Here is a 72089-nt window from a genome sequence, read left to right on the forward strand (position 1 = left end):
CTATTATATTTTCCTTTGTCATTTTAATCAAATATTCTGTTTAGCATATTTTTCTGAGTCCATGTTTTTCTTGCTTTTGATTTTTCTTTCTATTAGAACAAAAGACAAACCAAGAACTACAACATTTTCCATGTGGGGACCTGGCAGGAAGGGTGGGTTTGGGATTTGAGAGAAGCCAATTCAAATTCTAATCACCAAATTTCCTGACTCTGGAGTCCTCAATGATCAGGACAAAACCCTGTGGAAAGATTTTTGGTCTTGCCCACTTTTTTGGATGGGCCTGGAATATACATATTCTTTTGACCAAAGACCAAACAGGGCTTGACTTTCCAATAGCCAGGGAGAAATGAGTCACTATTGCAAGTCACAGGGCTTTTCCCTTTCAAATTAATAACTTCAAATAAAACCAGCATTCAATAAATCTCTATTACTAATAGATGATATGAAAAAAACAATGCCCTCTCTCTTGAAATGTGCATTTGTGTAAAAAAAAAAAAAAAAGCAGAAAGAAACATAGTTGTTCAGTTACTATGTTGTGTCTGACTCTTTGCCAACTGACTGTAGCCCGCCAGGCTCCTCTGTCCATGGGATTTCCCAGGCAAGAATACTGGAGTGGGTTGTCATTTCCTCCTCCAGGGGATCTTTCTGACCCAGGGATCAAACCCAGATCTCTTGCACTGCAGGCGGATTCTTTACCACTGAGTCACCTGGGAAGCCCCCAAAGAAACACATATGTAGACATGTTAGGAGGTGCTTCATTTTCCTTCAAAGAAATTCTTTGCATAGAGAAAAAGGAAAGGCAGAGTGAGACACTGTGACAAGGTGGTTTTAGACACCGATGCTAGTGAAATCTCTGATAAGGGGTGATCTGTAACCAGTGAGATAGGGAGTTTAAGCAATATGGAAAGGAGTGATCTCGGAGAAGAAAAGTTAAAAGGAAATCAATCAACAAAGTCTTTGTACAAATTATTTCCCCTGAAGTTTTTTTTTTTTTTTTTTTTTTTTTTTAGTGTCTCTTTTTGTTTGTTTGTTTGATTATGCCAGCCCTGAGCTGTGGGATCTTTAGTCATGCTGTGCAGGATCTTTTAGGTGCAGAATGTCAAATCTACTTCTCTGGCCAGAGATCTAACCTGAGCCTACTGCATTGGGAGTCCACAGTCTTAGCTGCTAGAGCACAAGGAAGTCCCTCCTCTGAAGTTTTAAACAATTTTTTTGCTAATTTGCCAGCTCTACAAAAGACCCCCAAGTTCATTCCATCATCTGAGCCTTAATGACAGAGGAAATGACAGGGGAAAGATTTTTTTTCCTTTAATAATGAAAAAAAAAACCATTTATTTTTATTATTTTTTAGGTAGTGTAAATCATAAAAGAGAAGTTGAAAAGGGAAATTTGAGTGTAGTCTAATGTTTGTATTTTAAAGACATTTTTACTTGGGTGATTTTTTTGAAATGTATCATTTGTCCTTGAATGTAGACAAGGAAATGTGCTTCATTTACATGAGTAAATGCCAGCCTTTTTCTTTCTTTTGTTTTATCTGATAGTTCATATGTATTAGCATACTAGAGTTACCACAACAAAGTATACAGAATGAGTTCCTTAAACAACACAAGTCTAGTTTGTCACAGTTCTGGAAGCTGGAAGTTCAAGATCAAGGTGTATCCAGGGTTGGTTTCCTCTGAGAACTTCTCTCTTCGGCTTGCAGATGCTAGTCTTGATGCAGTGTCTCCTATGTGACTTTGTGCTGTGGGCTCAGTTGCTCAGTCTGTGAGTGCCTGGGTCATAATCTCCCCTTCTGTGGACACCAGTCATAGTGGATTAAGGCCCAGCCCAGCGACCTAATTTGATTACTTCTTTAAAGACATATCCTAAAATACTAGCAGTTATAACTCCAACATATACATTTTTGGAGGATACACAATTCAGCCCAGTTCAGTTCAGTTCAGTCGCTCAGTCGTGTCCGACTCTTTGCAACCCATGAATCGCAGCACGCCAGGCCTCCCTGTCCATCACCATCTCCCGGAGTTGACTGACCTCCGCGGGGTAGCTCCTCTCGGCCGCCGCCCCTGACCTCGGATGCAGGGTAGCTCCTCCAGACAACAACAAAACTGTAGAACTCTGGTTGACAAACAACTGCTTAGTCATAGGCACCTCTAGCCCCGAAGGACGAAACAACAGCTTCTCAAGCCCCAGGGAAGCGGGATTCGAGCTTCCGGGCGAGTGCCACACGAAGGCAAAGCTAGACCTTGATCCAACAGTCTCCCTGATGGGTGCTCAGACCAGCCTGGCCCGGAAAATGCCAGGACCCAGCGAGCCGCTTCCAGAAGCTCTGGTAACCAGCACGCAAGGCCTCAAGGACTCCTGAATTAAAATAAGCTGGGATGCCCAGCGGGGAACTCGCAGGTTCACAGTACAGCCAAGGATAAAACGCCATTCGCCGCTTCCGAGGACTCGGAAACCAAGAAAACGCCTCCCCCTTCAATTCAGCCCAAACACCATCATATTTTTCTCATGTATTTTCATCTCAAAATTTAGGTTTTTCTAGTTCTAGAAAATGCTTTCAACTTATATAAGAATATCCATGTCAATATTCATTTTTTTGTGTTATTTTTTATGGTGAATCATTTAAAATCATTTTATTCTTACTAATTTTATGCAGTATAGTTGTCTTACAAAGTTGTGTTAGTCTCTTCTCTATAGGAAATGAATCAGCTATATGTTTACATATATCCTTTCTTTTTTGTATTTTCTTTCTATCTAGGTCACCACAGAGCACTGAGTGGTTTTCTATGGAATACAGTAGATTCTCATTAGTTATCTATTTTATGGATAGTACTAATAGCTTCCCAGGTGGTGCTAGTGGTAAAGAACCTGCCTGCCCATGCAGGAGATACAAGAGATGTGGGTTCAATCCCTGGGTCAGGAAGATCCCCTGGAGTAGGGAATGGCCACCCACTCCAGTATTCTTGCCTGGAGAATACCATGGACAGGTCAGTCTGGCAGGCTACAGGCATTGTGGTGGCAAAGAGCTGGAGATGACTGAGCAACTGAGCACACAGCACCTCAATAAAATATATACAGACATTTGTGTGTGCAAGAATTCTCCACTCATCAAAATCTCGACTATTAACAAGGAATATTTTTATAATGGTTTTCTGTGATCCATGTCATTTAGCCCATGATGGTGGCCTTTTGTGGATGAGTAAGTACATTCATATGTACATATATATGCATACATATACATGTATATGTGCCTGTAAACTCTAATGGACAATAAAAGGGCTAGAGAAAAATCATTGTTATTTCTTTAAAAAATGCTAAGCATTGCTGTGTTCCCAGTACTGGTGTGCTCTCTGAGGTCATTTTCTCTACCAGTAGTCCAGGTGATCTATATGAAACAGAATTTTGTATCAGTGAAAATAATTAATTTTCTTCCAAAAACGCATGAAGAAAATAAACATGATTCTTCTTTAACTGTCATCTATTTATACTTTAATTTCCCCTACCTAGTAAAAGTATTCTCTACTTAAAGCTCTGAAAGAAATCATAAGGGAAATCATTATGGCAGGTGCCAGAAGTGAGAATAGGATTGTTCCAGAGGTCAATGTCAGTCACTTATCTTCCTGACATTTTCTTTTAGTCACAGATCTCTCTGCAAAACTGTCGCCCACACTCTTTCTTTGAACATTTCACCAACTTCTGTAATTGAGCTTTGCTTACATTGTATTTTTTAAAGGTCAAATTCTATACTTTAAAATTATGTCACAACTGAAAAACTTTCTTTTAGAAAGTTTTTAAATAGTTTTAACTTCCCAAAGACTGTTTTGTCAAAATATTTATAGAATTGCTTTAGAAATCATTATATAAATACCTTTAAATGAAAGTAGGAAAAATAATTATGTAGAAAAATTGAAGAAAGCCAGAAAAAAGACAGTTGAGAGCAGGACAAGTCATGGACACTAAATCTGTAGGATGAAGATAAAATATGGGTTATTTTATCTCTTGGCTTGCCCCAGGCACTATCTGACAAGATAGGGAAAAAGTTATGGCAATCAGCAAGAGAAAGTCTTCCCAGTTCTCCTTTATTTCCACTTCATATTTCTTAGACATTAAACCACGGTGATACCTGCACCCTAGAGTGACTGAATTTCAGAAACTAGGAATGCCTTTGAAGTCTCTTCTTATCAAGGGATAAATGCAGGGTCAGCAAGTTCATGCTGCAAATTTTCAAAGGAAAGAAATCCCAAGGTTTTATGCTATTAAATTCTATCACTCATTAACCTTTAACTTTTGATGTGAAACTGTATATAATTTGATTCAGTTGCAACAGAGTATAAGATTGGAATTTTTTATTCCTTTATTGTTGAAAAGAAATTCTGTGTTTGAGGGAGATGGGAGAGAAGCTGAGGCAGCAAGGCAGGGTTGGGTTTGAGTCGGAGGGGGTGTGTGCACCAAATGCAGTTTTGTTCTTCTGTTCCCTAAACTTATTTCCATTCCACACCTCAGTTCAATGACCAGAGGTTGTAGGACTGTGTAACAACCTATTATAATAATTTACAACACTAGCCCTCGGGTTTTCTCCATACTGAATAGGTTTCCCATAGTCATTATTATTTCAAAAACTGATGGTGCTGTAAAGAGTATCTATGGCAGTAATTCAGTTCAGTCACTCAGTGGTGTCTGACTCTTTGCGACCCCATGAAACACAGCATGCCAGGCCTCCCTGTCCATCACCAACTCCCGGAGTTCACTCAAACTCACGTCCATCGAGTCCGTGATGCCATCCAGCCATCTCATCCTCTGTCGTCCCTTTCTCCTCCTGCCTCAATCTTTCCTAGCATCAGAGTCTTTTCCAATGAGTCAGCTCTTCACATAAGGTGGCCAAAGTACTGGAGTTTCAGCTTTAGCATAATTCCTTCGAAAGAAATCCCAGGACTGATCTCCTTCAGAATGGACTGGTTGGATCTCCTTGCAGTCCAAGGTACTCTCAAGAGTCTTCTCCAACACCACAATTCAAAAGCATCAATTCTTCGGTGCTCAGCCTTCTTCACAGTCCAACTCTCACATCCATACATGACCACAGGAAAACCATAGCCTTGACTAGACAGACCTTAGTTGGCAAAGTAATGTCTCTGCTTTTGAATATACTATCTAGGTTGGTCATAACTTTTCTTCCAAGGAGTAAGTGTCTTTTAATTTCATGACTGCAGTAACCATCTGCAGTGATTTTGGAGCCCCCAAAAATAAAGTCTGACACTGTTTCTACTGTTTCCCCATCTATTTCCCATGAAGTGATGGGACCAGATGTCATGATCTTCATTTTCTGAATGTTGAGCTTTAAGCCAACTTTTTCACTCTTCTCTTTCACTTTCATCAAGAGGCTTTTTAGTTCCTCTTCACTTTCTGCCATAAGGGTGGTGTCATCTGCATATGTGAGGTTATTGATATTTCTCCCAGCAATCTCGATTCCAGCTTGTGTTTCTTCCAGTTCAGCGTTTCTCATGATGTGCTCTCCATATAAGTTAAATAAGCAGGGTGACAATATGCAGCCTTGACGTACTCCTTTTCCTATTTGGAACCAGTCTGTTGTTCCATGTCCAGTTCTAACTGTTGCTTCCTGATCTACATACAGATTTCTCAAGAGGCAAGTGAGGTGGTCTGGTATTCCCATCTCTTTCAGAATTTTCCACAGTTTATTATGATCCACACAGTCAAAGGTTTTGGCGTAGTCAATAAAGCAAAAATAGATGTTTTTCTGGAACTCTCTTGCTTTTTCCATGATCCAGCGGATGTTGGCAATTTGATCTCTGGTTCCTCTGCCTTTTCTAAAACCATCTTGAGCATCAGGGAGTTCACAGCTCACGTATTGCTGAAGCCTGGCTTGGAGAATTTTGAGCATTACTTTACTAGCTTGTGAGATGAGTGCAATTTTGCAGTAATTTGAGCATTCTTTAGCATTGCCTTTCTTTGAGATTGGAATGAAAACTGACCTTTTCCAGTCCTGTGGCCACTGCTGAGTTTCCCAAGTTTGCTGGCATATTGAGTGCAGCACTTTCACAGCATCATCTTTCAGGATTTGAAACAGCTCAACTGGAATTCCATCACTTCTGCTAGCTTTGTTTGTAGTGATGCTTCTTAAGGCCCACTTGACTTCACATTCCAGGATGTATGGCTCTAGGTGAGTGATCACACCATCGTGATAGAACACTCTCTAAAAGAAATATTCACAAGCAACTATAGAATAAATATTATGATGTCAGAACAAGCTGAGTAACTGAGGACTTGTGACTACACACCCTGTTGACTTTTTAATGCCCTGTCATATACAGTCTGTACACCATATCTGCAGGTTCCACATCCATGGATTCAATAAACCACAGATCGAAAGTGCTCAGAACAAAAATCCATGTTTCAAAAGGCAAAACTTGAATTTCCTATGTGCTCACAGCAATATACCAGGCATTTACATTGTGTTTACAGCTATTTACACAGCAATTACATTTTATTAGGTAATATAAGTAATCTAGAGATGATTTAAAGTACAGGACTGTGTATACATTATGTGTAAATATTATGCCATGTTACATAAGGGATTTAAGGAGATATGGATTTTGGAATCCACATGGGTTTCTGGAACCAATGCCCCATGGATAAAAGGGTGAACTATATCCAGTTGTTCTTTGAGGCTTCATAGCATTTTTTTCCAAAACTAGTCTTTCCCTTTGGTGAGATAAGAATCAGGCTGTGAAAAAAAAAAAAAAGAATCAGACTGTGTGATTAATTGCCTTGTTGGGTAGTTGTAGACCTTAAGTCAGAAAAACGGATGTGATGACCTGAGGAAATTCCTTCAGGTCTTATTCCCCTAAGAAATCAAATATATTGCAAGCACCTGATCCTATAGCAAAAAATTAGCATTGTAAATGCACGTATTTTCTGTATACATTGTTTTCATGAGGAAACACTGGATTATTAGCTAATCTAATTTTCTCTTGGCATATATATTTTTTAAATTTACTAACATGCATGTTTTAGATGCACATTCTGTAGAAAATTACTAATAACATTTTTTGTTCAAAATTAGAATAGTCATATACTCTTTTTTTTTTTTTTTCTACAACTGCTTATCATCTGCCAATTTCCCTAGAGAACAATAAAAAGCTACACACTTACCTGGTGCTAGTCATACTGTTTATACACAGCAGATGCTGACATAGTTGCAAACTGGCACATAAGAATTAAAATGCATCACCACATGAAAAATGTTGCTGGGTCTGTGATACTAAAATAAAATCTAATATTTTAACACACCATATGCTACATTCACGTAAAATAAATGTATGCTTAAAGAAAGAAGATAATTTATTTCTTGATTTTTTTCTGTATGAAAGGAAATAAATTATGTTTTTAAATATTAGAATATAATTGATTTAAAATGTTGTGTTAGTTTCTGCTGTATAGCAAACGGTATCATGGTTATGCAAATACATATATCCACTTCATCTTAGATTCTTTTCCCAAATAGATCATGACAGAGTATTGAGAAGGGTTACCCTCTGCTATACAGTTGGTTCTTATTAATTGTCTATTTTATATAGGAAAGTGAAAGTGAATTTGCTCAGTGGTGTCTGACTTTTTGTGACCCCATGGACTGTAGCCTACTAGGCTCCTCCATCCATGGGATTTTCCAGGCAAGAATACTGGAGTGGGTTACCATTTCCTTTTGCAGGAGATCTTCCTAACCCAGGGATTGGACCTGGGTCTCCCTCATTGTAGGCAGGTGCTTTACCATCTGAGCCACCAGAGAAGTCTATATATTTTTATATATAGCAGTGTGTAAATGTCAATCCCAGTCTCCCAATTTATCACCTTCATGCAAACCATAAATTTATTTTCTACATCTGTGACTCTATTTCTTCAGGTATTATTTTTGGTAATTTCCTGAGTTTATCACCTTGTTGGCTCTATGGTAGCATTCTCCTGCAAAGACAAAGCTAAGGAATAATTTTGTCTTGAAACATTAAAATAATAGGAAAGTAGAAAATATTAACCTTTCTCTCTTTTACTGAACAATCTCTAATGTTAAAGGGATTTCTCACTTGTATTGTCCAAAGTGTGTGATGTTTCTTATAATATTTTAATTTATATATGTATAATAAAAATATATGAAATAAAAATATGTTATCCAAAGAAAGAAAAGCAATAGGCAGACCGGACATGGACATAGAAAAATGGAGTGGTTCCAAATTGGGAAAGAAGTATGTGAATTCTGCATAATGTCATCCTGCTTATTTAACGTTTATGCAGAGTACATCATGAGAAATGCTGGGCTGGATGAAGCACAAGCTGGAATCAAGATTACTGGGAGAAATATCAATAACCTCAGATATGCAGATGATACCACCCTTATGGCAGAAAGAGAAGAGGAACTAAAGAGCCCCTTGATGAAGGTGAAAGAGCATAGTGAAAGAGCTGGCTTAAATCTCAACATTCAAAAAACTAAGATCATGGCATCCAGCCCCATCACTTCATGGCAAATAGGTGGGGAAACAATGCAAACAATGACAGACTTTATTTTGAGGGGCACCAAAATCACTGCAAAGAGTCGGACACGACTGAGCGACTGAAATGAACTGAACTGAACTGAAAATCACTGCAGACAGTGACTACAGCCATGAAATGAAAAGAATTTTGCTCCTTGAAAGAAAAACTATGAGAAACCTAGACATTTAAAAGAAAAACACCAATACAATATACTGACACATATATATGGAATTTAGAAAGAGGCCAATGACGACCCTGTATGCAAGACCGGAAAAAAGACACAGATGTGTATAACGGACTTTTGGACTCAGAGGGAGAGGGAGAGGGTGGGGTGATTTGGGAGAATGGCATTCTAACATGTATACTATCATGTAAGAATTGAATCGCCAGTCTATGTCTGACGCAGGATACAGCATGCTTGGGGCTGGTGCATGGGGATGACCCAGAGAGATGTTATGGGGAGGGAGGTGGGAGGGGGGTTCATGTTTGGGAACGCCTGTAAGAATTAAAGATTTTAAAATTTAAAAAAAAAAAAAGAATAAATCAAAATAAACCATGAAAAAAAAAAAAAAGTAGAGACATTACTTTGCCAACAAATGTCCGTCCAGTCAAAGCTATGGTTTTTCCAATAGTCATGTATGGATGTGAGAGCTAGACCACAAAGAAGGCTGAACCCAAAGAACTGATGCTTTGAATCTGGTTCTTTGAGAGTCAGCTCTTGAGACTGACTCTTGACTCTTGAGACTCTTGAGAGTGATCTATAATTTTGGAGAAGACTCTTGTGGAGTCCCTTGCACTGTAAGGAGATCAAACCAGTCAATCCTAAAGGAAATCCATCCTGTATATTCTTTAGGAGGATTGATGCTGAAGCTGAAGCTCTAATACACTGGCCATTTGATGTGAAGAACTGACTCATTAGAAAAGACCCTGATGCTGGGAAAGATTGAATGCAGGAGGAGAAGGGGACAACAGAGGGTGAGATGGTTGGGTGGCATCACTGACTCAGTGGTTATGAGTTTTAGTAAGCTCCGAGAGATGGTAAATGACAGGGAGGCCTGGTGTGCTGCAGTCCATGGGGTCGAAAAGAGTCAGACACAACTGAACAACAATCCAACAAAAGAAATACATATTAAAAGGAATTCTAGAATTAATGATGGCAACAAATTAAAAATTCTCTCTACAGAATGAATGCTGAGTTGAACCCTAATACCAGGAATACAGTTGCAATGGTGGTTAGAGACCAGTGGGAGGAAATCTGTTTAAGCTTTTTACTTGCTATCCTGCTTCTGTTATCCTTCCTGGTAAGATAAGACCATAACAATAGCCCAAACTACCGGCTGACATTTGTGGAAACCCATGCAGATTGACAGGAGCTCTCATAGTTCACTCTTCCATGGCAAATTCCTCCAAACATGAAGTCTTCAGCATTATCACTTAGAAAGAGTCTCTTCAAAGTCCTCCTTGTCTGTGACATTAAATCGAAACTCTGTCAAAGGAGTTCCCTTCCCTCTTGGATCTTGATTCCTCTAGTACAGTTTGCACTCATTTTTTAAAAATGTCAGTTAATGGATTTTTTAAATAAGTGATCTGTTGTTTTCCAGTTATTCTCAGCAGGAATATTATCGTGCTGAGTTAATTTTATAATACTAGAAGCAGAATCCTGCAAGCAAATACTAAGATACAGGATATATAATTTTAAAAATCTAGGTTCTATCAACAAAAGTAAAGTATCAAAATATAGAAGAAAGTAAATAGTAACAAAAATACTAATTTTTTTTTTGTCTGACTCTTTGTAACCCCATGGACTGCATGACACCAGGCTTCCCAGTCCTCTACCATTTCTCAGAGCTTACTCAACCTCATGTCCATTGAGTCAATGATGCCATCCAATCACCTTGTCCTCTGTTGTCCTCTTCTCCTAAACAGTTAAAAAAAAAAAAAGAAAAAGAAAGGAAGGAAAAAAATAATTGAAGAAATAGTCAAAGTTTTGTTTTGTTTTTGTTTTTTTTTCCTAAAATAGATGGACATTCTCTGCCTATTTATTTCCTATTGATATCTACCTGTGAACCTACCAGGACACCCTTGCCTCCAAATGATATAGACCAAGAATAGTTTGTTTCCTATTTCTGCTGTAACAAATTACCTTAGATTGGTGTCTTACGTAATACAGATATATTCTCTACAGTTCTGGAAAGAAGAAGACAAAATAAATTTCACTGGGCTAAAGTCACAGTGTCTTCAAAACTTTTTTTTCCAGAGGTTCCAGGTAAGAATTACTTCCTGGCCTCTTCCCCTTCTGGTGACTTCATTCCTTCTGGCCGCATCACTCCAATCAGGACTTCTATGGGCCCACCTGCCCTCTCCTTATAAGGATTCTTGGGATGACCCAGATAATCCATAACATTTGCTATATCTGTTTCCTTGGTATAACCTCATGTGTAAAGCGCTTTTTTGCCACAGAAGGTAGCATATTTACTAAGCTTCAGGATTTGGATGTTGAGACCTCTTTTTGTGAGTACTAATTACTCAGCTTACCCCAGACAGCAAACACATAGATCTCTATCTTTAATAAAACACTGCAAGGCAGGCTTATAAAATCAACCATCATTCACACCAAAGTGAGCACAGAATCACCCTTAGTGGAGTGATGGGAGATAAAGTGGGATCTGATACTGAATTTGCTTTGTTGCTTAGTCGCTCAGTTGTGTCTGACTTTTTGCAACCTCATGGACTGTAGACTGCCAGGCTTCTGTGTCCATGGGATTTCCCAGGCAAGGATACTGGAGTGGGTTGCCATTTCCTTCTGCATGGGATCTTCCCAACCCAGGGATCAAGCGTGGGTCTATTGCATCTCTTGCATTGTTGGGTTGGTTCCTTACCTCTGAGCCACCTGAGCTTCCCTGATACTAACTTTAGGGACCAAAAATTGTCAGCAAACATGCCCATTGAGGAAGATAGATCCCATCCTTAGTGAAAACATGAGTAAGCATCTGAACATCGTCATGGAAATGGGGAGCAATTTTCTGAGGTTCTAACTTGGTTATAACTGCAACAATTTAGTAAAACCTCAAAAGGACTAAAGTGTACACCAGGATGGTTCAGTTCCTTGAGGATGAAAAAGAAATTTAACAAATACATGCTCCCTCAAAACAACGGTTACTCCCAAGAAAAGATGTGTGCTTGTGTGTTAGCTGCTCAGTCATATCTGACTCTTTGCAACCCCATGGACTGCAGCCAGCCAGGCTCATCTGTCCATGGGATTTCCCAGACAAGAATACTGGAGTGGGTTGCCATTTTCTTCTTCAGGAGATCTTCCCACTCAGGGATCAAACCTGTGTCTCCTGCATCGCAGACAGATTCTTTACTGTCTGAGTCACCAGGGAAGCCCAAACAAAAGACAATCGATACAAATTTATTTGTGCTGTCAATAACATTAGGTTAAGAAAACTAAAAGATACTGATGGCAGAGATGGGTGGAGAAAAGTAACACAGAAAAGAAGTAAGAACACAATAGAACATCTGTGTATGGTGGAACGATTCAGCCATGGCTCAGAGAAAATAACCACAGTCCATTTCACCTGGACAAAACTAAACCTACTCCTATTATCCAAACAAGGGAAAGTGAAAGTTGTTCAGTCATGTCTGACTCTTTGCCACTGCACACAGTCCACAGAATTCTCCAGGCCAGAATACTGGAGTGAGTATCCTTTCCCTTCTCCAGGGGAACTTCCCAACCCAGGGATCGAATTCAGATCTCCCACAAGGCAGGCAGATTCTTTACCAGCTGAGCCACAAGGGAAGCCCAGAAAAACTCATCCTTTTAAGAGGGAATACAATTGAGGATTCACTAAAATAGCAAGCACAGCTATTACAAGAAATAGAAAGATGAGAATAAAGTGAGTAATTTATAAAGACAGGCTTCCCTGGTGGCTCAGTCAGTAAAGAATCTGCCCGTAACACAGGAGACCCATATTTAACCTCTGGGTCAGGAACATCACCTGGAGAAGGGAATGGCTACCCACTCCAGATTCTTGCTTGGGGAATTCCATAGACAGAGATGCGTGGTGCACTAAAGTCCATGGGGTCCCAAAGAGTCAGACATGACTCAGCAACTAACACTTTCCCACTTTCCCAAGGAATAAAGAACAATAAAATTACCAAGAAGTATTTGAAAAATTTAGCCTAATACTTTAATTGAAACCTTAAAATAGGTACCTTATTGATCTAGCATAGAGGAACAGTTCAGGGAGAGGGATAAATTAGGAGTTTGGGATTAACAAATACATACTATTATATATAAAATAGATTTTAAAAAAACCTACTGTAGAGCACAGGGAACTATATTCAATATTTTAGAATAACCTATAAGGGAAAATACTACAAAAAATATTGTATATATAATATATAATAAATAAAATGTTTACAATTGAGTTATGGTACATCAGCTAACCTTCACTATAACAAATAAATTAATAAACAACAGTGGGTACAAAAATTTCAATAATGTGACTAGAAATAAGTAGGATTTGAAACAGGACAGAATAAAATTTTGAAAATTTTGAAAAAAATAGAATGGAATCTCATCTTCACAAGGATAACAGGAATGAATAAACACCAATAAGGAAAAATAGGATGGGAAAAACAGAAAAGGAAAATAGTATGTAGGGAAATGTTGAATGTACTAGATTATAGATTGAAAAAAGTTTTTATACTTTTTAAATAGAGTCTTTGTAAAACTAATGCTTTAGATTTTAAGGATCACAGAGGCCTCTTAAATGCTCTTCTTTGCCTTCACAACTTTTAAAAAATATAAAAAATGAAATATTCTCAATTCTCAGGCCAGATTCAGGTCTAAATTTGGCTTTCAGATAAGTTTGCTGACCCCTTTACTAGATAGGCAAATAATGCCTTAAATATATAGTGTATAGATAGCTGGGCTCCTACAGACACACACACACACACACACACACACACACATATACACACACACATATAAAAGAAAAGAAGCAGACACTTTACTAAAAACTTTAATACCTGCTATCTAGCTCTACTTCTGCTATCCACTCCTCCAAAAAATATATATATATACTTGAACAAATATACTGAAAGATTGAAGATTGTGTGCCTGGGACTTACACTGATTATATTGAATTTAAAGATGAGAAGAAAATACACTTTATGTATCAGTCAAAAATTCCAGCTCATATATAAGCAAAAATATCAGGATGCCATTAGTCTTCTCAACAGCAGAATTTTTACCCTACTGAACACTGTTAAGACCATCAGAAAACATGAGCCAAATTTAAACCAACTCTATTAATTTCAAGTTTGAAGTCTCAGGAAAACAATTATGGACATGAAGCTACTCAGGGAATACTTTTCATGAGACCACCACCATCATTATCATTATCTTCATCATAATCCTCATTACCACTACCATCATCATCATCAGGGCTATATTTCCATGCATAACTGTGAGGGTTTTTAAGAAGATCGAATGAGATAATCCCTGGCAACATTTTAAAAGTTGGAAGTGCTTTAAAGGTGTAAAATATTGTGGTCATATAACTTAGTGTCCTTTTCCTGAGGCTCTCTTTCCCTTGTTTTGTTCAATGTTATCTCTTGCTCAGTCAGTTCAGAGCAGTTTCCAGAGTATGTGAATGCAAGCCAACCTGTGTCTTGTCCAGCATGTCTGCGCTATCACCAGTATTACTTTGATCCTTTTTTTCTAAAGTTGAAGCATAGGTGATTTTAAATGATGTGATAATTTCAGATATACAGCACAATGATTCAGGTATAGCTATATATTTGTATTATTTTTCATTATAGTTTATTACAAGACACTGAATATAATCCCCTATTTGATACAATGGATCCTCATTGTTTATTTTATTTTATGTATATTTCTCTTAATCCCAAACTCCTAATTTACCCTCCCCCCACTTTTTCCCTTTGGTAATCATGCATTTGTTTTCTACGTCCATGAGTCTATTTCTGTTTTGTAAATAAATTCATTTGTGTCATATTTTAGATTCCAAATATAATGGTATCTGTCATTCTCTTTCTGACCTACTTCACTTAGTAAGATAATCTCTAGGTCCATCCATGTTGCTGCAGATGACATTAATTCATTTTTATGACTGAGTAATACGTTGATGCTGGTTGTAAAGTGCTAACACTTGCATTGTTGAAACCCTTATACTGTCATTTAGGCTTGAATATGGATCACTGCAAATGATAAAATGGCAAGGTAAGCCAATCCTCATAATCATATACAAGTTCTTATATGTTGTCACAAATACTGTGGCAACAGAATGAAATACATTTTAATTCTGTCTGTTCCTGCACAATTCTAGCCTTGTCTCTGAGAAGCAGTTTTGCCACATGAACATAATTCATCTTAGCTTGTTCTTTCCCATTCTCCCTTTCTTGTAACACGAAGGAGGAGTAGGGAATGAAGGGCACTAATGAGACAGCCGCAATAAATTATGCCCTTCAGAATTTGTAGTTGCCTTTGGCCTCATCCAGCTTTTGTTGCTGACCCTTGGACTTTTTCTGCTTGCAGACATTTCTTCTGTCTTCATTATTAGTACATTCATCAGTGCTGTTCTCCAGTCACGGTTCCTTAGGAATATTCACAATCATCACCTTCCTGGTTGATGTGCTCTAGAGGTACATACAAACCACATTAGTCATAACTGTTGTGATAGAGCAGCATAACTTGGGTAGGTTTTGAGAATCTAGATCTGAGTTGTCCAATAAATCAGCCAATAGGTACAAATGGCTATTTAAAATTTGTTTAAAATGAAATAACATTAAAATTCAGTTCGTCCGTCATACATGGGGCTCCCCAGGTGGCACAAGTTGTAAAGAATCCACCTACCAAGCAGGAGACACAGGCTCAATCCCCGGGTAAGGAAGAACCCCTGGAGAGGGAAATGGCAACCCACTCCAGTATTCTTGCCTGGAAAATTTCATGGACTGAGGAGCCTGGCGGGCTATACAGTCCATGGGGTCACAAAAAGAGTCAGATACAACTTAGCAACTGAGCATAAATGCCATCATGCTAATCACATTTCAAGTATTCAAAAGCCACTAGCGATGAGTGTCTACATTTTGGGTTTTAGAAAGCACACATATGGAACATTTCCATCACAGTAGAAATGTCTGTTGGACAGTGCTACCCTAGATTCACAATAGTCTTTGCAATAGCATCATATGATTAAAAAATTCAGACAATATATTTGATATATTTCACATATTTTATTGCAGACTAGGAAGGTATATTTTAAAATATGTTGCAATTATTTTAAGCATGTTGTTTCCCCGGATTAAATAAATTAGAAAATGTTTTGTCCTTCCTGTTTGGAGTAAAGGAAAACAAACAAACAAACTGGTATTTCATGGAACGCACTTTGAAGAAATATGATAGAGGACTAAAAAATTAATTTATTTTACCAAAACCTAGTACAATCTCGTGGATGATGCACTTACTGCATATAAAGCATTTTAGCTTATAAACATAAATTTAATAACTTTCAAAATCCACATTTACCAACAGATGCTCTTTAGCACATACAAAGACTAGTGGAAGCTCTATGCTTAGCTAATTAAAAAATGCAAGGCCTCTTTTTGTTTGTTTTTCATGGGGGGAATTAAGTAAAACTTCACAAATTCTAATTTGTATGTAACAGTAAAGGCTTGTTGCTTATAAAAGTTACTAAAGTTAGCTGACATGCATTAATAGTATCTCATAGAAGTTCTGTTCTAGAACTCTAAAAAGTGGTCCATAACAAAGGAATTATTCAATATTTTAAAAGTCACATATCTGTTAATGTATATCTCATTAGCAAATGTGTTGAATTACCACAACTTGAATAAATAGAAATTTGTTCTTAATGCAATATCATTATTACATGGAGTTGTTTTGTTCCTCTTACATATTAATATTTAGTTAACTCACTGATAAGGTTGCTCTTAGTGATTACAATGGCTGTTTATTTGGTTGTGAAAAATTAGATGGTTTTGACATGACTGATTAAAAGCTGATCTGCCTCAGTTCTTCAATATAATCAGATTCTTGGACCATCTTAACTTGGTCACCATTAAAAAAAGGGTTTTCAAACACCCATATAAAGTTATGTCACTAGAATGATAGAACCAGGATGCAGGCACAATTATTCTGAAATAAAATCTATTGTTTTATAAAATATCTCTTAATAATAGATTTAAGCATGAAATTAATGTTATGGTATGTGAATTTTCTGTAGAAAAAACGAAGATACAACATTGGCGAAAACAAGGGTAAATACAGAACCAAAGGGAGCAAGGAGGAGTTTTTATCCTGAAACAGAGACAAAAGCATCAGCTCCTCCTTGACAGGGTTAGCATCTCAAGAGACACAGTAGGACTGTGTATGCATTCTGAATATATAAAAGACAACCTTTTTGTGGGTTAAAAAAGCCTGTCAAAAATCAGAAGACAGTGAATCACAATTAAACTTTGCTCTTTCCAGCTGATATGAGTTGTTGGGAATAGCTAACAACCGGAAAATATAAGACATAAGAAGGAACGCATGTAAGAATTAAAGATTTTAAAATTTAAAAAATTAAAAAAATTAAAAAATTAAAAAAAAAAAGAAATATACAGAATATGTTAAACTTTTTCACAGGATTCAAGTTGTCTGTGGTAAGAACTTTGCCTTTGCCATAGACCTTCATCTATATAAATGAAGATGGTTTACAATTAAGCTAAATTACATGTATGAAATGGAATGCAAGCCAGTATAAGACTATGTAAAAGACACACATCTATGAAAGAAAAGTCCTGAGTGAAAGGACTTTGTAAAAGACTTCACTGTTGAGCCAGTAGTTAAGATTCTGCCTGCCAATGCAGGAGATGTGGGTCCGATCCCTGGTCTGGGAAGATCCCATATGCCCTTGAGCAAATTAAGTCCACATCCCTAAAGCCTCAGCAAGAGAAGCCACCGCAATAAGCCTGCACACGGCAGAGAAAGAGTAACCCCTCTTCCCGCTTGCCACAACTAGAGAAAAGCTGCAGGCAGCAATGAAGACCCAGCACAAACAACAACAACAAACATTATACAAGGCATTTCTCAGCTTACAGCAAGAGGACAATATACTGCCTGGGAAACTCTCAAACAGTTCATGAAGAGATATTGTTGCCTCCTTTCATTTATCTTGTGTGTGTGTGTATTAGTCACTCAGTCATGTCCGACTCTTTGTGACCCCGTGTACTGTAGCCTGCCAGGCTCCTCTGCCCATGGAATTCTCCAGGCAAGAATATTGGAGTGGGTTTCCATGCCCTTCTCCAGGGGATCTTCCTGACCCAGGGATCGAACCTGGGTCTCCTGCATTGCAAGCATATTCTTTAATATTTGAGCTATCTGGGAAGCCCCTTATCTTATTTATTACTTACTTTTGTTTCATTTAAAATATTACTTCTCTTTAAATCAAAGGGATACTTATCAATTGCAAAGATTAGGAACAATTAGAAATGAGTAAAGAAAAAAGTGTCTGTCCATGAGTTGCCAAATTCAGAGTTTTTTGTTGTCAAGTCGCCAAGTTATATCCGACTATTTGCAACCCCATGGACTGCAGCACGCCAGGCTCCCTTGTCCTCCACCCTCTTCCAGAGTTTGCTCAAACTCATATTCATCAAGTCAGTGATGCTATCCAACCATGCATGAGCTATGACTCTCCTCTCCTCCTGTCTTCATCTTTCCCAGCATCAGTGTCTTTTCCAACGAGTCAGTTCTTCGTGTCAGGTGGCCCAGAGTATTAGAACTTCAACTTCAGCATTTCAGTCCTTCCAATGAATATTCAGAGCTGATTTCCATCAGGATTGACTAGTTTGATCTCCTTGCAGTTCAAGCTTTTTAGGGGGTTGTTTAGTCTCTCAGTTGTGTCTGACACTTTTTGCGACCCCATGGACTGCAGCACACCAGGCTTCCCTCTCCTTCACTATCTCCCAGAGTTTGCTCATACTCATGTCCATCCTACCATCTCAAAATTTGGCTTATTAAATTGCCAAAGTTGGAAAGAATATTTCAAGTTTTCATTAATTCTCTAATTTAACTAATCATGAATTTATTAATTTATTCATTCATTACATGTGTCTATATATGTATCTATGTTTGAAAGTATGTATATATGTTTATGTATATTTATTTGCTTGTAATTTCTTACTGAATATTTTTGGCTGTCTAGGTATTCAAAGCAGCAAGTTGAATTATTTTAATTGAATATTGAATTAAATCCTGTCGGACAGTTATCTTTATTTACTTGTTAAAAGTAAATAAATATGTAGGGGAGGGTGGGAGAGAGAAACTGGAAGTTTGAGATTAACATATTCACATTTGTATATATAAAATAGAGCTACTCTATAGTACAGGAAGCTATAATTATTCAATATTTTATAATAATCTATAAAAGAAAAATCTGAAAAAGAATATATATATGCATATTCAGTTATACATATAACTGGAGCATTTTGCTATACATCTGAAACTAACATAACACTGCAAATTATGTTTCAATTTAAAATAAAAAAAGTTAAGTAATATCAGCTGTCTATCTTACATTAAAATTTTTCTTGAATCCTGTCCAATTTTATCTCAAGACTAAGTCCTACCTTACATTATTAAAGATACTAAATATTAACTACTTTTATGTTGTTTTTGATAATTTGCATCTCTTTTTCTTTTTCTTTTTTTTTTTTTGTTGATGCATCTCTTTTTCAATCACATACCTTTTGGATATGGCCTTCCAAAGAATATTCAGGATTGATTTATTTTAGGATTGACTGGTTTGATCTGCTTGCAGTCCATGGGACTCTCAAGAGTCTTCTCCAACACCACAGTTCAAAAGCATCAATTCTTCTTCAGTGCTCAACTTCCTTTACAGTCCATCTCTCACATCCATACATGACTCTTGGAAAAACCATAGCATTGAGAAGACAAAATTTTGTTAGCAAAGTAACATCTCTGCTTTTTAGTATGCAGTCTAGGTTTGTCATAGCTTTTCTTCCAAGGAGCAAAAATCTTTTAATTTCATGGTTTCAGTCACCATCTGCAGTGATTTTTGGAGCCTGAAGAAATACAGCTTCTTACTGTTTCCACTGTTTCCCCATCTACTTGCCATGAAGTGATGGGCCCAGATGCCATGATCTTAGTTTTCTGAATGTGGAGTTTTAAGTCATTTTTTTCACTTTCATCAAGAGGCTCTTTAGTTCTTTCCTTTCTGCCATAAGGGTGAGAGATGGCAACCCACTCCAGTGTTCTTGCCTGGAGAATCCCAGGGACGGGGAGCCTGGTGGGCTGCCATCTATGGGGTCTCACAGAGTCGGACACGACTGAAGCGACTTAGCAGCAGTAGCAGCATAAGGGTGGTGTCATTTGCATATCTGAGGTTATCAATATTTCTCCTGGAAACCTAGATTCCAGCTTGTGCTTCATCCAGCCTGGCATTTTGCATGATGTACTGTGCATATAAGTTAAATAAGCAGGGTGACAATATACAGCCTTGACAGATTCCTTTCTCTATTTCAAACCAGTTTATTGTTCCATATACAGTTTTAAATGTTGTTTCTTGACCTGCATACAGATTTCTCATGAGGCAGGTAAGGTGTTCTGGTATTCCCATCTCTTGAATAATTTTCCACAGTTTATTGTGATCCACACAATCAAAGGCTTTGGCATAGTCAATACAGCAGAAGTAGATGTGGAATTCTCTTTCTCGATGATCCAATGGATGTTGGCAATTTGATCTCTGATTTCTCTGACTTTTCTGAATCCAGCTTGAACATCTATCTGGAAGTTCAGGGTTCATGTACTGTTGAAGCCTGGCTTGGAGAATTTTGAGCATTACTTTGCTACTGTGTGAGATGAGTGCCATTGTGTGGTAGTTTGAACATTATTTGGCATCGCCTTTCTTTGGGATTGAAATGAAAGCTGACCTTTTCCAGACCTGTGGCCACAGCTGAGTTTTCCAAATTTACTGTCATATTTAGAGCAGGGCTTTCACAGCATCATCTTTTAGGATTTGAAATAGCTCAACTAGAATTCCATCACCTCCACTAGCTTTGTTCATGGTGATGAAGCTTAAATAATAATTCATATTTTGAAGCTTAAATTATAATTTTTTGTTTTTTGACATGCCTGTTTATTACTGATTTTTAAAAAATCGCTTGGATAAATTTTGTCTTTTTGTTCCATAAAAAACAGAGTGCCTTGAGCAATTGTAACTGATTATGCTTTTTGCTTTCTTTACTCTCAATAATGTTACAGTTCTGCACAAATTGATTGCAGCAGGTGGCATTAGAGTTGACTCCCATGGACTCTTCTTCCTGGGTGTTGTGATAGTACTGTCCCTCATGAGGTTTACCTGGCAAAAAATAGTCTTTCCTGACTCCATCCGATAGCCAGGAAGGAATAGGGGCCTGCAGGCCAATAAACCAGAGGAAGTGAATCCTATCAACAACTGCCTGAGCAATTTTGAAAGCCAATTCATCTTTAATTGAGCCCTAAGATGACTCCAGTCCCAGCCGACACATTTTGCACCTTTGTCAACTCCCTTAGCCAGAAGTCCCAACTAAGCTGGCCTTGGATTCCTAACCCACAAAAATTGTAATAAATGCTTATTGCTTTGTGCTCTGTCACTTAGCTGTGTCCAACTCTTTGTGACCACGTGGATTGTAGCCTGCCAAGAATTTTCTGTCCATGGAATATTCTAGGCCAGAATACTGGATGGAGTTGTCATTGATTAAAATATGAAGATTTACCTAATTCAAGTGAAAGCTTTACATAAGAGGAAATATTGCTGTTGTTCAGTCACTAAGTCATGTCTGACTCTGCGACCCCATGAACTGCCAACATGCCAGGCTTCCCCGTCTTTCACTATTTCCCTGAGTTTGTTCAAACTCATGTCCATTGAGTCAGTGATGTCCTCCAACCATCTCATCCTCACCTCCTTCTCCTCGTTTTTCCCCAGCATCAGGGCCATTTCCAGTGAGTTGGCTCTTGGTACCAGGTGGCCAAAATATAGGAGCTTCAACTTCAGCATCAGTTCTTCTGGTGCTTTGTTCCAGAATATTCCTTCTGGAATATTCCTTCTGGAATATTCAGGGTTGAATTTCTTTAGGATGACTTGTTTGATCTTCTTGCTCTCCACAGTACTCTTGAGAGTCTTCTCTAGAATCACAGTTTGAAAGCATCATTTCTTTGGTTCTCAGCCTCCTTTATGGTCCAACTCTCACATCCATACATAACTACTGGAAAAACCACAGCCTTGATTATATAGACCTTTGTCAGAAAAGTGTTGTTTCTGCTTTTTAATACTTTGTCTAGGCATTTCATAGATTTTCTTCCAAAAAGAAATTTGGGGGCTGCAGTCACCATACGCATTGATTTTGGGGCCCAAGAAAATGAAATCTGACACTGTTTCCACTTTTCCCCATATATTTGCCATGAAGTGATAGAACCAGATGCCATGATCTTAGTTTTTTTAAGCTAAATTTTAAGCCATATTTTTCACTCTCCCTTTTCGCCTTTATCAAGAGGATCTTTGGCTCTTCTTCATTTTCTGCCATTACAGTGGTATCATCTGCATAACTGAGGTTGTTCATATTTCTCCTGGCAATCTTTATTCCAGCTTGTGCTTCATCCAGCCCAACATTTCATATGATGTACTCTGCATACTAGTTAAATAAGTAGAGTGACAGTATACAGCCTTTAGGTAATCCTTTCCAAATTTTGAGCCAGCCCTTTGTTTCATGTCCAGTTCTAACTGTTGCTTCTTGACCTGCATACAAGTTTCTCAGCCAGCAGGTAACGTGGTCTCATATTCTTATCTATTTTTGTATGGCAAAACCAATACAGTATTGTAAAGTAAAATAAAGTAAAAATAAAAATTAAAAAAAAAAAGAATATTCCACAGTTTGTTAAGATACACACAATCAAAGGCTTTAGGGAGACATTTAGTATCAATTTTTGAAGGTGATTGAAATATGAAGATATGCCTAATTCAAGTGGTTTTTATCTAAGAGACAAGATAAAGTAATTGAATGTAAAGAATGCTGAAGTCTTGAATAGGAGTTGTGAGAGATTAAACTCTTATTCTATGGCCTCCATAAGACATAAGGAAAGATAATTAACATCAAAAAGAACTAATTAAGGGGTTTCTGGTGTTCAAGTGGCTAAGACCCCACTCTCCTTATTTGGGGAACCTGAGTTCAAATCTTGGTTATGGAACTAGATTCCACATGCCACAACTGAGATCCAGTACATCAAACTAAATAAACATTTTTTAAAAAGAAATAATTGAGAATGAATAAGGACAGAATGGAAGATAATATTTTCCTGAGGGTACATAAATATGGGAATTAATGAGAACTGAAACCTTATATAGAAATCACAATGTATAATTAGCCCAGAGGTAGAACTATTCATTCAGTCCTATCACTTCATGGCAAATAGATGGGGAAACAATGGAAACATTGACAGACTTTATTTTCTTGGGCTCCAAAATCACTGCAGATGGGAACTGAAGCCATGAAATTAAAAGACGCTTGCTCCTTGGAAGAAAAGCTATGACCAACCTAGGCAGCATATTAAAAAGCAGAGAATGCTGACCAAGGTCTATATAGTCAAAGCTAAGGTTTTTCCAGTAGTTATGTATGGATGTGAGAGTTGGACCATAAAGAAGGCTGAGCACCAAAGAATTAATACTTTTTAACTGTGCTGTTGGAGAAGACTTTGCTGAAGCTACAATAATTTGGCCACCTGATGTGAAGAGCTGACTCATTAGAAAAGACCCTGATGCTGGGAAAGATTGAAGGGTATAATAGAAGATGAGACTGTTGCATGGCATCTCTGAACTACGGAGATGAGTTTGAGCAAACTCCAGGAGATAGTGAAAGAGAGGGAAGCCTAGACAGAGACATTCCTTTGCCAACTTAGGTCCGCCTAGTCAAGGCTATGGTTTTTCCTGTGGTCATGTATGGATGTGAGAGTTGGACTGTGAAGAAGGCTGAGCGCCGAAGAATTGATGCTTCTGAACTGTGGTGTTGGAGAAGACTCTTGAGAGTCCCTTGGACTGCGAGGAGATCCAACCAGTCCATTCTGAAGGAGATCAGTCCTGGGATTTCTTTGGAAGGAATGATGCTGAAGCTGAAACTCCAGTACTTTGGCCACCTCATGAGAAGAGTTGACTCATTGGAAAAGACTCTGATGCTGGGAGGGATTGGGGGCAGGAGGAGAAGGGGACAACAGAGGATGAGATGGCTGGATGGCATCACTGACTCGATGGACATGAGTCTGAGTGAACTCTGGGGAGATGGTGATGAACAGGGAGGCCTGGCGTGCTGCAATTCATGGGGTCACAAAGACTTGGACATGACTGAGTGACTGAACTGAACTGAATTGAAACAAACCTTTCACTGTTCTTGGGCTGACCTGATGGCTATAGATTGTGGGAAGGCCAAATGACAGTGTCATACAGCACTCATACACTGTTCACCACAGACCTTCTTCACCTGCAGGAGGTAGAGGGAAGACCTTTGAGAGATGCTCCAGGTGAAAAGCATCTTTCTGGTTGCAGGACAACAGCATGGGCTGATTGAAGCAAGGAAGGGGAAGCCAGTGAGAGACATGCCCAGAAGCTTCTGGGGTCTTCCCAACGTGCAGCACGGCAGTCTCCAGAGGGCAGATGGAAGGATATCATGGTGAAAACATCCCTCCTGGTGATAAGGGTTAAGACCTTCACTGGATCCATCAACAACCACCCTCTGTGGCACGGGTCCCCAACCTTGGGGCGACAGACCAGTACCTTCTCTCATATCAGAGGCAACATTAGATTAAAGTGCACAATAAATGTCATGTGCTTGAATCATCTCAAAGCATTCCTCCCCCAAACTCTATCTATTAAACGTATCTTCCAAGAAATTCATCCCTGGTGCCAAAAAGTTGGAGACTGCTGCCTATGGTTTATCTTCCAAAGAGTAGATTGGGATATCAAGATTTTATCTTTAGTCAAAACAGTAATCTTATTTTCAGACACTGATTTTTCCCCTACACTATATCCTTGATTTCTACATGCATAGAATTATTGCTGTGAAATAAAAGAATACTGCATGTGTGAAATGTTATTTTCTTTAGTAGCTTGATAACTGTGGCTTCCATGGTATAATAATGACCGTTGTAAGCATTCATGTATACTACTTACTATAAAAGAATGCATTTCTAGTTTTGTATGCAATTTAATGCACAGTCTGAGGCTGTTAATTGCATAATTTGGGTCTTCTATATTTTTGTTTTGTCTAGCTCATGTCAACTTTTGAAAGTGTCTAAGTGCAATTGTTGCTGAATTGGTTTGCTTTTTGGTACTGTTCACTGAAATAAAAGTTGCACAAGCAAAGAGAATTTTACCTTTTATTGATCAATGTCTTCAAAGCACCTGGAAGAGAGCTTGAAGCAAGGTAAGCCTTCAAGAAATGTTGGCTGATTAATGTGATTTTCCATTAAGTATTTTGACTTTTGCACTTCAAAAAAGTTTATTTTCATGATTATCACAGACTTTGAGTTTTTCTTTTAATCAACACAACACTTTTCAATATATATTATTAATTCAATGCTTAGAATAATATTTTGAGTGGTCTTGAAATTGTGATTCCTTCTGGGTGTTTATTCAAAGTAATGATTAAGGGATGGGACATGAGAATAGCCTGTCTTGAGTGCATCGTTTATAGAGATTTAACAATAGTGCTTTAGTTAAAATTCAGCCTTTCCATTATCATGATAAACCCGCTTATAAATGATGTCAATGATGAGGCATACCTGTTGCCAGGGCACATGGTTCACGTGCCCCAGGCCTTGAAGCTTATCTGTTTATTTCCAAAATGTCTTTATTTATTTTGCTTTCTTTCAAGGGAGAAGGATTGGATTTTTTGATGAATTAAGTACCTTTTGATTTATAAACATCTACATAGTTCATAATAATACTTGGCTGAATTGGCAAAAATTTGTGGAAAAAAAAAAAACTATGTAAGTAAAACAGAAAACAAGTTACAGACTATTAACTGCAACCCAGAAACGGTACTGTGTCATTGCAGACAATAATCTCCAGCCAGGAGAAAGCACTGACTTGATTTTCCACTGAGAACTAATGTTTATCATGATTGACACTGACATGAGTCGAGTCTTAACTGTGTATGTTTTTGAGTTGGTTTCTTCCCTGGAATGTTTGTGAAACTCATTCTTGATGCACATGGCTGTAATTCATTAATTTGTTGGAGTTGCCTGGTCACTCAGTAGTGTCTGACTTTTTGTGACCACATGGACTATAGCCTGCGAGGTTCCTCAGTCCATGGGATTCTCCAGGCAAGAATATTGGAGTGGGTTGCCACTCCAGTATTGGAGTATATGATGAAAATACATTTATATATTTACATTTAACTATCTACTGCAGAGAGAGGTGCTTGTTTTTTTTTTTTCATTTTGCATTTTTATGAATATTACTGCTATGAATATTTTCATACATTTTCGGTATAAATACATGCACAATATTCTTTGGGAGCATATGCTTGCTAAGCCCTAATTCAGTTTTGGTAAATACTTTCAGATACCTTTCCAAACTGATTGTCTCAATTTATACTTCTACTAGCTATGTCTGATAAAGTGTGTTTTACATGATTGTTGTTGTTATTAATAGCAATCTTTTGATATTTTCTGTGCTAGTGGCCATTTATTAGAAGTAGAATTGCATTAGAATAATTTTGTGAATTATTAGTTTTAATTCATATTTTCCTACTGGTTCATAATGTGCACGACGCTTCAAGAAATATTAATTACACTTGGAGATGGTCATGTCTCTTCTGTTATTCTTGAGAGTGAGTTCTGGGTGAATCTTGTTAGGGCTTTAATTGGCTAGAGGTTTATTGTCATGGCTACCTTTAAAAACAATAGCTTCAAATTCCTGTAGATTTAACAAATGTTGAGGGTAAGGACTGATGCACAGCAGAGTTTTATTCATTTCCTCAGCTACCATAACCCATGGGTGGTTCTGTGCTCCTGAGCCTTCATAGGGTCTCTCTGCAGGACTTGACTGGTCCACTTTCCCTGATTAGATAACCATTCATGTTACTCTGTGCTTACTAACCTGCTGATGAGGGTAGGGAATTCCTAAAGCTATCTTCATGTCTAGACCTATGATGCTGAGTCATAAGAAAGGGGCTTTCTCAGATATTCTGTCCTCCTCAGTGTTAAGAAACCTTTTCTGCAACAGGTCTTCAGGTGTTCCTTGGGAGCAAAATGATTTGTTGCCATTTCATCAGTGTTCTAAAACTTTTCTTCATTCGCCATGGATATAGAAAGTGGGTTTATGAGTTAAAAAACATCACTTCTGTCTCTTCACAGAAGCTTTGTTCAACTTTATTCTCCTGAAACTGGGCTGAGGAAGGACCTTATATTTTTAATACAATACAATAGCATTACAAATAGCATTATAATACAATATTGTATTAAAATAGCAATACAATAGCATTACAAATAGCATTTGTAATAACAATACAAACCATTATTCAGTTAGTAGTTTGTTTAGCTCAGAAATATCTATGAGTATAAGCCTCTATAAATTTTGAGGAGGAAAAAATATGAAAATGAAATGGTGGAAGCATTTGCTTTCAATCATTGCCTCCTTATCAAAAGTAGTAATAGGAGGTATCCTCTCACTGTGACATGACAGCATAGCTTCATTTTCTCCTACTTTTCCTTATAAGCTTAATAAAATTTATTATACTTTCGGCTTGACAAACATCATTGCTGTAAAGGTTAAATATAGTAGAATAAATCTCATTAGATTTCAGTGTGGATAATCCATCAGTTTAAAACCTATCCTCCTCAGATTATAAAGATACAGGCCTTTATGTTTAATACCCTGATGTGTGAAGCGATGAAGCAAAACAATTCCTTGGGATTTCAGAAGATGTATATTTAACTGTCAGCATCTATTAGCCTTTTATTCTGCCTTGTATATGTTTTTGTTTGTTTGCTTTATTCTTTTTTCACTTTTTTTAATGTGTCTGTGACACTTCGCTATAGCCTAGAGCTGTGGTTCATCACCTTTTTATTGTCCCGTGTATTCTGTTGTGATTATACCACAATTTATTCATTTATTCAAATGTTGATGAACATTTGGGTAGTATCCAATTTTGGCAGTTGTAAATGTTGATGCTATGAATATTCTTATGCATGCTTTCTGGATTATATGTGCACTCGTTTCTCTAGGGTCTACAGCTGGAAGTAGAATTGCTAAATTGTAGAATATGCATATGGTAAACTTTAGAGAAATTGTCAATGTGTTCTTAAGTATTTTTGTCTGATTTTCATGACCTTCAACAGTGTATGAAAATTCTCATAGATCCCCATCCTTACCAACACTGATAGTGTCAGAATTTCATGTTAGCCAACCAATCATAGTGCAGAAGAGTCATATTGTAGCTTTTATTTGATTTTGTCTAGTTACTAGAGATTGCATCTTTTTGCATTTATTAGCCATTTGAAATTCATCTTTTGTAAAGTTTGTGTATATCCACTTGTTTTTTTAATCTTATGGAGTATGCAAAATTCTTTATATGTCTGTGTAGCCATCATTCTTCAGCTTAATTTTTTTATAGCTTTTAAGAGTTTCTAATTTCAATGTATATACCATATGCTAATATCTCCCTTGGGTTATTTCTTCCATGTTTTGTCTTGGAAATCATCCTCTTTTTCAAGGTCATAAGGATAATCTCATATTAGTTTTCAAAGGTTTTACATGGTTGATTTTCACATTCAGGACTTCAGTCTACCTGGCATTGATTCTCTATTAGGGTGTGATATAAAGGTCCAAATTCACATCTTTTTCTTTATATATATAACCAGGTTTTCTAGCACCAATGATTAAAAATCCTGTCCTGCCCCCACTGTCTGCTAGGCTGCAATGTCCATATCAGTCTTCTGTGTATGTGTAGGTCTAATCTCAGGTTTGCCCCTCTGTTTCATTTGCCACATTGTCAATACCTGCAGTAATACCATACATTTTTTGTTCTTCAGTAGCATTTTGACTATGGTTGGATCATTACATTTCCATATAAATGTAAAGTCAGGAAGTAAACAATATGCATTACTTCTGTTTTAAAATAAAATATATATCCAGCCATGCTATTTATAATGCTAGTCCTAACAATGATTAAATAATTATTATCAATTTACTTCTGGATACTCTTATGTATGCAAACATATAACCAGTGATTATTTTTGTTTCTTCTTTTCTATTTCTGATGTTTTCTCACTGAGATTTTTTGATTTATCTATTACAACACTTGATTTCCTTAGCCAAAAGAAAACAACCTAATAGATGCTTACTGGATCAATTTTCCATTTTAGGGTTCATAAAGGATATTTGACTGAATGTTTGGCTGTCACCCATGAACTACATAATACAGGATAAGAGATAATATAGCTGCCATCCTGGCATTGTTCATGCTGTTGTACAGATGCTGTTGTGCAGATGCTGTTGCTGAGAAAGCAAATCCAAGAGGAAGACTGATGTTTCTCTGTTGGATCAGGATTCTAGCTGGAGTCTGCAGAAATCTCCAGTCAGAGAAGCACACCACAGAACTCTCATTTATGGAACACAAGCTAATTCTTATGCTTGTCCCTTTTGCCTTTGCCATGTTACCAACACCTGCAATAACATCATACTTTTTTCTATTCTTCTTAAGCACATCCTTCTTATGAGAAATACTATCAGACTCATATACTAGTGATAAGAACCCCTTTAACATGTAAAAGTGTATGAATGAGGAAACCTAACTCTGTGTCCTAAAAGTGAAAGTGAAAGTCGCTCAGTCATGTCTGACTCTTTGTGACCCCATGGACTGTCCATGGAATTCTCCAGGCTAAATACAGGAGTAGGTAGCTTTTCCCTTCTCCAGGGTATCTTCCCAACTCAGGGATTGAACCCAGGTCTCCTGCATTGCAGGCAGATTCTTTACCAGCTGAGCCACAAAAGAAGTCCAAGAATACTGTAGTGGGTAGCCTATCCCTTCTCTGCGGATCTTCCTGACCCAGGAATCAAACCAGATCTCCTGCATTGCAGGCAGATTCTTTATCAACTGAGCTATGAGGGAAGCCCTCTGTGTCCTAAAGCCAGTAATATTTTGTACACATCTGTGGAACCATAGAGAGATCATAATGGGCAATCAACTCAGGAAATCACATATAAGCCCAAGTTACAGTTGGTTTTGGCTCATTGCCTGGATGCTGTTATAAATGAAAAGCTATTCCATTTCACCTGCACACTGAAGCATGGACTTGAAGGCTAGTGGAGATCAAGCTCTCAACTGGACAAACTTTGTCCAGTATATCCTGAAGTATACTTTTTTTTTTTCTTCTTTTTCTAAAGAAGGGAATGCCAGAGGTAAAAATTATGCAATGATTTATGGACAATGACTGACCATATGGTGAGAAGGTAAGGGCAATTAAAAATAACAGTTGGTGGGTTCCTCATAAAAGGATCTTGAGATTATTATGTAAAGAACTTTTAGAGTCAGGATCAAGTGAGATAACACATTTGTTTCTTGTGTGAATACTCACAAAAGAGTAATTTACTGCAGAAGAAATGTTCGATAATCAAGAGGGACAAATTTACCAGTCCTGGTAAACATCAGCTTATTTCAATGATGACTATAAAATCAGATCAGTAATCTGCAAGGCAGCTGAGGTCATCATTCGTGGATCAAACAGCATGTATTTCCCCCCACTACATCTAAATAGATCACTGTCATTAATGGGAAACAGTCTCACAGGTTCATACATCACTGTTATTACCCGATGTTACACCATTTCTCTGGAGGATGGGGAACTCACCCAGTGAAAGTTTCATTATGTCTGATTCCCCTCTTATAAATAAACAACTCTTTCTTTTCAGTTGAATAAATGCTATGTTAGATATGGAAATCTTCTTTGATCCCAATGCTTATATAAGCACTAACATTTGTGGGTTTACTGAATGTCTAATTCACTATTATGTATTTTGTACAATAAACAATTTGAATAGAATTTTTGAATAAACTATTCACTTTATAATAGCAACCGAGTAAAATTGATATCCATGAAGTGACTCATGTCTAGGGAATTTGACTTATCATAGTTTTCTCAGAAAAACTTTTCATGTAAAAGTTGAAATGGCCTTTTGAAGATTTAGTAAAGGCATCACTATAAGATGTAAGTATGCTGTCCCACAAAATGTGACTTAGCCAATAAGCAAATCTGTTGGGCATGAATAACCCTTCCCTTGGCAATATTTGATACCATTTTGCCCCAGCTGTAACATATTGTTCTGGTTTTCAAGGATTTGTAAGTGGTCTTTCCTTATAATCAGCTAACAAATGTTTTGTTTTCCATCAGCAGAAATTTGTGCTCTTATGGTTTAAAGGTAAAATTCACCGAGAAAACAAAATCACCATTTATATATAGTCACTGTGCCACTTTGGATTTCATCACCCTTGAATCAACAAAATAAGATATTTATCATCCTGGGTGATATGATTAATCCTGATTGTCAAAGAGAGGGAGATAAAAAAGAGACTATTTTGAAAACATGGGCTCCTCCATTCATTATTCAACTCCTTCATAACCTGTGATAATAGTAAAAGTATAAACACTAATGGCTCAAAGTACCAAGTAATAAAATGTTAAGTGCTGAGATGTTGTTGAAAGGAAAACACAACATGAAATATTTGGGAGATAAAAACATTATAATTAGTGACCATAGCCCTATAAACTGATAAGCAGGCTTTAGTAACTAAATATATTCTCTTTCTTCAAATACACATTTATTAGATCTCTCCTTACATTTCCTTATGACATTCCCTAACGTGGATCTGCAGTTACTTTTCCTTAATGACTATGGATATTTTCTTCTTTCCTTTAATGTGGATATATGCTTTGCTCTTCTTTTTCCTAAACACTTATAAATAGTACATTTTGATAGTTAGCTTCTTTGATAATAGAAATTGGATTTCTATTATCAAAGAAAAGCAGGGCAGAATAGTGACTAAGTAAGCAGAGAGTGGATGTCACTTTGAGATAGATACCCTGACCGATGGTGTACTGGTTACCCTCTTTAGCTTTGTCTTCTGGTACAAATGGACATTTATTATGCACAGAAAGCTATGAACGGAATTTGAGTAGCCAGAGTGATGGAGCTTGATGGATATGTTGACTGACACTCATAACCTTTCTTTTGCCTAAGGTTTGAAAGCTAAATATTGCATTTTTCAGACATCTCTAAAGCTAGAGTTCTGAATGTAAATTAGGTATCACATTTATGAATTGGAAGTGAGGCAGATCCATACCTCAGGAGTATTATTGACAGATAAGGTAGCTTTGACAGTAGTGAATGTTAGCAGAAGCTGGACTCCTTGTTTTAATGTCTAATTACCAGTCTTATGTTCCAAGGAAACAGAGACTGTGGCTCTTAAGAGGCAGAAAATTCTGGGAGATCACATCTTGTCTTCTTGATCCTGGCTGTACTGGTATGAAATTAAAGCCAAAGTTTAGTGATAGCCACATGTATTTAGCATCTCTATTTCTTCTAAGAATTGTGTAGGCATCTAATAGGTCTTTCTGTCCTGCTGGGCTGGAAGAAGCACAAGCTGCAATCAAGATTGCTGGGAGAAGTATCAATAATCTCAGATATGCAGATGACACCACCCTTATTGCAAAAGTGAAGAGGAACTAAAAAGCCTCTTGATGAAAGTGAAAGAGGAGAGTGAAAAAGTTTGTTTAAAGCTCAACATTCAGAAAACAAAGATCATGGCATCTGGTCCCATCACTTCATGAGAAATAGATGGGGAAACAGTGGAAGCAATGTCGGATTTTATTTTTGGGGGGCTCTAAAATCACTGCAGATGGTGACTGTAGCCATGAAATTAAAAGACACTTATTCCTTGGAAGGAAAGTTATGAGCAACCTAGATAACATATTCAAAAGCAGAGACATTACTTTGCCAACAAAGGCCTATCTAGTCAAGGCTATGGTTTTTCCAGCGGTCATGTATGGATGTGAAAGTTGGACTGTGAAGAAAGCTGAGCACTGAAGAATTGATGCTTTTGAATTGTGGTGTTGGAGAAGACTCTTGAGAGACCCTTGGTCTGCAAGGGGATCCAACCAGTCCATTCTAAAGGAGATCAGTCCTGTGTGTTCTTTGGAAGGACTGATGCTAAAGCTGAAACTCCAATACTTTGGCCACCTCATGCGAAGAGTTGACTCATTCGAAAAGACTCTGATGCTGGGAGGGATTGGGGGCAGGAGGAGAAGGGGATGACAGAGGATGAGATGGCTGGATGGCATCCCTGACTCGATGGACATGAGTTTGGGTGAACTCCGGGAGTTGGTGATGGACAGGGAGGCCTGGCGTGCTGTAATTCATGTGGTCGCAAAGAGTCGGACACGACTGTGCGACTGAACTGAACTGAACAGAAGACTCTTAGCTGTGTTAGTTTTATTACTCTTGTTCTGTTGTCATGTAAAACACACACACACACATGTTCAGAACTTGCTTACAAATTATGTGTGGGATTTTTTAAAAATTATCCTACATCTAGTTTTTGTGCAGATTAATATTACTTCAACTTTTTATACAGGAGCCAGGAAAGACTTATTTATGCTGTAAGTGAAAAACAACCATGGCATCTTCCTCTGGCCAAAATGCGGTGACAGGGTAAGATTTACTGTCTTAGCTCAACAACTAAACAGCAGGCAAAATACATGAAACAATAGCTCTTAAGACACTGGACATCAAGCAAGGAGGGATGGTAAGTGGGAGTAATGAGAAAGGATCCACTTTGTCAGTTTCCCATTTGCCCAGTTTACTGCTGAAGACATTTCCTGGCTATGACTCAAGTCTTGGGCAGCAGAAGCCAAAGCAGAGCTAGAAAGCTTCCTTTACTGAGGAGATACAGTTAGGAATCCAGACAAGTGTGGCCAGAATTTGCAGGAAAGAATATCAGATAGAATATGCCTTTGCAGAAAAAGAGCCCTGGACATCTTCAGGAAATCCCTTCAAGAATCCAGCTAAGGGATTTCCCTGATGGTCCAGTGGTTAAGACTCTGTGCTCCCAATTCAGGGGACCTGGGTTTGATCCCTGGTCAGGGAACTAGATCACACATGTGACAACTAAGTGTTCACATGCTGTAACTAAAGATCCCACATGCCCTAACTAAGACATGGTACAGCCAAATAAATAAAATAGTTTTTTTTTATTTTTTTGTAATTTTGATGGATTGTATTTTTAGAGCAGTTCACAGAAATGTTAAGCAGGAAGTTCCCATATACTTCCCACCCACCATCCTATTCCATTCTTGACATTCCATTTCAAAGTGGTGTGTCTTTTACAAAAGATGAATCTACATTGACACATTATTATTATCCAAGTTTGTACTTTACATTAGGGTTCACTCGTATTGTAGGTTCTATGGGGTTTGGACAAATGTATAATGACATGTTGTTGTTGTTCAGTCGCTAAGTCATGCCTGACTCTATTGTGACACCATGGACTGTAGCCTACCAGGCTCCTCTATCCATGAGATTTCCCAGGCAAGAATACTGGAGTGGGTTGCCATTTCGTCCTCCAGGGGATCTTCCTAATCCTGGAACAAAGCTGCCTCTCCTCTGTCTCCTGCATTGGCAGGGAATTTCTTTACCACTGTGCCACCTGGGAAGACCTTAATGGATGTTAGATTCTGTTAAATACTTCTGTATCCATTAACATAATCATGACAGCTTCTTTCTTATGATGTTGATGTGAGGATTACATTGTTTTTCAAATGTTGAATCAGCCTTGCAAACCTGTAATAAATCCCACATGGTCATTGTATATACTTTTTTCATATATTGTTAAATTCTATTTGCTAGTACTTTAAGGATTTTTGCATCTATCTTCAAGAGAAATACTGGCTGTAGATTTTTTTTTTTTTTTTTTTGTAACATCATTATCTGATTTTAGTGTTAGGGTAATGTTGGACTTACCAATTGAGTTAGGAAGTACTCTCTCTATGTCTATCTTCTGAAAGAGATTATGGAGAATTTGTCTAATTCTTTACATAAATGTGCTGATATAAATCACCACTTAAGCCATCTGGGCTGGATTTTTTTTTTAAAATTATTGATTCAATTTCTTTAAGAGATATAGGCTTATAAAGATAGTCCGTTTGAAATGTGTAGATTTGTGTATAGATTATTTACGATAATGATAGTTTCATTTCTTTGTTTGTTTTGTGTTTTTAACTGCTTTATTGAGATATAATTCACACATCATACAGTTCAGTTATCTTTAGATATCTTTAATCACAGCAACTACCACCATAGTCAATTTTAGAACTTTGTAATCACTTTAAGAAGAAACAACCAACCCTTGAGATGTTATCCCTTATACGCCTAAAGCAACTAGTGATTTATGTGGTCTTTATAGATCTGCCTATTGTGGATATTTTATGTGAATGAAATTATATATCTTGTCTTTTGTGACTGGCTTCTTTCATTTGACATGTTTTCAATGTTGACCTGTGTTGTAGAATATATCAGAAAATCACTATTTCTGAACAATAGTCTGTAGTATGGCTGTACTTCAATTGTCAGTCAATCAGTTGATAGACAATTGAATTGTTTCCACTTTTGGCCACTATAAATAGTGCTGCTATGAATTTTAATTAGAATTTTTATGTGAACATATGCTTTCATTTCTCATATATATTGGGTTGCCCAAAAAAATTATTTATGTTTTCCTGTAACATCTTACAGAAAGCAAAACTGAATGAACTTTTTGGCCAAGCTAATATCCAAAATTATTGTGTTATATGGTAGCTCTGTTCATTTCAGAAACTTGCAGACTGTTTTACAAAGTGGCTATACCTTTTTACAGTCCCACCAGGAATGTATGAGAGTTCTGATTTCTCCATATCCTCAGTAATGTTTGGCATTTCATGACTTTTTCATTCTAACAAGTTTAGTGGGATTGAAGTAGTATCTCATTTTGGTTTTGATTTGAATTTCCCCAGTGACTAATGATGTTGAGCATCTCATTGCCCATATTATATGTTCCTTGGAGAAATGTCTTTTAAAATAATTTGCCAAGTTTTAAAAAATGGGTTATTTGTACTTTAATTACTGAGTTGTGTTTCTTAAATGTTAATAATACAAATCTCTTATCAGATATGATTTGCAAATAATTCTCTCAAATCTGTGGGTGCTATTTTCACTTTCTGAATGATGCCCCTTGAAGCAGAAAAATCTCACTTTTGATGAAGTCCCTGATGTCTGTATTTTCTCACTCCTACTTTTGTTGACATATCTATGAATTTGTAAAATCCAAGGTCAAAATTTATCCCTATGCTTTCTTCTAAGATTTTTATGGATTTAGATCTCGTATTTACTTTTTGATCCATTTGATGTTATTTTTTGCATATCATGTGAGTTCAAAATTCCAGCTCCATTCTTTTTAAAATTAATTTTATTCGAGTATAAATGAATCCATCATACAAATATACCCTTTCCCTTTTTGACTTCTTCCCGTTATGATCATCACAGTACATTTAGTACAGTTCCCTCTGCTAGACAGTAGGCTCTCACTAGTTATCTAGTTTATATATAGTAAAGATATACCCATTTGAGTGCAAAGTTCCAAACAATAGCAAGGAGAGAGAAAAAAGCCTTCCTCAGTGATCAATGCAAAGAAATAGAGGAAAACATAGAATGGGAAAGACTAGAGATCTCTTTAAGAAAATTAGAAATACCAAGGGAACATTTCATGCAAAGATGGGCTCAATAAAGGACAGAAACACTATCGACATAACAAAAGCAGAAGATATTAAAAAGAAGTGACAAGAATACATGGGAGAATTATACAAAAAAGTTATCTCCATGACTCAGATAACCATGATGGTGTGATCACTCACCTAGAGCCAGGCATCCTGGAATGTGAAGTCAATTGGGCCTTAGAAAGCATCACTAGTGGAGGTGATGGAGTTCCAGTTGAGCTGTTTCAAATCCTAAAAGATGATGCTGTGAAAGTGTTGTACTCAATATGTCAACAAATTTGGAAAACTCAGCAGTGGCCACAGGCCTGGAAAAGGTCAGTTTTCATTCCAATTCCAAAGAAAGGCAATGCCAAAGAATGCTCAAACTACCGCACAATTGCACTCTTTTCACACAGTAGCAAAGTACTGCTCATAATTCTCCAAGCTAGGCTCCAAAAGTATGTGAAACATGAAATTCAAGATGTTCGAGCTGGATTTAGAAAAGGCAGAGGAAACAGAGATCAAATTGCCAACATCCGTTAGATCATCAAACAAGCAAGAGAGTTCCAGAAAAACATCTACTCTGCTTTATTGAGTATGCCAAATCTTTTGACTGTGTGGATCACAACAAACTGTGGATAATTCTTAAAGATATGGGAATAGCAGGCCACCTGATCTGCCTCTTGAGAAATCTATATGCAGTTCAGGAAGCAACAGCTAGAACTGGACATGGAAAAACAGACTGGTTGCAAATTGGGAAAGGAGTACTTCAAGGCAGTATATTGTACCCCGCTTATTTAACTTGTATGCAGAGTACATCATGCAAAATGCTGGACTGGATGAAGCACAGGCTAGAATCAAGATTGCTTGGAGAAATATCCATAACCTCAGATACACAGATACCACCACATCTATGGCAGAAAGTGAAGAAGAAGTAAAGAGCTTTTCGATGAAAGTGAAAGAGGAGCGTGAAAAAGTTGGCTTAAAGCTCAACATTCAGAAAACTAAGTTCCAACATCTGGTCCCATCACTTCATGGCAAATAGATGGGTAAACAATGGAAACTGTGAGAGACTTTATTTTGGGGGGGCTCGAAAACCACTGCAGATGGTGGTTGCAGCCATGAAATTAAAAGACGCTTACTCCTTGGAAGAAAATCTATGATCAACCTAGACAGCATATTAAAAAGCAGAGACTTGACTTTGCCAACAAAAGTCCATCTCGTCGAAGCTATGGTTTTTCCAGTAGCTATGTATGGATGTAAGAGCTGGACTATTAAGAAAGCTGAGAGACGAAGAATTGATGCTTTTGAACTGTGAATGAGACTCTTGAGAGTTCCTTGGACTGCAAGGAGATCCAACCAGTCAATCCTAAAGGAAATCAGTGCTGAATATTCACTGAAAGGACTGATGCTAAAGCTGAAACTACAATACTTTGGCCATCTGATGTGAAGAACCAGCTCATTGGAAAAGACCCTGATGCTGGGAAATATTGAATGGAGAAGGAGAAGAGAAAGACAGAGGATGAGATGGTGGATGGCATCACTGATGTGATGGACATGCATTTGTGTTGGCTGTGAGAGTTGATGATGGACAGGGAAGCCAGGCATGCTGAAGTCCATGGGGTTTCAAAGAGTCGGACACAACTGAGGGACTGAACTGAAATGAACAATATTGTGTATGTATCAATCCTAATCTCCCAATTCCTCCCACCACCACCCCTTCCCTGTGGGTATCCATACAATTTTCTCTATATGTCTCTATTTCTGCTTTGAAAATAGGATTATCTATGCCATTTTTTTCAAGATTCCATGTATATGCATTAATATTTGATATTTTCTTTTTTCTTTCTGACTTCACTGTGTATGACACTCTCTAGGTCCATCCACATCTCTACAAATAACCCAATCTAGCTCCTTTTTTTATGGCTGAGTAATATTCAATTTAATATATGTTCCATATCTTCTTTAGCCATTCCTCTGTTGATGGATATTTAGGTTGCTTCAGTGTCCTAGATATTATAATAGTACTGCTATGAACATTGGGGTGTATGTATCTTTTTGAATTAAGTGACTAAATTTTGAATTGAATGATATATGCAGAGGATTGGGATTGTTTAGTCATATGGTAGTTTTCTTTTTAGCTCTTTAAGGAACCTTCATAGTGTTTTCAATATATGTTGTTGTTGCTCAGTTATTAAGTTGTGGTTGATTCTTTGCAAAACCATGAACTGAAGCATGGTAGGCTTCCCTGTCCTTCACTATTTCCCTGAGTTTACTCAAACTCAAGTCAATTGAGCCAGTGATGCCTTCCAACCATCTCATCCTCTGTTGCCCCCTTCTCCTCTCACCCTCAATGTTTCAACAGTCGCTGTATCAATTTACTTTCCTACCAAACACTGTAGAAGGTTTTCCTTTCCTCCACACCCTCTCCAGCAATTATTGTTTATAGATTTTTTGATGATGGCCATTCTGACTACTGTAAGGTGATATCTTATTTTAGTTTTTTCATTTCTCTATAAATTAGTGACGTTGACCATTTTTCCATGTGTTAAAAAAAAAAAAAGAATTCAACTGAGTATTGATCAGTGCATACGTGGGAAGAAACTATCAAAGAATGTGGAGAGAACTACTGAGCCAACAGTAGAAATCAACCCCTGGTACTCATGAAGTGTCAGGAATACCACCTGCTTACAACAACCATATTGGAAAACCTCATAAATCATGGGGCATCAAGTAGAACATTCAGAAGGTTTTGCCTCAGGTCAGTTCAGTTCAATGGCTCAGTTGTGTCTGACTCTTTGAAACACTATGAATCGCAGCATGCCAGTCCTCCCTGTCCATCGTCAACTCCCGGGTTCTACCCAAACTCATGTCCATTGAGTCGGTGGTTCTATCCTACTATCTCATCCTCTGTCATCCCCTTCTCCTCCTGTCCTCAACCTTTCTCAGCATCAGGGTCTTTTCAGATGAGTCAGCTCTTGCCTCAGTAGTAGAGGGGAAAATACCCTAGACTAAACACTCTTCTGTTCTTATTTGTTGTTTAGTCACTCAGTCGTGCCCAACTCTTCTGTGACCTCATGGACTGTAGCCTGCCAGGCTTCTCTGTCCATGGTATTTTCAGGCAAGAATACTGGAAATGGTGGCCATTTCCTTCTCCAGGGGATCTTCCTAACCCATGGATTGAACCCATGACTCCTTGGTAGTTGGATTCTTTGCTACTGAGCCTCCAGGGAAGCCCCTATTTCCTGCCTAACACACTGTTAAAGAAAGATTGGAAATGAGCAAACAATTTTCAAGATTTAATGACACCCTAGACAGCTCAAGAATATTTGCAGGGATAAAACGTTATCCTTCACCCAAGAAGTTAAAATTCACAGTGCCTGGTGTCTAATCATATTCACTAGGCATGCAAAGGTACAGGAAAACATGATCTGTAATGAAGAGACAAAGCAATCCTTAATCATCAGAGAATAGCAAATTAAAGCCACAATTAGCTATCAACAGAATACTAAAATGTAAAATGGTGAAATGACTCACCATACAACAAGTTTGCAAGGAAGTAGTGTAATAGAAATCTTAATGCACTGTTGGTCAGAGCGTAAAATGTAGCAACACTGAAAATTAGTTTGTCAGTATCTTAAAGATTTAAACAGACACCTATCATATAAGTCATCCATGAATTCCAATAGGTTGAATTCAATAATTATTCTGAGTGAAAAGAGTCGCATAAAAGGGGAAATGTATTCTTTCATTTAACTAAACATTCTAGAAAACACAAGCTTTCTATAATATGTCTGTCTCTGTCAGGGGATAGAAGGGCATCATGGAGGAGTAGTATATAAAATACTCCTTAATTAGTGTGGTGTCATGTCTGAAATTCATTTAATATTATATGCTTCCATGACATCAAAGGTTGGAGGGCCTCAAACGGCCTAACTGCTAGATCCCCTCCTCAAGTCTACTTCTGTGAATGAGATCCTCTAATCAAATAACCCTCCAGGTACAGTGGCTGCCTATTTCTGCATAGCAAGTCTCACTTCCTTACCAGCTTGCAAAATCAAAACAGGCATGCACATCTTCCTGTGGGAACCAGGAATCAGCTTTTCCTCCTGTTACTGCAAAAAGCTCTCACACAGCCCCTGTTCACTCACTCTGTCCTGAACTGCAAACTCCTTATGATCCTGCATGCATGGTGTCCTCCTGCCTTGGCTGTGAGTATGTGTGACTAATAAACTACTGTTGATCTCAACTGCCCTGTGTCCTGTGTCCTATTAGGTCATTCCCATGACCCTAGATGAAAAATGCCCTCTTCACCAACAGGTGGAAAAAAACATGATCAAAACATGAATCCCTTGTCCATTTTTATCTATGAATTCCACACCTGATCTCCATATGCCTAGTGGGAGGCGTGATAGCTTTACATTATATTGTTGCCACTTCTGAAGTAAGCATCTCTGAATATGTCCTTGCCGAGCATCAGTTTCAGTTAATTTCCTAACAGAAGCAATATAAGCTCCCTAAGCAGATTTAATGCTCAGATAATCACAATCTCTTTTGGTCCAGAACTGTGGGTATTTTGGTAATGTAACACATTACATAATTTTACAGTACTACTTCTGAAATACTGTTCTCAATTATTTGCCTCCTGTCATCTCCGTAGTCTAGTAGCCGTGTGTGTGTGTGTGTGTGTGTGTGTGCGCGCACATGCGCGCATGTGTGCATCCATGTGTGTGCTCCATCATGTCTGAATCTTTCCAACTCCAGTGACTGTAGCCGTCCCCCTCCCCAGGTTCCTCTGTCCCTGGGATTTTCCAGGAAATAATACAGGAATGGGTTGCATTTCCTCCTCCAGGAAATCTTCCTGACCCAAAAACTGAACCCATGTCTCCCTCATCCCCTGCACTGGCAGGCAGCTTCTTTACCACTTGAGCCACCTGAGAAGTCATACCTATGTTCATTTTGGCACACAATCTTCATGTTTGCTGTATTTATTTTCTTATTCCCTATGTCTCTGTCTCTTAAATTGGCTTTATGTATATGTGAGGCTTCAGTAAGAGGCTACATTTTCTTTCTTTCTTTCTTTCTTTTCTTTGAGGTATTTAACCTAATTGAAACATGTATTGTTTATCTACTTTTTTTTAATGTGCCTAAAACCTCATCTTTTGCCTGGAACAATACAATTCAAATTCAGCAATAAATGTATCTCTTCTTTTTTTGAATTTCCTTCCCATTTAGGCCATCACATAGTATTGAGCAGTTTCCTCAGCTATACAGTAGCATCTCATTAGCTATCTATTTTATATACAGTATACTGAGTATACTGACTCAAGCTTTAGAGCTGGGAAAGGAAAAAGAATAGCCATTTACATTGATTCCAAATATGCCTTTCTGGTGCTACATGCACACGCTGCTATTTGGAAAGAAAGGGGCCACTTGACCACCTGAGGGTCCCCAATCAAACATGGTGGTCAGATTCTTCTACTTTTGGAGGCAGTCCGTCTGCCCACCGAGGTTTCAGTCTCCCACTGTAAAGGACACCAAAAAGGGGACACAGAAGTGGCACCAGGGAACCAAGCAGCTGATCAGGCAGCTAGGAGAGCAGCATTACAGAACCATGACCTAATAGGGGTTGCCACTTTAGTTCCACAGACTAATTTGCCAGAAACTCCTTCCTATACTGAAGGTGAGACTCTTAAAGCTAAGAGTGAGGGCTTTCAAGAAGATCATATGGGGTGGCTCCACAAGGAGGGGCTCCTTTTTCTGCCTGGGAACCTCCAATGGAAGTTGGTTAACTCCTTACATGCCACCACTCATTTAGGGGAAAAGGCCCTCCAAAGATTACTAGAAAGGTCCTTCAGGGGAACAGGCTTCCAAACAACTATAAGACAGGTGGTCTCCCCTTGTCCCACTTGCCAATTAAACAACCCCCAAGGAGCTCAAAGACCCCAGGTGGCCTAGCCCATCCAACGATGTGGGGCCTACCCAGGAGAGGACTGGCAGATGGACTTCACCCAGATGCCAGTTTCTCAAGGGTATAAATACCTATTAGTCATGATAGACGGAGAAGGCAATGGCACCCCATTCCAGTACTCTTGTCTGAAAAATCCCATGGACAGAGGAGCCTGGTGGGCTACAGTCCATGAGGTCGCTAAGAGTCGGACACGACTGAACTGATTCACTTTCACTTTTCACTTTCCTGCATTGGAGAAGGAAATGGCAACCCACTCCAGTGTTCTTGCCTGGAGAATCCCAGGGACAGCAGAGCCTGGTGGGCTGCCGTCTACGGGGTCGCACAGGGTCGGACACCACTGAAGCGACTTAGCAGCAGTAGCAGCAGCATAGTATATATGGGGTTTCTCAGGTGGTGCTAGCGGTAAGAAGAATCTGCCTGTCAACGTAGGAAATGAGACTGGGGTTTGATCCCTGGGACAGATAGATCCTCTGGAAGAGGGCATGGCAACCCACTCTAATATTCTTGCTTGGAGTATCCCATGGACAAAGGAGCCTGGTGGGCTACAGTCCGTGGGGTTGCAAGGAGTTGGACAAGACTGAAGTAACTTTGCATACATGCATACATACTATATATATATATATAATATATATATATGTCATTTCCAATCTCCCAATTCACTCCACCCCTTCTTCGCCCATTTGGTATTCACACATTTGTTTTCTATATTTGTGTCTCTGTTCTTGCCCTGCAAATAAGACCATCTATAACATTTTTTTACATTCCACATTAATATATGCATTAATATATGGCATTTGCTTTTCTCTTTCTGACTTACTTCATTCTAAAGTGTTCTGATAGTCTGAAAAATATTAATCAGAGGTTTTATCAATGACGATATTAGATATAACCTTAATATATCTGCCACAAGGCTTATTTTAATTACCCTCTGTAGGTGCTATATTTTACTGCTTAGGGTTAAGAAAGATTGATTTCCTCTGATAATGTAAGTCCCAGAATTTATAGGCTACATTCCCTGTCATTTATGATTTTGACCTAGCTACTGTTTTCCTGAACTCATTTTTTTCTTGTAATATTTTGACAGACTCATCAAAAAACAATCAACACCTACCAACAAAAACTTCTTTACTGACCTTTCTCCTCAAAGGTGCAAGTTAATTACATACCTGTCTTCCAAGTTATTGTTGGTAGCAATTTATCAAATGTTTTAACTTGGTTCTGGGTTTTTCTTGAAACACACATGTTATATGAATGTTATATAAAATAGCTTAATTCTTAATACTCTTCTACTTAGTTATTCCAAAACTGCTCCTATACATATTAGTTTCATGTGAGGACTACAGCCATTAAAATAAAACTTTCATCATAAGTTTTCCCAATGGTATTTACCATTTTGTTATTTTGTTAGAAGGAAAGGCTTTACAAGACACAGAAATAGCCTACATATCTGTCAAGAGATAAATAGATGAAGAAGATGTGGTATATATGTACAGTAGTACACTATTTAGACATAAAAAAAAAGGAGACCTTGCTGTTTGTGACAATGTAGATGAATCCGTGAGGGCTTATGCTAAGTGAGTTGTTAGAGAAAGATAACTACTGTATGATCTCACTTAAATGGTGAATCTGAAAAAGCCAAAGTCATAGAAACAGAGTAAGGTGGTAGTTACCAGGGGCCAGGAGGTGTTAGGAGATGGAAAGATGCTGATCAAAGGGTTGTTGTTGTTCATTCTCAGTCATGTCTGCCTCTTTGCAACCCCATGGACTGCAACATGCCAGGCTTCCCTGTGTTTCACTGTCTTCAATCTTTCCCAACATCAGAGTCTTTTCCAGTGAATCAGTTCTTACCATCAGGTGGCCAAAGTATTGAAGCTTCCGCATCAGCCCTTCCAAAGAATATTCAAGGTTGATTCCCTTTAGTATTAACTGGTTTGATCTTGCTGACCAAGGGACTCTCAAGAGTCTTCTCCAGCACCACTGTTGGAAGGCATCAATTCTTTGGCACTCAGCCTTTTTTATTGTCCAGGTCTCGCATGCATACATGACTACTGGAAAAATAATAGCTTTACCAATACAGACCTTTGTAGGCAAAGCAATGTCTCTGTTGTTTAATATGGTATCTAGGTTTGTCATTGCTTTTCTTCCAATGAGCAAATGTCTTTGAATTTCATGGCTGCAGTCACCATCCACAGTGATTTTGGTGCCCATGAAAATAGCCTCTCACTGTTTCCATTGTTTCTCCATCTACTTGCCATGAAGTGATGGGACCGGATGCCATAATCTTAGTTTTTTGAATGTTGAGTTTTAAGCCAGGTTTTCACTCTCTTCTTTCATCTTCATCAAAAGACTCTTTAATTTCTCTTTGCTTTCTGCTATTAGGGTGGTGTCATCTGTATATCTGAGTTTTTTTTATATTTCTCTGCATAATCTTGATTCCAATTTGTGCTTCATCCAGCCTGACATAATGTACTCTGCGTATAAGTTAACTTAGCAGGGTGACAGTATACAGCCTTGATGCACTCCTTTCCTAATTTGGAACCAGTCCATTTTTTCATGTCTGGTTCTAACTATTGCTTCTTGATCTGCATACAGGTTTTGCAGGAGGCAGGAAAGGTGGTCTAGTATTCCCATCTCTTTAAGAATTTTCCACAGTTTGTTATGATCTACACAGTCAAAGGCTTTATCGTAGTCAATGAAGCATAAGTAGATGTTTTTCTGAAATTCTCTTGCTTTTTCTATGATCCAACAGATGTTGGCAATCTGATCTCTGGTTCCTCTGCCTTTTCTAAATTCAACTTTTCCATCTGGAAGACCAAAGGGTACAAACTTAAAAGTTGAGTAACTTCTGGGGATTTAGTTTACAGCATAGTGAGTATAGTTAAAATACTATATTGTATACTTTAAAGTTGCTAAGAGAGTAAATGTTTAGTATTCTCACCACACACACAAACAAGAAAGTCTGTAAAGTGATACAAATGTTAATTAACTTTACTGTGGTAATTGTTTAACAACAGATATGTATATCCAATCATTATATGGTACAGTTTAAACTTACACAAGGTTATGTGTCAGTTATATCTCAATAAAACTGGAATAAAAAAGAAGTTATAGCTATAAATGGACATTGAACCATGGAGTGAGAAAGTGAGCCACCACAATATGGATTAAATCCACTTGATGATAGAATGAGGACTTTGTTTTCTGGTTGAATATACTCTGATTCAAGTGAAACAAAATTGTTCAGTACTGTCTGACTCTTTGCGTTCCCATGGACTGTAGCCTGCCAGGTTCCTCTGTCCATGGGATTTTCCAGGCAAGAATACTGGAGTGGGGGCTCCCATTTCCTTCTCCAGGGGATCTTCCTGACCCAGGGATCGAATCTGGGTCTCCCACACTGCAGTCAGACTCTTTACCGTCTGAGTCACCAGGGATGCTCTGACATCTTGAATTAAGATATGATCTCATTTCAAGTATGAGATATCTTTAAACATGCATAGAGTCGGACACAACTGAAGTGACTTAGCAGCAGCAGCAGCAGTGAAGTGAAGTTGCTCAATCATGTCCAACTCTTTGAGACCCCCATGGACTGTACACTAACAGGTTCCTCTGTCAATGGGAATTTCCAGGCAAGAATACTGGAATGGGTTGCCATTTCCTTCTCCAGGGGATCTTCCTGACACAGTGATCAAACCTGGGTCTCCCACATTGCAGGCAGATACCTGACCATCTGAGCCACCTGGGAAGCATAGGTCTCTAGTAATTTCTCTTTTCCCATCTTATTCCTGCACTTTCCCCCCAATTTTGAGAATAATATTTCTGACAGATATAAATTAAATTATTATGCTTTCTGTACTTTGGCACCCCACTTTCTATTCAGTATAACTCAAGGAAATACAAGGACTCTGAGGCAGGAACACTTCGCAGTGAGAGGTTTCCACATAGAACAAGTATAATGGTTAATATCATCCAGCTTCAGTAGTTGTATGTATTCCACTATAGCACTTGAAAATATTTCTGTTTCTTTTGGACAGAGCTAAAGAATGCTTAAAATGTCAAATAAAATTTTGAAAAAAAAGACTAAAAATTTTTATAAGTTTAGACTCAAAATAATATAAAGTTATGCTTACATGCATCATTTTCAATGATAACAGGACATTCATTGGAGTACTGAAAAACAAACTTATTTCCACAATTGCATAGTTGTTTACCCCCAAACTTAAATGAAGTGCAGTATAAATTATGAATTAGAACTTCCAAATCATACTCAATGTATCTTTGAAACAGAGTTTCACATCAAAAATTATTATACCAAGATCAAAGTGATATAACATTAAAGACTATTGTTAGTCTTTCTTCAAAAGATCAAAGAAGGGGTGATTTCAAATGTTGAAAAGGAAACTCATCTCACCCTCTTAGGAGATCAAATGTCAGATTTTAGGTTAGAAGAAGAAATGAATTGATACCAATTAATGCAGGTCTGAAACTGGTAGGAGATTATCAATTTACAAGGCACCAAAATCAGGTATTATAAAAAAGGATGGATTTCAAATTGATGTTACAGTTTGAAAGATATTCAGAAGAGCTTCATGTAAATTGAAACATTATAACTTGTAATGATAGAATAGGGCATGAGTAATTATACTAATGACTTCATTTATATATTTAATTTTATGTTTTCTCCCTTATGCTGAATTTCTACATCATTTTCAAACTTAATATTAAAATAAAAGTATAAATAAAATTCAAATAGCTTTATAAAGATAGTATATATAAAATATTGAAACATTAATAAAACTCTTAATAATGTTGAATTTTTCCAAAGGATTATGCAATAACTATAAGGAATTATAAAATGGTAATATGTAGGAGAAGCAGGGTCTAAATATTGTGTAATTATATATATATATTAATGACCTCAACAGAGAAGACAATGGCAAGCCACTCCAGAACTCGAGACTGCTAGGAGTCGGACACGACTGAGTGAATTTACTTTCACTTTTCACTTTCATGCATTGGAGAAGGAAATGGCAACCCACTCCAGTGTTCTTGCCTGGAGAATCCCAGGGATGGGGGAGCCTACCGTCTATGGGGTCTCACAGAGTCGGACACGACTGAAGTGACTTAGCAGCAGCAGCAGCAATGACCTCAAATATACATCTATACATGCTTCTTTCAAACCTTAATATGTGCTAGAAACTAAGGATCATGGGGAATTTATTTAATTGAATTTAATTTTTATATTAATTTTATTGAAGCATTGTTGATTTACAGTGCTGTGTTAGTTTTTGCTGTATAGCAAAACATATATATATATTCATATGTATATATATATATAATCCATTAATTTTTAGACACTTTTCCCATACAAGCCATTACAGATTATTGAGTAGAGTTTCCTGTATTATACAGCAGTTTCTTATTAGTTATCTATTTTGAATATGGTAATGTGTTTTTCAATCCAAACCTTCCAATTTTCCCCCCACTTACCCCTTAGTAACCATAATGTTTCTTTTTCCTACATTCATACCTCTGTATCTGTGTCATAGACAAATTCATTTATAACCTTTTAGATTCCACATATAAACAATACCATGATATTTGTCTTTCTCTGTCTGATTTACTTTACTCAGTATCACAATCTTTATACACATCTATGTTGCTGCAAATGGCGTTATTTCATTCTTTTATAAGACTGAATACTTTTCCATTGAATATATGCACCATGTCTCCTTAATCCATTTCTCTGTCAATGGACATTTAGATTGCTTACATGTCCTGACTATAGTAAATTGTTCAGCATTGAACACTGGAGTGTATGTATGTTTTTGAATTACTGTTTGCTCCAGACAAATGTGCAGAAATGAGATTTTTGGATCACATTGTTCAGTTGCTCAGTTGTGTCCAACTCTTTGTGACCCTATGCAATGCAGCATGCCAAGCTTCCCTGTTCTTCACCATCTCCTGGAGCTTGCTCATACTCATGCCCACTGAGTCAGTGATGCCATCCAGCCATCTCATCCTCTGTCATTCCCTTCTCCTTATGCCTTCAATCTTTCCCAGCATCAGGGTCTTTTCTAATGAGTCATCTCTTCCCATCTGGTGGCCAAAGTGTTGGAGCTTCACCTTCAGCATCAGTCTTTCCAATGAATATTCAGGTTTGACTTCTTTAGGATTGACTGGTTGGATCTCCTTGCAGTCCAAGGGACTCTCAAGAGTCTTTAGCACCACAGTTAAAAAGCATCAATTCTTCATAAATCAGCCTTCTTTATCATCCTCATCATATGGCAGTTCTATTTTTAGCTTTTTAAGGAACCTCTATTCTCTTCTCCATAGTGGATGTACTAGTTTAGATTCCCACCAACAGTGTAGGAGGGTCCCTTTTATCCACATCCTCTATAAGATTAATAATTTGTAGATTTTTTAATGATGGCCATTCCAACCAGTGTCGTTCTGATTTGCATTTCACTGAAAATGATGTTGAGCAACTTTTCCTGTGCTATTGGACTATTTATGTGTCTTCTTTGCAGAAATGTCTGTTTAGATCTTCCACCCATTTTTTTGTTCAGTTTTTCTTGTTTTTTTTTTTTTTAATATTGAGCTGAAGTAGTTGTTCATATATTTTAGAGATTAATCCCTTTTTGATTGCTTTTTTTGCAAATATTTTCTTTCCTTATGAGGGTTGTCTTTTCATTATATTTATAATTTTCTTTGCTTTGCAAAATCTTTTAAGTTTCATTAGGCCTCATTTGTTTTTATTCTAATAGTCATTCTAATAGTTTTATTCTAATAGTCATTACCCTAGTTCAATTTAGTTCAGTTCAGTTGCTCAGCTGTGTCCGACTCTGCAACCCTTGAACTGCAGTATGCCAGGTCTCCCTGTCTATCACTAACTCCTGGAGTCCACACAAACCCATGTCCATAAAGTCAGTGACCCATTCAACCACCTTATCCTCTGTTGTCCCCTTCTCCTCCTGCCCTCAATCTTTCCTAGCATCAGGGTCTTTTCAAATAAGTCAGCTCCTTGCATCAGGTGGCAAAGTATTGGAGTTTCAGCTTCAAATTACTCCTTCCAATGAACACCCAGGACTGATCTCCTTTAGGATGGACTGGTTGGATCTTCTTGCAGTCCAAGGGACTCTCAAGAGTCTTCTCCAACACCACAGTTCAAAAACATCAATTTGTCGGTGCTCAGCTTTCTTCACAGTCCAACTCTCACATCCATACATGACCGCTGGAAAAACCATCGCCTTGACTAGACAGATCTTTGTTGGCAAAGTAATGTCCCTGTTTTTTAATATGCTGTCTAGGTTAGTCATAACTTTCCTTCCAAGGAGTAAGCATCTTTTAATTTCATGGCTGCAATCACCATCTGCAGTGATTTTGGAGCCCAGAAAAATAAAGTCAGCCACTGTTTCCTCTCTTTCCCCATCTATTTGCCATGAGATGATGAGACCAGATGCCATGATCTTAGTTTTCTGAATATTGAACTTTAAGCCAACTGTTTCACTCTTCTCTTTCACTTTCATCAAGATGCTCTTTAGTTCTTATTCACTTTCTGCAATAAGGGTCATGTCATCTGCATATCTGAGGTTATTGTTATTTATCCCAGCAATCTTGATTCCAGCTTGTGCTTCTTCCAGCCCAGTGTTTCTCATGATGTACTCTGCATAGAAGTTAAAAAAGCAGGGTGACAATATACAGCCTTGAGATACTCTTTTTCCTATCTGGAACCAGTCCTAGGAGACACATCAAAAATGATCTTGACATAATTTACAGCAGAATGTGTTCTGCCTATATTTTCCTCTATGAGCTTATGGTGTCTTGCCTTACATTTAGGTCTTTAAACCATTTTGCATTTATTTTTGTGTATGGTGTTAGGAAGCGTGTTCTAATTTTATTCTTTTACATGTAGCTGTCCAGTTTCCCCAGAACCACTTCTTGAAGAGTTTGTCTTGCTTTCATTGTATGTTCTTGCTTCCACTCTCACAGATGAGGTGATCATTGGTGTGTGGGTTTATCTCTGGGCTTTCTATCCTTTTCCATTTATCTATATTTATGTTTTTGTGCCAGTACCATAATGTTTTGATGACTGTAGCTTTGTAGTCAGGGAATGTAATTCCTCCAGCTCCATTTTTCTTTCTCAAGTTTGCTTTGAGTACTTAGAGTCTTTTGGGTCTCTATACACATTATAAAAATGTTTGGATCTAACTGTGAAAAATGCCATTGGTCATTTGGAAAAAGCATTGACTGTGTAGATTGCTTTGGATAGAATATTCATTTTCACAATATCAATTCCTCCAATCCAAAACATGGTATATCTCTCCATTTGTTTGTGTCCAGTTTGATTTCTTTCAACAGTATCTTACAGTTTATTGAGTACTGATATTTTGCCTCATTATGTTTATTCTTAGGTATTTTGTTCTTTTTGTTGCAATGGTAAATCGGATTGTTTCCTCAATTTCTCTTTCTGATCTTGTGTTGCTAATATATAGGAATGCAAAAGAGCTCTGTCAATTAATTTTGTCTCATGCAACTTTACCAAATCCATTGATAAGCTCTAGAAGTTTTCCAGTGGTCTCTTTAGGATTTTCTATGTATAGTGTCACATAATCTGTAAACAGTGACAGTTTTAGTTCTTTTCTGGTTTGGATTCCTTTTATTTCTTTTTCTTCTCTAATTGCCTTGGCTAAGACTTCCAAAACTCTGTCGAATAATAGTGGTAAGAGTGGACATACTTGGATTTTTTTTTTTTCCTGAAAAATTTAGAGGATATGCTTTCAGCTTGTCACAATTGAGAATGATATTTGCTGTGGCTTTTTCATATATGGCCTTTATTATTTTGAGATACGTTCCCTTTGTGGCCACCTTCTGGTGATTTATTTTCACAAATGGTGTTGAATTTTGTCAAAAACTTTTTCTTAAAAGATCATATGGTTTTTATTCTTGAAATTGTTCACATGGTATATCACGTTCATTGATTTGCATAAATTGAAAAATCCTTGCATCTTGGAATCAGTCCCACTTGATCATGGTGTATGATCCTTTTAATGTGTTGTTAGATTCTGTTTGTTAGTATTTTGTTGATAATTTTTGCATCTATATTCATCAGTGATATTGGCCTATAATTTTCTTTATTTTGTGATATCTTTGTTTGACTTTGTTATCAGGGTGATGGTAGATTTGTAGGATGAGTTTGGGAGTGTTCCTCCCTCTGCAATGTTTTGGAAGAGTTTGAGAAAGGTAGGTGTTAGCTCTTCTTTAAATTGTTAATAGAATTCACCCATGAAGCCATTTAGTCTTGGATTTTTGTTTGTTGGAAGATTTTTTTTTTTTTTTTCACAATAGTAAAGGATCTTTATCAGTTTTCACAGTCAAGAGCCAGACAAAAAATAAAAGGTAATTACAATTGCAAGCCTCTATGGGAGCATGTTTAACCTAACAGTATAAAATAATTACATACAATTTGGGTGGTCAAGCAGAGTGATATAAATGGAAGTGCATACACGCACATGTTTTCATCCACCAGCCAGTCTGTGTCCTTTGGTTGGTGCATTTAATCCACTTACATTTAAGGTAATTATTGATATGTGTGATCCCATTACCACATTCTCAATTGTTGGTTTTTTTTTTTTTTTTTTCTGTAGATCTTATCCTTGTCTTGTGTTTTCTGCCTCAGAAGTTCCTTTAGCATCTGTTGTAAAGCTGGTTTGGTGCTGCTGAATTCTTTTAACTTTTGCTTGTCTGGAAAGCTTTTGATTTCTCCATCAAATCTGAAGCAGAGTTTTGCTGGGAAAAGCATTCTTGGATGAAGATTTTTCCCTTTCATCACTTTGAATGTATCATGCCAGTTGCTTCTGGTTTGTAGAGTTTCTATATAGAAATCAGCTGAAAACCTGATGGGAGTTCCCTTGTATGTTGTCATTTTTTCCCTTGTTACTTTTAGATCATTGTGTTTTGGTTGTCATTAGTTTCTAGGTTTTTTTTTTTTTTTTTTTTTTTTTTTTTTTACTTTTTGATTTCTTCAGTGATCAGGTGGTTAATTTGTAACGTATTATTTAGATTTTGTGTGTTTGTTTTTGTACATTTTTTTTCAGTAATTGATTTCTAATCAGTTACATTCAAACTGTGGTGTTGGAGAAAACTCTTGAGAGTCCCTTGGACTGCAAGGAGATCCAACCAGTCCATTCTGAAGGAGATCAGCCCTGGGATTTCTTTGGAAGGAATGATGCTAAAGCTGAAGCTCCAGTACTTTGGCCACCTCATGCGAAGAGTTGACTCATTGGAAAAGACTCTGATGCTGGGAGAGGTTGGGGGCAGGAGGAGAAGGGGACGACCGAGGATGAGATGGCTGGATGATATCACGGACCCGATGGACGTGAGTCTGAGTAAACTCTGGGAGTTGGTGATGGACAGGGAGGCCTGGCGTGCTGCGATTCACAGGGTCGCAAAGAGTCGGACACAACTGAGTGACTGAATTTAACTGAACTGAACTACGTCCAAAAGAGATACTTCATATGATTTCAGTTTTCTTGTATTTACCAAGGCTTGATTTGTGACACAAGACATGATCTGTCCTGAAAAACATTTCATGTGTACTTCAGAATAAAGTATATTTTGTTTCTTTCATATGGAATGTCCTGTAAATATCGATTAATTCTCTTTGGTGCAATATTTAAAGGTTGTATTTCCTTATTAATCCTCTATCCAGATGATCAGTCTAATGGTTTAAGGGGGATGTTAAACCATTCAGTATTATTGTGCTATTGTTGATTTCTCCTTTTATGGCTGTTAACATTTAACTTATATATTAACATGCCTCTATGATGGCTGCATAAATAGTTGCAATTGTTAGAACTGCGAGAAAAATTTCTTGGATTGATCCCTTGATCATTATGTAGTGTCCTTCCTTGTCTCTTGTAACAATCTTTATTTTAAAGCCTATTTTGCCTGATATGAGTATGTTACTTCAGCTATCATTTGATTTCCATTTGCATGGGCTATCATATACTATCCCCTCAGTTTCAGTCTGCACTTATCCCTAGCTCTGAAGTGGGTCTCTTGTAGACCACATATATGCAGGTTTTGTTTGGTATTCATTCAACCAATCTGTGTCTTTTGGTTGGTGCATTGAATTTATTTATATTTAAGGTAATTATCAGTCTGTGTATTCCTATTACCATTTTCTTAATTGTTTTGGGTTTGTTTTTGTAGGTCTCTACTTTTCATCCCTTCCTCTTTTGTACTTCTGTGATTTTTGCCTAGAGAAATTCCTTTAGCAATTATTGTAATGCTGGTTTGGCAGTACTGAATTCTCTTAGTTTACATTTGTCTGTAAAGCTTTTGATTTCTCCATCAAATCTGAACGAGAGCCTTGCTGGGTAGACTATTCTTGGTTGTAGGTTTTTCGCTTGCATCACTTTATATATGTCAAGGCACTCTCTTCTAGCCTACAGAGTTTCTGCTGAAAAATCAGCTGATAAACTTGAGTGTCCCCTTGTATGCTATTTGTTACTTTTCCCTTGCTGTTTTTAATATTTTTCTTTGCATTTAATTTTTGTTAGTTTGATTAATATGTATTTCAGTGTGTTCTTACTTGGTTTTATGCTAAATGAGACTCACTACACTTTCCAGACTTGGGTAAATATTTCTTTTCCCATTTTAGGGAATTTTTTGATTGTGATCTCGTCAAACATTTTTTTCAGGCTCTTTCCCTTTTTCTTCTTCTAAGACATCTATAATTCAAATAGTGTCATGTTGAATGTTGACTTAAACATCCCTGAGACTGTTCACATTTCATTTTATTCCTTTTTTTTTTTTTTAATTTTGTTTCCCAGCAGATTTCCACCATTCTGTTTCCATTCTGGAATCCATTGAATGGAATGAATGGATTGAATGGAATGATCCATCCAGAATGAATGGATGATTTATCCATTCTTTTGCCTATTCTGCTATTAATTCCATCTAGTATATTTTTTTCTTTAAGTTATTATCTTTTTCATCTGTGTGTGTTTGTTTCCTAGTTCTTCTAAGTGTGTCCTAAAGTTTTCTTGGATCTTCTCTATCTGTGCCTCCATTCTGCTTCTGAGATCTTGGATCATCTTTACTGTCATTACTCTTAATTCTTTTTCAGATAGATTGCTTTTATCCTCTTCAGTGATATTTCCTGTAGGTACTTTTGTCATTGTTCAGTTGCTCAGTCATGTCCAACTCTTTCAGACTCCATGGACTGCAGCATGTCAGGCTTCCCTCTCCTTCACTGTCTCTCAGAGTTTGCTCATGTCCATTGAGTCGATGATGCCATCCAACTATCTCATCCTCTGTTGCCCTCTTCTCCATCAGGATCTTTTCCAATGAGTCAGCTCTTCACATCAGGAGGCCAAATTATCGGAGCTTCAGCTTCAGCATCAGTCCTTCCAATGAATATTCCAGGTTGATTTCCTTTAGGATTGACTGGCATGATTCCTTGCAGTCCAAGGGACTCTCAAGAATCTTCTCCAACACCACACTTGGAAAGCATCAGTTCTTCAGTGCTCAACCTTCTTTCTGTCATTTTTATCTTATTCCTTTATCTGCAACATATTTCTTTGTCATCTCATTTTGTGAAACTTTTTGTGGTTGTGGCCTCTTTCAGCAAGCTTCAGAATGATAGTTTCTCTTGCTTCTGGTATCTGCACCCCGCTCCCCCCCCCCAAGGTGTGTGAGTTTTGTCCAGAGGCTTGTGCCATTATCCCCTTGACAGGGACTTTGATTGGTGTTGTACTGATCAAAGTCTGCCCTAGATATTGAGTGGGGCCTCCCTTTGGTACTGTCGTTGTCACTGCCTTGTCAACATCAGAGTCTCCTCCCTGGTTGTTGGAGTAGAGGTCTGCAGATCTGTGTCTTAGCTGTGATTCTGATCTGTGGTGTGAAGTGGGTGGAACAGGAGCACTCTCATTGGGAGAAAAACTTAGTATTCATTCTCTGGAGCTGTTCACCTGTGGGTGTACTCTGTTTTTGTCACCTTTCACCTGTTGTATGAGGTCTCAGATTATGCTGATGTTGGTACTTGCTATGCCAGTAGTTGACCCTGATGTCTCTCAGATGTTGCTTTTACCAGGGCACCAAAGTAAATCCACTGAAGTCAGATCCCAGTAATGCAGTAATCATGGATCAGGACCTGTTGCAGGTGTAATGAAGGCAGCTGAGACTTTTGCCTGGCCAAACCCCCATGGGTATGGGCCATCAAATTCTACAGTTGCAAAAGCTAGGTCCATCCTGGCTGTGGGAGCACTCGTCCATTCAGATGTTTTGTAGGCACTGAGTTTTCCCAGACTGGCTGCAGGTTTGTCAGTTTGTGGTTTGTGCAGCTGTGAGTGGAGACTTCAGGTTTTCTTTCTTACTTGCATGAACCCTGGGGCTCAGTTGTTGTTTTAGCCCCACCGTCACATATGGGCCACACACAAAGGTCTTCATCTAAGGCTGCCCTTGAGCATTTGAGTGAGCCCTAGTGATGATAGGGTGCAAAGGTGGCAAGGCTACTATGGTCATGGGGGCCCCAGTGGTGCCAGGTTTGTGGGGTAGTGAGTGGAAGCCAGAGATCTGGCATCTCAGTGGCAAGATGCATGGGGAAGTCAATGGCCACAGTCACAAGAGACTCAGCCCTGGAGAGGGGCCTTTTTAGCACCAAGTGGCAGGCACAAAAGGGTCAGTCCCAGTGGGGACCTTTCCTAGTACCTGCAGGGTGGCAGGAGGGGTCAGCTCATGGGGAGAAAGCCTGTGATGGGATTCCACTACATAAGCATCACTCAATACTGGCACCTTGCTTTTGGCAGTCCCAGTTGCCTCCGCAAGTATTTCTGGTTGTGAATATCCTCATTCTTGCCCCCTCATGCTGTCTCCTCTTACCCAGAAGCAGTCCTCTCCTGTTTTACTCTCCAATCTGCACGTTTCAGCACCCAGCCCCTGTGCACACTGATGAACACACGTCCCGGGCTGGGACACTCAGGGCTGTGTCAAAGATCATCTGGGTAGGTCACATTCTGTCCTGCCTGCCACATACAGGCCATTGCACACGACTTGCACATCCCCAGGGTCTTTCCTTTAGTCCCAACTGATCTAGTCAGTGAGGGGACTTCTCCAGATGTGAGAACCTCCCCTCTCCTTCAGCTCCCCTCCCCACTCCATGGCTCGGGTTCTATCCTGCTGTCTTCATTTTTCCCTTCTTCTATGTTTCATCCTATTCAGTTACATGGGAATCTCTATTTTCCTTTCTGGTGTCTGAGATCTTCTGCTAGTGTTCAGTTGGTGTGCTGTGAGAATTGTTCCATTTGGAGATGTTTTCTTGATACATTTGTGGAGAGAAATGAACCCTAATTCCTCCTACTCTTCTGTTAGCTTATGTCTCTCTGCAAGTATTTTTAAAATTCCCTCTTCTATGCTTCCTGGAGAATTGCATGGACAGAGGAGACTGGTGGGCTACAGTCCATGGGGTCACAAAGAGTCAGATACACCTGAGCAACTAACACTTTCACTTTAATTTATTCAGTTTCCATTGTTTAGTAGCATATTGTTTAGCCTCCATGTGTTTGTGTTTTTACAGATTTTCTTTTTCCTATAATTTATTTCTAATCTCATAGTGTTGTGGTCAGAAAAGATGTTTGATAGGATTTGAGCTTTCTTAAATTTACTGAGGCTTGGTAAATGGCACAAGATCTGATCTATCCTGGAGAATGCTTCATATGCACTTGAGAAGAAAATTTACTCTGCTGCTGTTGAATGGAATGCCTGCTGGATATCGATTAAATCTATCTGGCCTTAGCTTACTTTATAACTGAAAATATACTCCTTCAGTTCAGTTCAGTTTAGTTCAGTTGCTCAGTCGTGTCCGACTCTTTGCGACCCCATAAATCGCAGCATGCCAGGCCCCCCTGTCCATCACCAACTCCCGGAGTTCACTCAGACTCATGTCCATCGAGTCAGTGATGCCATCCAGCCATCTCATCCTTTGTCGTCCCCTTCTCCTCCTGCCCCTACTCCCTCCCAAAATCAAAGTCTCTTCCAATGAGTTAACTCTTCGCATGAGGTGGCCAAAGTACTGGAGTTTCAGCTTTAGCATCATTCCTTCCAAAGAAATCCCAGGGCTGATCTCCTTCAGAATGGACTGGTTGGATCTCCTTGCAGTTCAAGGGACTCTCAAGAGTCTTCTCCAATACCACAGTTCAAAAGCATCGATTCTTCGGTGCTCAACCTTCTTCACAGTCCAACTCTCACATCCATACATGACTACTGGAAAAGCCATAGCCTTGTCTAGATGGACCTTAGTCGACAAAGTAATGTCTCTGCTTTTGAATATGCTATCTAGGTTGGTCACAACTTTGCTTCCAAGGAGTAAGCGTCTTTGAATTTCATGGCTGCAGTCACCATCTGCAGTGATTATGGAGCCCCCAAAAATAAAGTGTGACACTGTTTCCACTGTTTCCCCATCTATTTCCCATGAAGTGATGGGACCAGATGCCATAATCTTCATTTTCTGAATGTTGAGCTTTAAGCGAACATTTTCACACTCCTCTTTCACTTTCATCAAGAGGCTTTTTAGTTCCTCTTCACTTTCTGCCATAAGGGTGGTGTCATCTGCATATCTGAGGTTATTGATACTTCTCCCAGCAATCTTGATTCCAGCTTGTTTCTCCCAATCCAGCGTTTCTCATGACGTACTTTGCGTATAAGTTAAATAAGCACGGTGACAATATACAGCCTTGATGTACTTCTTTTCCTATTTGGAACAAGTCTGTTGTTCCATGTCCAGTTCTAATTGTTGCTTCCTGACCTGCATACAGGTTTTTCAAGTGGCAGGTCAGGTGGTCTGGTATTCCCATCTCTCTCAGAACTGTCCACAGTTTATTGTGATCCACATAGTCAAAGGCTTTGGCATAGTCAATAAAGCAGAAATAGATGTTTTTCTGAAACTTTCTTGCTTTTTCCATGATCCAGCAGATGTTGGCAATTTGATCTCTGGTTCCTCTGCCTTTTCTAAAACCAGCTTGAACATCAGGAAGTTCACGGTTCACGTATTGCTGAAGCCTGGCTTGGAGAATTTTGAGCATTACTTTACTAGCGTGTGAGATGAGTGCAATTGTTTGGAAGTTTGAGCATTCTTTGGCATTGCCTTTCTTTGGGATTGGAATGAAAACTGACCTTTTCCAGTCCTGTGGCCACTGCTGACTTTTCCAAATTTGCTGGCATATTGAGTGCACTCCTATTCATTCCCAAATAGCGTTCTCCATGTTTTTTCCCTTTTAAGAAGTTATAGAGAGTTGATGTCTAGTTAGTTAGCAATAGAATGTATATAATTTTACTTCTAAAATTATTGGCAAAGGAAAGAGTAATTAGGCCATTATTATTAGCTATTATTATTATCTCATGTCTTCCTGAATTGCCAATTTAAAATATCATCAATTTATGTTCTAGCTCCTGAAATTCCACTTTATATTTTGATTTCTTAAATTATTTTTGGTCACTGAAGAACAATTTAAGTTGTACATTTAGGAAACCATTTTTATTGAAATATAACATTTAATGAGAAACAGAAATAAAATATAAGTGTACAATTTAATGAATTTTCCAAAAATTAACACATATTTAATTAACTCACAGATAAATGACTAGTATCCCACAAATACCTTAGTGGGATACCATCCTTCTTCCTGTTTTAGTATTCCCTAAAAAAGTACACTAAAGTAATATACAACCATAAATTCTATTATAAAATATAAGTTGTCTCTGTGTTTGAAGTTTTCATAAATGAATTAATAATTTTGGATACTTTTGTGTTTGAATCATTTGATTCTTCATTATGTGTTATATCTATCCATATTGTTATATATAGATATAGCTTGTAAGTTTTCAACTACTTATAGTGTACAATGTACACATGTACAAGTTTATTTCTTCTACTGTTGGTGAGAATTTGTGTTTTTGCTATTTTAGGTTATTATGACCAGTGCTGCTGTGAATGTTCTTAAACACAGTGTATGGTGAAAATATACACTTGACCCTTGAACAATGTAGGGGTTAGGAGCACTGACCCCTCCATGCAGTTGAAAATTGCATGTAACTTTTGACTCTCATGAAACTTAGCTACTAGTTGCCTACTATTGACTGGGAGCATTAGCAATGACATACAGAGTCAATGTACAAATATTTTGTATGTTCTATTGATGTATGCATAGGTACTGTATTTTTACAACAAAGTCAGCCATAGAAATTAAATTATAAGGAAAATATAGGAAAGGGAAAAGGAATTTGTGCATATTATGGCGTTTATCAATAGCATAAATCTACATTATTTACAAGGTAAATTGTCTATTGGTACCTACATTAATGTTACTTTATATGAACGTTTTGCATGTTACTAACATTAGACATCAAAAGTGAAAGGATACTGTCAAAAAGAAATTTGTGTATCACTTACAGGTATATCAATTCATGCATTGATAACAAAGAAGTGAAAATATGAGTGCTTTATGGTAGCCTAGTGTAATCAATACAATTGCTTCATGGTATCCTAGCCTCCACACTAATGAATGCATCATTATAAAATCCTTATGACATACAGTATTACAGTCATATTTATAATACAGTATTGGAAAAATTGTTACATTTTAAAAAATACTTAGCTATGAGTATAGATTGGCATATAGTTTTTTTAATTAAGATACAGAAACATATTATATGCTAGTTATTTAAAAACAAATTTATAAGACAATAAGAAAACTAACATGATAATTTTATATTTAATATTAATATCACTCACCTTATACCTATGTAAAGATAGAATCGTGTTTACATATGTCCTTTGCTTTCATAACTAATTTTTCTTAATTTTTAAATATTTCTAAGCTATGCAGATCATCTTCAAGTTTTTCAACTTGTTGCAAATATCTGCACAGTTTTTGAATACACTTATTTGAAGAAAGTCCACACATAAGTGGGCCTGTGCGGTTCAAACCCTATGTAGTTTAAAGATCAACTGTACACACATTTCTGTTGGAAACATATCTAAAATCAGTGAACATATAAGTACATCTCAGAAATGGATAAATGAGCCATAGAATATAAGTATATTGTTGTTCATTTGCTAAGTGCTGTCTGACTCTTTGCAAGCCCATGGATTGCAGCAAGCCAGGCTTTGCTTTCCTTTGTGATTTCCTGGAGTTTGCTAAAATTTATGCCCACTGAGTCAGTGATGCTATCTAACCATCTTATCCTCTGCTGTCCCCTTCTCCTTTTGCCTTCAGTCTTTCCCAGCATCAGTGTCTTTTCCAATGAGTCAACTTTTCACATCAGGTGGACAAAGTATTGGAGCTTCAGCCTCAGTATTAGCCCTTTCAGTGAATATTCAGGGTTGACTTCCAACTCGCATAAGTATATTGGAAATATCTCACAAGTATATTGAATTTCAGTTAATACTGCAAAAATATTTTCCCGAGTGTATTGCCTGTTTGAATGCATAACAGCAGTGGCAACATGGTCTCTATGTTCAATAGCCTCATCACTATTTGATTGTCAGTTTTTTTCTCTTAGCTCTTTGAATGATTGTAATCAAATTTCATTTTACTTTTTCCGAACAATTCATAGAATAGAAAAAGAAATATGTATATACATACATACATACACATGCATTTTATATAGCCTCATTTTTGAAGGCATGTCCCATTGAGCAGTCTGTTATATTGATAAATAAGTGCTCTGTATAGATTCAGTATTGGTTTTCCAGGTGAGGTTTTATAATTCCAAACATCTGTGGATTTCAGTTTCACTAACACAAAGATATCTTTTGCTAATCAACCTAATTTTACATTGCACACAACTTGGTGACTGAACAATTTATAAACACTTTCCTTTACGTGTCTTTTTTTTCTTAAGTGCTTACCCGTTTGTAAAAAAATTTCATATGAATACTTCTGAAAGCATCAGTATTATGCTCTCATATGTATAAAAAACTTATTTGAAATCAATTTTTGAATATGAAGTGAGATAGGAATCAGGACCTATATTTTTATGTGCATAAAAATAGCTATTCTAATTTATTTAAAAGATATTTTCCCAAAATGTTATCCAGTTGTTTTATAAATCAAGTCATCTGTGAGTCTACTTTTGAACTCTGTATCTTGTTCTCCTGGTCTGTATGTCTATACTTGTGTCAATATTACAATAAAATTACTATGATGTTCTAATAACCTTAGTAAATGATAATGTATATAATCTGGCTATTTTTAATTTTCTCAAAAATCCTTTTCGTTTTCTTACTCTTTTCATTTCTGTGCATGCTAAGTCACTTCAGTCATGTCTGACTCTTTGAGACCCTATGGACTGTCAGCCTCTCTCCATCGGATTCTCCAGGCAAGAATACTGGAGTGGGTTGCCATGCTCTTCTCCAGGGAATCTTCCTGACCCATGGATCGAACCTGCCTCTCATATGTCTCCTGCTTTGGCAGGCAGGTTCTTTACCACTAGCACCACCTGGGAAGCCCCCAATAATTTTTCTCATTGATATATACACTTAACACACAACCGCAGAAAATTCTTGTGTAATTTTGTTTGAAATTATGTTGCTGGCTTTGAGGAAATTATTTTCTTTAAAATATTGAATCTTCAATTGAACATTCATTTATTTAGAATTTATTTAATAAATTCAAATAATTTTCTGCAGTTTTTAAAAATGTTTGTACAATTTTACTATATTCCTATGCATTTGCTGGGCTTTGATGTTACATTGATAAATGGAATTCATTTAATGAATTTTTAGCTGTTCTTCTGTACAGTTATGGCTGATTTTGATTATTGATATTGTACCCAGTGGCCCTACTAAGTTAACTCTCTTAAGTTTTACTTTACATTGGGGTAAGGTTGATTAACAGAGTTGTGCCAGTTTCAGGCTTACAGTAAAGTGATTCAGTTATACACATATCTGTTCTTTTTCATATTATTTTCCCATTTAGCTTATTAGAGAATATGCTGCAGATTTTCCTGTGATATAGAATAGTCCTTGTTTGTTGTCTGTGTTAAACATAGTAGTGTGTACTTATCAATTCCACACTCCCAATTTATCCCTCTCTCCACCCCACCTTTCCCCTTTGGTACCATAGTTTGTTTTCTAAGTCTGTGAGTCTGTCTCTGTCTTATGAATAAGTTCCTTTGTATCACTGTTATTTTAGATTCTACATATAAACAATGTATATGTTTATATGTATAAAACATCATATGGTATTTATCTTTGTCTGACTTACTTGATTTAGTATAATAATCTCCAGGTCCATCCATGTTGCTACAAAGGGGATTATTTCACTATACTTTACGGTTGAGTATCATTCTATTATATATATGTATCACACCTTCTTTATGCATTCATCTGTTGATGGATATTTACGTTACTTTCATGTCTTAGCTATTGTAAACTGTACTGCAATGAACATTAGGGTATATGTATCATGTCAAACTAAGGTTCCTCTGTGGGGCCCTAAATGGGAAACCTTAAAAAAGAAGGGCTAGTTTAGAGCTAAGATGGCGCTTGGCGGACCAGATGAGGGCGTGGCCTAAGTTGTTTGTCAAAACTTTTGATTGGCTCTCTGGATTTCCCTGCACGCAGACAGCCGTGATCACCTTAGACTCCTGTTACAATGAAGGCATATTATGATTTGACCTTTGATGTGATTGGTGCAACTATGGCACATGACGATTTGACCTTTAACGTGATTGGTGCAACTATAGAAATTCCCTTGCAAAACCCCCTTGCTTGCCTATATAAACCAAGAGTTTGCGGCAATAAAGCGGAACTGCTTAGACAGAACCCCTGTCACGTCTGATGGTCTCTCGCTTGCGGAGGGGGCTGGGTTGGCGGACAGTAGCCTCACCTCTCCTTGGGACCCCTCGGCTTTGCTGAGGGAAGTTCCACTGCCTCTCTCTTTCTGTGGAGTGCCCCCCTCTTTCCTCCAGATACATGCCCAGGAGTGGGATTGCTAGTTCATGTGGTAGCTATATTTTTAGTTCTGTAAGGAAGCTTCATACAGTTCTTCATAGTGGCTGTACCAATTAACATTCCAACTAACAGCGTAGAAGGGTTCCTTTTCTCACAACTCCACCAGCGTTTATTGTTTGTAGATTTTCTGATGATGGCCATTTTGACTGATGTGAGATGATATGTTACTGTAGTTGTGATTTGCATTTCCTTAATAATTAGTGATGCAGAGAATTTTTTCATGTACCTCCTGGACATCTGTATGTCTTCTTTGAAGCAATATCTATGTAGGTCTTCTAACCATTTTTTATTTTTCTTTTTTAATTGAGCTGCATGCATTGTTTCTAGATTTTGGAGATTAACCCCTTATTGTTTACTTTGTTTGCAAATATTTTCGTCCATTCTGTGGGTTGCCTTTTTGTTTTTATTTATGAAAACTGTTGAAAAACTTTTGAGTTTGACTAGATCTCACTTGCTTATTCTTGTTTTTATGTTCATTCCTCTACAAGGAAGATCGAAAAATATATTTTTGTAATTTATATAAGAATGTTCTGACCAAGATTTCCTCTGAGTTTTAGAGTATCAGGCCTTCATTGATATCTGAAATCCATTTTGAGTTTATTGTTGTGTATGGTGTTAAAGAATGCTTTGCTTTAATTCATTTAAATGTAGCTATCCAGTTTCCCTAGTACCATTTCATGAATAGAATATTTTTCTCCATTATGTGTTTTTGGCTCCTTTGTCATTGATTAATTGACCTTCGGTGCATGGGGTTATTTCTAGGCTTACTGTTCTGTTCCATTGATCCATATTTCTGTTTTTGTGCCAGTGCCCACCTGTTTTGATGACTACATATTTGAGTTTAGTCTGAAGTCAGGGAGCCTGTTTCATCCAGCTTCATTTTTCTTTCTCAGTTTTGTTTTGGTTATTCAGGCTCACTTATATCTCTATGCAATTTAACATTTTTTGTTCTAATTGTGTGAGAAATGCCATTGGTAATTTGATGGTGATTATGTTGAATCTGTAGGTTGTCTTAGGCAGTATAGTCATTTTCATCATACACATTCTTCCAATCAAAGAACATGATATATCTCTCCATCTGTTTGAGTCATCACCAATTTCTTTTATCAGCATCTTATATTTTTCAAATAGGTCTTTTGCTTCCTTAGGTAGATTTATTCCTAGGTAAATTTGTTCCTCGGAGAAGGCAATGGCACCCCACTCCAGTACTCCTGCCTGGAAAATCCCATGGACGGAGGAGCCTGGAAGGCTGCAGTCCATGGGGTCGCTAGGAGTCGGACACGACTGAGCGACTTCACTTTCACTTTTCACTTTCATGCATTGGAGAAGGAAATGGCAACCCACTCCAGTGTTCTTGCCTGGAAAATCCCAGGAATGGGGGAGCCTGGTGGGCTGCTGTCTATGGGGTCGCACAGAGTCGGACACAACTGAAGCGACTTAGCAGCAGCAGCAGCAGGTTTGTTCCTAGGTAGTTTATTATATTTAATGCAGTGATAAATGGGATTGTTTGCTTAATTTCTTTTTCTGACCTTTGTAAGTAGGTATAGAAATGCAACAGATTTCTGTAAATTAATTTTGTACCTTTCAACTTTGCCAAATTCATTAATGAGCTCTTTAAGCAACTCTAAAGATTTTCGGCATAAAGTAACATATCATCTTCAAACAGTGACATTTTGCTTCTTTTCCAATTTGGGTTCATTTTATTTCTTTTTCTTTTCTGATTGCCATGGGTAGGACTTCCAAAACTTGCTGAATTATAAAGGCAAGAGTGGACACCATTGTCTTGTTCCTGATCTTAGAGGAAATATTTTCAATTTTTCACCACTGAGAAAGATGCTTGCTATGGCTGTGTCATATACGGCCTTTATTATGTTGAGGTATGCTCCTTCTATGTCCACTTCTGGAGTTTTCTTTTTTGTTTGTTTTTAAATAGGTGTTGAATTTTGTTAAAAGTCTTTTCTACTACTATTGATATTATCATACGGCTTTTATTCAAATTGCTTTTGTGGTGTATCACACAGATTGACTTGAGGATATTGAAAAACTCTTGCATCCCTGGGATAAATGCCACTTGATTATGTTGTATGATCCTTTTAATGTATTATTGGATTTGGTTTTCCTGGTATTTTATTGAGGTTTTATTTGTGTGTGTGTCTGTATGTTCATCATTGATATTGTTCTGTAATTTTCTTTTCTGTGATATTTTTGTCTTGTTTTGGTATCACAGACTGATGGTTTCACGGAATGAATTTGGGATTATTGCTTTTACTGCAGTTTTTTGGCATAGTTTTAAAAGGAAAATTTTTAAATTTTCTCTAAATGTTTGATACAATTCATCTGTGAAGACTTCTGGTCATGGATTTTTCTTTGTTGGGAGTTTTGACTTGTTTTCTTTTCTTGTTTTCTGGCTGCACAATGTGGCATGCAGGATCTTAGTTTGCTGACCAGGTATCAAACCCATGCTGCCTCCATTGGTAGCATGGAGTCTGAAACACTGGACTGCCAGTTAAGTCTCTGTTGCAGGTTTGAGAATCACAGTTTCAATTTCAGTACTTGTGAATGGTCTGCTCGAATCTTCTATTTCTTTCTAGTCCAGTCTTGTAACGTATATTTCAAAGAATTTATCCATTTTTTCCTACGTTGCCCATTTTATCTGAATACAGTGCTTGTGGTAGTCTCTTGTTCTCTGCATTTCTGTGGTGTCCATTGCAACTACCCCCCATTCATTTGTGATTTTATTTTTTTGAGCCCTCTCCCTGTTTTTCTTGTCATGTCTGGCTATGGGCTTATCAATTTTGTTCATGTTTTCAAAGAACCTGTTTTTAATTTTATCTTTTTTTTAATAATTCATCTATTTCATTTATTTCTGCTTTAATTTTTATGATTTCATTCCTTCTACTAACATTAGGTTTCATTTCTATTTCTCTAATTGCTTTAGGTGTAAGGTTAGGTTGTTTTAGATTTACTTGTTTCCTGAGGTAAACATTTCTTGCTATAAACTTTTCTCTTAGCACTGTTTTTGCTGTGTTCCATAGGTTTTGGGTCATGGTGCTTTCATTTTCATTTCTCTCTAGAGATTTTCTTTTGTTAATGTCTTCTTTGATTTCTTCAGATATCCATTGGTTGTTTAGAAGCCTATTGCCTAACCTCCAGGTGTTTTGGTCTTTATATATATTTTTTCTTATAGTTGTTGTTTTTTTTTTTTAAATTTTACTGTATCTTACTTTACAATACTGTATTGGTCTTGCCATACATTGACATGAATCAACCATGGGTGTACATGAGTTCCCAATCCTGAACCCCCATCCCACCTCCCTCCCCATATCATCTCTCTGGGTCATCCCAGTGCACCAGCCCCAAGCATCCTGTATCCTGTATCAAACCTAGACTGGCGATTCGTTTTCTTATAGTTGTTTTTAACTACATAGTATTATGTTTGAAGATGTTTGATATGACTTCAATTTTCCTAGATTTACTGAAGCTCAGTTTGTGGTCCAGAATGTGATTTACCTTGAATATTCCATGTGTACTTGAGAAGAATAGGTTTTCTACTACTTTTGGATGAAATGCTCTATAAATATCACAAGTTCATCTGGTCTAGTGTGTCATTTAAGGCCTTTGTTTGCATATTGATTTTCTCTCTGGATGACCCTCCATTGATGAATGTGGGATGTTAAAGTTCTCACTATTGTTGCATTACTGTGGATTTTTCCTTTTACACCTGTTAGTATTTGCCTTACATGTTGACATGCTCCTATGATGGGTGCATATATATTTAAAATTATTACGTTTTCTTCTTGAATTGGCCCCTTAATCATTATGTAGTGTCCTTTTTATTTATTGTAATAATCTTTATTTCATAGTCTATTTTGTTTGATATTAGCATCCTACAGATTTCTTTCAATTTTCATTTTCATGGAATTCTTTTTTCTATCTCTTGACTTTAAGTCTGTATGTGTCCTTAGATTTGAACTGGGTCTCTTGTAGACAATTTGTGTATGGGTTCTGTTTTTGTATTCATTCAGTGAATCAACGTCTTTTGGTTGGAGCATTCAATACACTTACATTTGAGTTAGTTATCGATATTTGTATTCTTATTGGTGCTTTGTTTACTGTTCTGGTTTTATTTTTGCAGGTCTTTTTTCTTCCTTTCCTGTTTTGTATTCTTATGATTTGGTGATTAACTTTAGAGTTGTGGTTGGATTCCTTTTTTCTTTTTTATGTGTGTATCTATTGTAGATTTTTGCTTTGCAGTTACCATCAGGTTTTCATACAGCAGTCTATACATAAACAAGAGTTTTTTTAAATTGTTGGTCTTTGTATTTCACATGCATTTCCAATATCCTGCATTTATATCCTTCTCTTCTTATGGTTGTTGGTTTTATATAGGTTTAAACACCCTTACTGCAGAAAGTGAAGAGGAACTAAAAAGCCTCTTGATGAAAGTGAAAGAGGAGAGTGGAAAAGTTGGCTTAAAGCTCAACATTCAGAAAACAAAGACCAAAATTTGAAAAGATGGCGGAGGAATAGGACAGGAAGACCACTTTCTCCCTCACAAATTCCTCAAAAGAACATTTCAATGCCGAGCAAACTCCACAAAACAACTTCTGTAGGCTGGCAGAGGACATCAGGCAACCAGAAAAGCAGACCATTGTCTTCAAAAACACGTAGGAAAAAATATAAAAGACGAGAAAGGAGACAAAGGAGGTGGGGAGGGAGCTCTGTCCTGGGAAGGGAATTTTAAGAAGAGAGGTTTCCAAACACCAGGAAACACTCTCCCTGCCGAGTCTGTGGCGAGCCTTGGAAACACAGAGGGCAACATAACAGGAAGGAAAAATAGATAAATAATTAAAACCAACAGATAACAAGCCCCAGTAACTCCTCCAGCAGAAAAGCAGCACAGACGCCTGCATCCGCCATTGGGAAGTGGGAGCAGGGCAGGGACGCGCGGGAGGCGCAGGCTGCAGTTCTTTGTAAGAATCCAGCAGGAACGCCCCATGCGCAACCAGAACGATCTAACTTGGGCTAGCAAACCAGACTGTGGGATAACTACCGCGCGAAAAGCTCGAAATAAGACACCGCCAGGACCGAGCACAGAACAATGGACGGAACGGAAAAAGCTGGCTGCAGATCATCCCCCGCCGGGGACATGCAGCCAGAGCCGTAAAGACTGGAAAGGGGCAATTGCAGACCCGGAGAGACTTGACTTACCTAACTGCAAGCAGGCTCCTTTGCTAAGACTTCTGGGGGTGCTGGACAGTCATAATCTGCCTCACGGGGTGCGCCAGCGGTCCACCCAGAAAGCTGAGCAGCAGAGGCAGAAAAGGAGACAAGCCGCGGCGATCCAGCTCGCCAAACTCCTGAGCTACTCGGACCTGGAAAGGGCACAAAGCGCAGTCCCAGCCAAATCTGTGCCTCTGAGGGCTGCCTGAGCGCCGAACCTGAGCGGCTTGGACTGGGAAGTGCACGCAGCCTAGGGCCGGCCCCAGACGGTTCCCAGCTGAGCATTGTAGAGCCGGAGCGGTTTGTGCGCTGCGAGAAGGGACAGGTCAAGCGGGGCTGAGACACTGTGAGCACACGACAGTGCTATTTGTTTGCAGCATCCCCCCTCCCCACAGCGCGACTGAACTAGTGAGCCTAAAAAACCAGCAAACAGAAGAAGTTAAACAGAGGGAACCACCTTGGAAGTGATCCCACATGGCCCATAACATCAGAGAAGGGCCAGGTATATTTTTACTATTTTTAAAATCATTCCTTTTTTGCTTGTTTTTTTTTTGTTTGTTTTTTGTTTGTTTTTTCTTTTTTTCTTTTTTTTCTAACTTTTCTTAATTGTTAAGTCTTCTATTTCTCCTCTAATTTTTATTTCTATAACCTACTATTACTATTTAAAAAAAAAAACAGGTTTTTTTTTTTTTTTTTAAGGCAAACACCATATATAGTCTTTGGATGGTTGTTGGTGGGGTTTTTGTTTGTTTGTTTGTTTGTTTGTTTTTTGTTTTTTTTTGTTTCTTTTTTTAAATAATTCTTTTTTTTTCTTTCTTCCTTTTTCCTTCTGCTTTTCTTTAATATTGTATCTTTGAAACTCCAACCTCTACTCTAGATTTTTAATCTTTACTCTTAGGTTTTTGTTGTCAATTTTGTACATTAAAAAACCCAAACTTCACTACCCAAGTTTACCTGAGAGCGAGATTACTGGCTTGACCACTTTCTCCTCCTTTGGACTCTCCTTTTTCTCCACCAGGTGGCCTCTGTCTCTTTTCTCCCCCATCTCTTCTCTATCCAACTCTGTGAATCTCTGTGTGTTCCAGACGGTGGAGAACACCTAAGGAACCAGTTACTGGCAGGATTTGTCTCTCTCCTTCTCATTCCTCTCTCTTATCCTCCTGGTCACCTCTGTCTACTTCCTCCCTATCCTCTTCCCCGTATAACTCTGTAAATACCTCTGAGCGGTCCAGACTACAGAGCGCACATAAGGAAGTGACTACTGGCTAGCTTGCTCTCTCCTCTTTTGATCTCACTGCATCTCATTCCAGTTACCTCTAACTACCCCCTCCATCTTCTCTTCTCCTTGTAACTCAGTGAACCTCTCTGAGTGTCCCTCATGTGGAGAAACTTTTCATCTTTAACCTAGATGTTTTATCATCGGTCCTGTATAGATGGAGAAGTCTAGAGGCTACTGTAAAAATAAAACTGAAAACCAGAAGCAGGAGGCTTAAATCCAAAGCCTGAAAACGTTAGAGAACTCTTGAATTCAGGGAACATTAAGCAATAGGAGCTCATCAAATGCCTTCATACCTACACCGAAACCAAGCTCCACCCAAGGGCCAACAAGTTCCAAAACAAGACATACCACGCAAATTCTCCAGCAACACAGGAACACTCCCCTGAGCTTCAATATACAGGCAGCTCAAAATTATCCCAAAACCTTTGATGTCTCATAACCCATTACAGGTCACTCCACTGCACTCCAGAGAGAAGAAACCCAGCTCCACCCACCAGAACTCCAACACAAGCCTCCCTAACCAGGAAACCTTGACAAGCCACTGATAGAACCCCACCCAAAGTGAGGAAGCTCCATAATAAAGAGAACTCCACAAATTACCAGAATATAAAAAGGCCACCCCAAACGCAGCAATATAACCAAGATGAAGAGACAGAGGAATACTCAGCAGGTAAAGGAACAGGAGAGTTTCCCACCAAACCAAACAAAAGAGGAAGAAGTAGGGAATCTACAGGAGAAGGAATTCTGAATATTGATAGTGAAAATGATCCAAAATCTTGAAATCAAAATGGAATCACAGATAAATAGCCTAGAGACAAGGATTGAGAAGATGCAAGAAAGGTTTAACAAGGACCTAGAAGAAATAAAAAAGAGTCAAAATATAATGAATAATGCAATAAATGAGATCAGAAACACTCTGGAGGCAACAAATAGCAGAATAACAGAGGCAGAAGATAGGATTAGTGAAATAGAAGATAGAATGGTAGAAATAAATGAATCAGAGAGGAAACAAGAAAAACGAATTAAAAGAAATGAGGACAATCTCAGAGACCTCCAGGACAATATGAAACACTCCAACATTTGAATTATAGGAGTCCCAGAAGAAGAAGACAGGAAGAAAGATCATGAGAAAATCCTTGAGGAGATAATAGTTGAAAACTTCCCTAAAATGGGGAAGGAAATAATCACCCAAGTCCAAGAAACACAGAGAGTTCCAAATAGGATAAACCCAAGGTGAAACACCCCAAGACACATATTAATCAAATTAACAAAGATCAAACACAAAGAACAAATATTAAAAGCAGCAAGGGAAAAACAACAAATAACACACAAGGGGATTCCCATAAGGATAACAGCTGATCTTTCAATAGAAACTCTTCAGGCCAGGAGGCAATGGCAAGACTTACTTAAAGTGATGAAAGACAATAACTTACAGCCCAGATTACTGTACCCAGCAAGGATCTCATTCAAATACGAAGGAGAAATCAAAAGCTTTACAGCCAAGCAAAAGCTGAGAGAATTCAGCACCACCAAACCAGCTCTCCAACAAATTCTAAAGGATATTCTCTAGACAGGAAACACGAAAAGGGTGTATAAAGCCGAACCCAAAAGGATAAAGTAAATGGTAACGGGATCATACTTATCAATAATTACCTTAAACATAAATGGGTTGAACGCCCCAACCAAAAGAAAAGACTGGCCGAATGGATACAAAAACAAGACCCCTCTATATGCTGCTTACAAGAGACCCACCTCAAAACAAGGGACACATACAGACTGAAAGTGAAGGGCTGGAAAAAGATATACCACGCAAATAGAGACCAAAAGAAAGCAGGAGCGGCAATACTCATATCCGATAAAATAGACTTTAAAACAAAGGCTGTGAAAAGAGACAAAGAAGGCCACTACATAATGATCAAAGGAACAATCCAAGAAGAAGATATAACAATTATAAATATATATGCACCCAATATAGGAGCACCGCAATATGTAAGACAAATGCTAACAAGTATGAAAGGGGAAATCAACAATAACACAATAATAGTGGGAGACTTTAATACCCCACTCACACCTATGGACAGATCAACTAAACAGAAAATTAACAAAGAAACGCAAACTTTAAATGATACATTAGATCAGTTAGACCTAATTGATATCTATAGGACATTTCACCCCAAAACAATGAATTTCACCTTTTTTTCAAGTG

The sequence above is a fragment of the Capra hircus genome, chromosome 16, assembly GCF_001704415.2.
Source record: "Capra hircus breed San Clemente chromosome 16, ASM170441v1, whole genome shotgun sequence".
Classification (NCBI taxonomy): Eukaryota; Metazoa; Chordata; class Mammalia; order Artiodactyla; family Bovidae; genus Capra; species Capra hircus.